The following is a 72089-nucleotide window of genomic DNA, read 5'->3' on the forward strand; positions in this document are numbered from 1 at the left end:
CTGACCAAACTAAGGATAAGTTCTTAAGACCTCCCCACTTATTTTTTATTCATTCACGGAATGTGGGCATTGCTGGCAATGCCAGCATTTATTGCCCATCCCTGATTGTCCTTGAGAAGGTGTGACGAGCTGCCTTCATGAGCTGCTGCAAACTATGCAGTGAAGGTGGTCCCACTCTGCTGTTAGATTGAGAGTTCCAGGATTTTGTCCCAGGAACAATGAAGGAATAGCCATCTATTTCCATGTGTGTGACTTGGAGAGGAACTTTCAGGTGGTGAAGTTTCCAGGTGCTGTTGCCCTTGTTATTCCAGATAGTTTAGTTCTCAGGTTTGAGAGGTGCTTTTGAAGAACCTTGGCAAGTTGCTGCTTATAGATGATACACATGTTGCTGCAGTGGGGAAGGGGGTGAATGTTTAAGGTGGTGAATGGGGTGCTGATCTAGTGCGCTGGTTTGTCCTGAGTGATGTTGAACTTCTTGAGTGTTGTTGGACCTGCACTCATCCAGGCAAGTAGAAGGTATTCCAGCACATTCCTGACTTGTGTCTTGTAAATGGTGGAAAAACTTTCAGGAGTTAAGAAGTGAGTCACTTGCTACAGAATGTTCAGCCTCCAACCTGCTCTTGTAGCCACAGTATTTACATGAATGCTTTAGTTAAGTTTCTGTTAAGTGGTCACTCCTGGGATGTTGATGGTGGGAGAATTCAGTGACGGTAATGCCAATGAATGTCATGGGGTGGTATCCGTCTCATCTCCCTGTGTCTCCGTCACATCTGTTCTGATGATGCAACCCTCCATACTAATATATCTTCAATTTTCCTCAACCGAGTATTCTCCCCCATCATGGTTGATATAGGCCTCGATCACGTCCGCCCCATTTCCCACACTTCTGCTTTCACTCATTCCCCTCCCTCCCAGAGCCATGATAGGGTTCCCATTGTCCTCATCTTCCACCCCACCAGCCTCCATATTCAACAGATCATCCTCTGCCATTTTCGCCACCTCCAGCATGATGCCACCACCAAACTCATTTTTCCCTCCCCTTCTCTTTCAGAATTCCAAAGGGACCATTCCCTTCATGACACCCTGGTATTCTTCTCAATCACCCCCGACATCCGATCCCCTTCCCATGGCATCTCTCCATGTAAGCACAGGCGATGCAACACCTGCTCTTTTACCCCCTCTCTCCTCACCATCCAAGGCCCCATACACTCCTTCCAGGTGAAAGTGATTTACATGTATTTCTTTCAATTTATTCTGCTGTATCACTACTTACAATGTGGTCTGCTCTGCACTGGGGAGAACAAACGCAGATTGGGTGACCACTTTGTGGAACACCTTTGTTCAATCGCAAGCATGGTCCCGAGCTTCCAATCGCCTGTCATTTTAATTCTCCACCTTGCTCTCACACTGACCTCTCTGTCCTTGGCCTACTGCTGTGTTCCAATGAAGCTTAATGTAAGCTCGAGGAACAGCACCTCATCTGTCGATTCGGAACTTTACAGCCTTCCGGACTCAACATTGAGTTCAACAATTTCAGACCATAATCTCGGCCCCCATTTTGTTTCCTTTTCTTTGCATGTTTCTACCTTACTCTTGTTTATCTCTTGTTTTTGTTTTCAACGGCAGTTGTGCATCATTCTGCCATTTACACCTCCTCCAGAAACATCTTTCGTTTCTTTACTTGTCCCATTACCACTCCCTTTGGCCCTGTCCCACCAACTCTTTGTCATTTAATCTCTCCTGCCCTCCATCCTATCACAGACCTTCCCTTACGTTCTCTTGCCACCCTCCCCGATTTCACCTGCTTAAAACCTGTTATATTTCTAACTTTTCCCAGTTCTGATAAAAGATTATTTACCTGAAACATTGGGCTGTATTTTACCAGATCTCTGAAGATGGACTGGGAGGCAAGAGGGCTGGTAAAATGGCAGCAGAAGGCGACAGGAGGGAATCCCAGCGTCATCCCATCACCATGGGATATCGGCAATGGCGGGAATGGCAGCCATTCCGCACAGCCACTTGCCGACCAGAGGCTGGTGACCATTTAATGCAATTAATTGGCCAATTAACGGCCACTTCCCACCAGCATTTAACCAATGTTTGGAGGGGCCCCCACTGCATGTGTATATCAAGGCGGTCTCCCCGTGGGTTCCTGGGACAGGGGCTTTGCTTTATGGCTGCTCCATGGCCCAGGGAGGGGTCCCCCCAGTTGCGAAGGCCAACCCCTGTGGTTCCAACACCACCACTGAAGGGTTCACCTACCCCCAGTCATCGGGGACTGCCTTCCTGGCCCTGGCACATTAAAAAAACTTACCTGCTCTTTGCGTGCACCTCAACATAGAGCCACTGTCTTCTTCCTGTATCTTCAGCAGCAGCACCTCTATCGGTGGCACTGCCGAAGCTGCCGAGCTCCCAGCCCTCTGATTGGCCTGGCAGCTCTGAGAGGTGGGCCACCATTCTTAATTGGCCGGTGCTGGTAAATTACTCCCTGCACAGTCTCAGGACCTGCTGAGTATTTCCAGCATTTTCTGTTTTTATGTCACGGCGAGGTGGTTCGGCTTTCTCTTGTAAGATATCCATTGCCTGGTACTTGGCTGGCGCAAACATTATTAGTCACTTGTCATCCCAAGCTTGGTTGAAGTCCAGGTCTTGCTGCATGCAGGCACGGACTCCTTCAGTATCTGTGGAATTGTGAATGCTACTGAAAACTGTGCAATCATCAGTGAACATCCTCACTTCTGACCTTATGATGTTCATTGAAGAAGCAACTGAAGATGGTTGCCTCTAAGATGCTGCACTGAGGAACTCCTGCAGTGATATCTTGAGCCTAAGACAGCAACAACCTATATTTATATAGAGCTTTAACATTAGAAAACTCCTGAGGCACTTCACAGGAGCGTTAGAATGCAAAATTACACACTGAGCCACATAAGGCATGGCTGAAAACTTGGTCACAGAGAAGCTTTTAAGGAGTGTCATAAAGGAAGAAAGAGAGGTAGTTAGTGAGGCTTAGGGATGAAATTCCAGAGATTAGGGCCGAGACTGGCCTCCAACAGCCAGACCATTTTCCTTTGTGTTAGGTATGGCATCAGCCAGGGGAAAGTTTTCCCCCAATCCCTGATGATTTCAGTTTTACTAGGGCTCCTTGGTGCCACACTCGGTCAAATGCTGCCTTGTGTCAAGGGAAGTCACTCTCCCTCACTTCTGGAATTCAGCTCTTTTGTTCATGTTTGGAGCAAGGTTGTAACAAGATCTGGAACTGGGTGATCTTGTCGGAACCCAAACCGAGCATCGTTGAGTAAGTGCCTCTTGGCAAACTGTTGATGAAACCTTCAATCACTTTGCTGATAATTAGGAGTAGGCTGGTGGGATGGTAATTTGCCAAATCAGATATGTCCTGCTTTGTATCGAGAGGAACCCCATGCCATGGGTGAGTTCAGCCCTGATTTAGCCATTCACACAAAACTGGGTCTTAGTGCTTTCATCACAAAATTGCTTTTAAAATGATAGTCTTTTGATGTGAGACAGTAAACTATTTGTACATTAACTTAAACTGTCACATCACTTTTGGCTCATGTTGTAACAGTATTACAATAATTAATGGAGAGATATGCAGAGCAACATTCACAATCCATATCTGTCCTTTTATTCTTGCTGTTACTATTACAGTCACCACACCTTGCAGCTTTCTAAAAGTCATTCAATTTCTTTTGGACCTTATTTTATGCCCATGTGGTCAGAAACACTGCAGTCACCCAGCAGCTACATCTTACTGGACACCCTGTTGCCTGCCTTGGTGAAGGTGAACTCTTTATTACAAAAAAAAATTATTGTATCTAATTTTGTATCAACTAGTTCAGACAGTGTCCTGTCAGTGAAATTGAATTTTCTTCTGTTGTGCATTGTTTGCCCACAGGAGAAACACCAGTGTAAATGAACCCACTATATATATATATATATATATATACATATATAATATAGTTATGATCCTGTAGTTTTTTTCCGGGAAGAATGCAATGTGCCTTTAAAGCTGGAAAAAGTGCTGTATTGCTTTAAGGCAGCAAGCTCTAAAGACTGAGTCAAAGAATGCATTCTTGCTGCCTTGGATACAGCCATTCAGAGACTGCGAGTCAAAGGGTTCATTCTCGTTACCTTAGATACAGTCACTCGGACTGGGCATCGAGAGATACATTTGTTACAATTTAATTTTGAACTGGCTTATAGTGCAATCAGTCTGTCCTAACAGAGGACACAGACAGACAGCTGTGTGTTAGCACCTGAAAGAAGTGCTCTCAGCCCATTTAAACTGAAGGAGAGAATTTAGTCTGTTTATTTATTATTCTCTCTCAAAATTCTAAAAAGTCAAGCCAAAACAGAAATCTCTGATCATTTAAACTGAAGAAAGGGAAGTTAGACTATGACAATCTTTTATCACTGAAAAATTCTAAAGCCAGGTTGATTCTATTGAAAGTGGTTGCGAGTTATTGATCTACTGTGGTCATCGCTGGAGAAGGGAAGCATCACTTACTGCTGGAATTAGACTACAGACTGTCCTACTGTTGAAGAACCTTTTTTCTCCCCATCGGACAGCTGTGAGGACTTCAAGCAACCTTGGACCTTTCACCTCCGGCAGGAACTTAAATTTGCAAGGACTCTAATTTTTTCTATTTTAAATGTTGTTAAAATCTTCATAGTGTTTAAGAATTTAGTTTTTCTAATTAAACAGTTAATTTGTTGATTTAAAGAAACCTATTCTATTGAAAGTGGTTGTGAGTTGTTGATTTACTGTGGTCATGGCTGGAAGAAAGAGGAGTTTGAAACTTCAAGTGTTGGACTGTTTTCCTTTCCTCATCGGACCCTGGAAGATTGCGCGTGGGCTTTAATCCAAGGATTGTTCATCAGGAAGTGTAAATTTGCAAGGACTCTAATTTTTTCTATTTTAAATGTTGTTTTAATCTTCATAGTGTTTAAGAATTTAGTTTTTTCTAATGAAACAGTTAATTTATTGATTTAAAGAACCTGGTTTCTCCCACCATAATCAGAATCGTATATTTTGATTGGGGGCTTTGACTGGAGCAGTCGGTCTTAACTATGTATATATATATATAAAATGCTTGCTATTAATCCATAGCTGGCATAGAATCTTAGAATTATACAGCATGGAAACAGGCCATTCGGCCCATTTTGCTTGTTGCGGCTCTTGCAGAGTTATTCAATTCCTACCACTTCTCTGCTCTTTTCCCACAGAGCTGTAAGTTTTTCCAATCAAATATTTACTCAATTCCCCTTTAAAAGCTACTATTGAATCTGCTTCCACCACAACTTGCAAAAAGATGTTTCATTAGCCGCCTCTGGTTCTTTTGCTAAGCACCTTAATTCTTTGTCCTCTAGTTTCCAAACTTTCTGCCACGAGAAACAGTTTCTCTTTATTTACTCTATCAAAAGTCTTCATGATTTTCAACACCTCTATCAAATCTCCCCTTAATTTCTTCTGCTGTAAGGAGAACAACTCCAGTTTCTCCAGTCTCTCCACATAACTGAAGTCCCTCATTTCTGGTATCGTTCTGGTAAATCTCTTCTGCACCCTCTCTGAGGCCTTGACATCCTTCCTAAAATATGGTGCCAAGGATTGAGCACAACACTCCAACCAAGGCCTGATCAGTGTTTTGTAAAGGTTTAACTTCACTTCCTTGCTTTTATAATCTCTGGGGGCAAAATTTGACAGCGGCCGCAAATGGGTACAGGGATCACGATGCACAATTAACTATTGCTTCTGAGGCAGGCAGAACATCGACTTTGTGATGCTTGTTTATTTGCATGATGGTTGCATGCAGGCAGTACTAAACATGTTGTTGAGTGGCTGCACACCTTAGCAGGGGGACAAATTCATCTGAGGCTAGCACCACTTAAAGATAGCCTGCACTACATAAAGCCAGCCTGCACCTCTGAAAGGGGAGGTGCATTATGACTGGAGCAGATGCTGGAACTGTTTGTAGAAGAGAGTCTGAGTATGAAGAACAATGAATTATGGAGCAACAGGAGAGAGAGCACACTCCAAAATTTTCTGATGCTGCAATGGATGCCTTGGTAGAGCATGCCTAGAGGCCCTCCAGACAAACTTTGCAAAGTAGTGCAATCAGAAAGCCATGGCATGCCATGCCAAGAGTTAAGTCCAAAGGACCTGGATGCAGTGTGGGAAGAGGTTAAATGGCCTCACAATGAGTGGTCAAGGTTGGTGAATACATCTTCAAAGACTATATCCTACCAACTGCACTACTAGCCTGACACATGGCTTGATTCACCATACCCCTATCTCTCACCTACCAACAATCTCTATCACAACTCATACCTAACATTTATAGTTTCACCTCACAGTCACAGATTTAGCACTGCTGCAAGTCTCACATCCACACCTCGCAGCTTGGTCACACTGCCAGCTATTCAACCATGACAGGTTCATCACCCAAACAGATTGAACCACACTCACTGGCACACTCCCCTCCCTCTTTCAGGACAAGGTGATGTATAAAAGAGGCAACAGGAGCTAACCAGCGGGGACAGGCATGGCTGCATGTCCTTATTCCTTTGGAGGAGATGCTGCTCACAATCATTAGAGTGCCCCTCACTGGGGCCGTGGCCACCTCTGGGGCTAAACCATTGGAGCTGGTGGTATCAACATACCTAATCTTCCTTCTCACATCTCACTTTCCCTTTATCCGACAATCATTTCTGATTTATAAGCTGCAGATTGTGTAAGCATGCACCCCTTGCTTTCCCCTCCTTCCCTCACCACAACCCTACTCTTGTACCTTTCTCCTTTCAGATACCCAGAATTGCAACCTGGCCAGGAAGTGGTGGAAAAGCAAGATATGGAAGAGTAGGAAGACAGGATAAAGAAGAAACACTATTACTCTCTCATACAGTCACCAGCTCAGATAATGACACTGCCTGTAATTTAGAGGATAGCTTAAAGATAGGACCAGTGTGTAGTGAGATATCGGGCATGAATGGCCTGCAGCCAGGCAGAGGACGAGGATAGTGCAGATGCCAGCTCACCGGAGGAGGAGTCCACACAAGAGTGCTGCTGCAGTGGTCTCAGATGTGCATTTCAGTGGGGTGTTGTACAGAAGAAAGTTGATGGTTATGCATACTGAAATGCATGATGCATTTGCAGGCCTGCCAGAAAGCCTGCATGCAATGTCATGAAGCATGGAGGAGTCTGGCACCAACCTGACACAAGGCTTTACGAGAGCTTGGAGCCCATCCTTTCCTGCATGGAACTGGTGGCCAACTCGGTTAGCACACTTGTGGACCCAACCATGATGCGATGTTTCATGTCTGATGTCTCAGCTTCCACTGCAGCAGAAGCAGAAGCCACCCAACCTCTAGGTGCTGGAAGCTCAGACTTTGGACTTGTAGCTTGCTGCCATCCAAATTTAGAATGCTCTCATGCACGCTCAAGAGTACCGCCATCATAGCTGCAGATATGATCAGGTGGTGCAGTTCAGTCTGAAGCCAGGCCTCATTTCTGGCACTTTCTGACTTTCTGTTTTTATTTCATATTTCCAGCATCTGCAGTATTTTGCATTTATTCTACGGCTAGAGTTGCTCGAGGCAATTCTGCCAGCTCCTCAGATGAAAGTCAGCAGCCTTCCACCAGCCATCCTGCAGCCACTGGACAGGCAAAGATACATGGAAGATGGGCATTCAGGGAATACACAAGGTGGGGTTAGTTGACTTCCGTATACAATATGGCAATGTTTGATTCATAGATTTGGTTTGAAATATTTGTTTTGTGATGGATTTTACTTTTGCATTGTGGCCAAGCAGATGCTATGATTGCCACTAGGGGAGGGAAGGGAAGGTATGGGACTGTTGGTGAATGGGGAATTGGGGTTGCATTGACTGGCAGCGCAGTTAGAAGAGTCATTCATGGACAGCTCGGTCAGAAAGCGACTGACTAGGTTGCTTCGCTCCTTCCTCCGCCTCCCTCTCCTCTTCCTCCTGTTCCTCCTCCTGCTCCTTAACTAGTCTACATATAGCTTGCAGGAAAGTCTGTGCCTTGGGCTGGCGAGGTTGTGCAGCATGCAGCAGACTACCATGAATCTGGACACATATTCTGCCAAGTATTCCAAGGCTCCTCCAGAGCGGCTCAGGTAGCGGAAGCATTGACCCGAATTTTATCGGCAAAAGTTAAGTCAGGCCACTGGGACCAAAAGCGGGTCCTGAGCCCATGCAGTGGGACCCCAGGGGTGATTTTAGAGGCAGTGCCCAATTAAGAGGTCGCAGCTGGGAACACAGTCCAGTTAAGGACACCAGGCATCGACCTCCATGAAACGCTGCATATGGTCACACTTCAGCTGCATTTTCAGTTACGGTACATCTCAGAGTTGGTATATGGTGCCTCCAAAGTGTCATGCGTGCAGCCAATAGCACCCTGCAGCATGGAGATGCCTGGAATCCGAGCAACGCCATGTGCTTGCTGTTAATCTATTAATTGTATGTCAATGGTTTGATTATATGCAGGTGAAGGGTATTAATTGTGGTTTTAGTTGAGCACTTATAAGCAGATACTCGCTGGGAGTGGTGGAGGTTTTTTGAGTGAGGAGCTATGTGTTTGTAATCTTTTTATTCTGCAGAATGAATGTGAATGAGTAAATAGAAGCTCCAGCATTATCTTTTTACAACAAGCTTTCTGGAATTTAACACAGTAGCAGAGAATGGTTGCCTAAAGCTGAAGGTTGGAAAATAGGATTTCTTTGTTTTGGATAGAAAACAAAAATATAAAGGGATATTGTGAAAAAATATGGCAGAAAGCAAGTACAAATTGTCAGGGTATGGTTACCCTCTAGTGTTCTCAGAGTTTGAATCATATGACCAGTGCAAGAATTAAGTGGCTATGTGGACACTGGTTGCATTTCTGCCAAAAAGAAAGCAAGGTATGGCCTTGGCATTGTCACTTCCTATCAGAAGTAAAGTGTTTTGTGAGCTGGATGCTTGTCACTTGTATACTGATGAAGGGTTGGATCTTCTGTTAGAATTCATGAATGGGATTTATAAGAAAGATGACCTATTGAATGCGTATGAGGCATGGTCAGACTTTGATAGATTTTGGAAAACAGATGGTTATTCAATGGAGAAATATATCATGGACTTTAACAGACTGTATAGAAGATTGAGGAAATTCAATTTGGAGATGACTGGTTCAGGGCTAGCATTTAAATTGCTAGATTGTGCTAGGGTGTCACATATGGACAGGCTTTTGGTTCTAACTGGGGTTTGGTTCTTGAACAAAGACTTCCTGTTGGACCAAATGTCCGCAGCCTTAAAGTTCCTGGGGAAACAGTCATTTACCGCAGTCCTGGTAGAATAAGTGGGGCATTCTGCGGTGACACAAAGAATGGAGGAATCCATGTTTACAAGATTTAGAAATAATCCAGGTACTGGAAGCAGGCCTAAGTTGTATGGAAGAGTTAAAGACTGGGAGAATGAGGATGAAAGCACCTTTAGCAGATCTGCATATTACAGTGGAAGACCGAATTGGAACAGCAATCAAAGGCGAATGAATCCCAGGAATGCCCAACAAACAGTTACTAGATGCTTCAGACGTGATTCAAAGTATCGATGAACTGCCTTAAGCGGAGAAGCAGAATCTTCAGAATAACACACGACAGAGAATTCTAGGGCAGAAGAGGAAGATACTGATGGATCTGAACAAATTGTACTAGTCACAAGGAGTTTTAGTCCTGTGATGAATGTGTTGGTTGTGGATTCATCCAACTATGCGATACTGGATAGTGCTTATACGTCGACAGTATGTATAAGAAACTGGTTACAGTGTTATCTGGATTCACTCAGTAGTAAGGATCGATGCAAGGTTAAGGAGTATAAAAGAACTACCAGCTTTTTAGGTTTGGTGATAACAACACATTGAAGTCACTGAAGAGAGTTGTAATCTCATGTAAAATAGCTGGGGTAAGCCACATTATCAGTGCTGATGTAGTCTCCAGTGAGATACCTTTTACTGCTGAGTAAGCCTTCAATGAAAAAGGCACAGATGAAACTTGATATGGAGCATGATAAGGCAATTGTTTTTGGGGAGCCAGTGAATTTGCAGTTTACCCAGTCAGGACATTATTGTATCCCTTTAACAAAACCTGATATTTCCAGTTAGTGTTAGAGAATTATTGATGGCATCAGGTGTTATGAATCAGATAAAAGGCAAATTGTCTTAAAGTTACACAGCCAATTTGCTCATCCTCCTTGTCAGATTAAAAGCCCTACTAAAAGATATAGGTGTGATTAATGATTATACGAGGATAATAGAAGAGATTAGTGAAAAGTGTGAAATCTGTAAAAAGTATCGGAGGAACCATCACATCGTTTTGTCAGCCTTTCATTGGCACATGACTTTAGTTGCCATGGATTTAATGGCTTTTATCAAGGCTGAGGTCTCTGAGAAAATACTGTTACAACCAGGTGAGAAGGGGTCTAGGGGTTCCCTCTCAGCCTTTGTCTGGTTTAACTGTAACAGGGTTTAATTTTAGAAATATCATATTTTTAACACCCCCTGCAGTGAATCCTTGTTCCAATTGTAAGGCAAAGAAATCAATTAGACAGGTTTCCTTAGATTTAAACAAAAAAGGTCGAAGTTTATTAATCTTAAACTTTAATCCGGTTAGCGACTACGAATATGTGACACAACCACGCTAGAATGCATACATGATAAACACACGCAGATAGAGACAGAAAAAAGAATAAAGGGGAAAAGTTTGAAGCAAAATCTGTTAGTTATTTACTCTTCTTTGAGTTCAATGTGCAGTCTTTGGTTGCTGGTAAGTCCTGCTATTCCTTGGAGCCCAGTTCACGCTTCAACTTGTTTCAATGTCTGAGTCTTTTCTCTCTTGAGGTGTACTTGTCTTCCATGGGTCTGGTGGCTTGGGAAAAGGCGAGAGAGAGAGACAGCCTTGAGAGAGGCTTGCTTGTTCCAGCTTCAGTTGCAAAACTGCCTTCTGTTCCTTTCTGTGTGGCACAAATAAAAGAAAACAAATTGGCCAGCAGGTTAGTCATGTGACTAACTGGCTTAACCACTTCTGCGTTTATGGATTGTATTGTCTTAGCAGGCCCTGGAATGTACTTCCTTACACCTTCAATGTTTGGTGATCAAAATCTGTTTGGGTTAATTGAATCAAGGAATAGTCCTTTGTCTCCACAAGCAGCATCTCTTAGTATGCAAATGTCCTTCCAGCCCAAATGTCTGGTGATCTCTTTAGCAAGTCATTTCTTTGCTCCAGCAACAGAAGAATTAATGTTCATATGACAAAATTAATATGCCTCATGCTTGGCAGGTAGGGGTCTACATGACAATACGGAGAGCTCAGGCATCTTATAAGGCCATCTAAGGCAGAATTTAGTTCAGGAGATTTGGTCTCTTATAGAAGGGAGGGCCATAGGGAATGGAAGGACCCTGGAAGGGTAATCAGTCATGATGGTAAGACAGTATTTATCAAGCATAGAAATCAAACTGTTAAGTTTCATTCTTCACGATTAATTGGGATTGATTACAAAATCTCAGAATCTGAGCAGGTGATAGAGGAAAAAGAGGCACCTTGTACCTCCAAATACTCTTGTGTTTTGTGGTGAAGGTCCTGAGGCACAGGTGGATCAAGAGTTGGGTAGTAATGTAACCGATCATGATGCTCAGGAACGAGCTATCGCATCCAAAGGCCAAATGCCTCGAGTAGGTACTTGGGTGACATATATTCTAGAGGGATCTGGTAAATGCAGGGATGCAACAATTGTGGGATGTGCAGGAAAATCTACAGACAAGTTTAAATATCGGATAAGTATTCAAGATGATGGCCAAGAAGCCAGAACCATGGACTGGCAGAGTGGGGTGAAAGAGTGGAGGGTAAGAAAGTGCAGTGTAAGTTCTAATAGCGGATCAGGAAGTGACTCTTGCGTAAGGAAACTGGAGAAAGAGCCTCTGATAAAGTTCGAGGGAGATCTTCGAGCAGTAGTTCCAAAAGACATCAAAGTGCTAATAGAGGCCATAGTATGAACAGATTCCACAATGAAATGAAGGCTGGAGAGCAGTCTCGGAATACAACTAGAAGCAGAAGTCCTCATGATCGTGACGTTTTAGTGGCTGCCAATAAATTTGAGGATAAACTAATAAGAGAAGTAAAACATAAGGAATTAGAGAGTTTGGAATCTATTCAGAGGTACCAGATAGGGGATAACCAGCCTTCTCACATAGATGGATTTATATTGAAAAGGTCCCTCCTTAAAAGGCTAAAGCGAGGTTAATTGTGAGGGGTTTTGAAGAGTGACTGGGGGATACCGATGTCAGAGTGGACTCTCCCACAGCGGGAAAAGTAATCTTGAAAATACTTTTGGCTGTTTTGGCCACATGTTCATGGGAATGTAGATCCATTGACATAAAAGCTGCATTTTTGCAAGATGATACTTTTCAGAGAGAAGTGTATCTGAAACTACCTAACGAGGCAGCAGATACCAGAAGGAAAATTATGGAAACTGAATAAATGCGTCTATGGCCTTAATGATGTTTCCAGGGTGTGGTATTTCTCGGTGAGATCTGTTTCGTTGAAAATTGGTTGTGTTCAACTAAAAGCAGATCCTGCAATGTTTTATTGGTATCATAAAGGGACACTTTCAGACATCTTCATAATGCATATTGATGATTTCTTATGGAGTGGTGCTGCAGACTTTGAGAAATGTTATTAAGATTAGGACAGAATTTAAGATTGGGAGTCAGGCTTGTGGGGCCTTTAAATATATTGGTTTAAATATTATATAAAAACAAAGGTGACCGCGGTGACTGCAACAACTACTGTGGAATCTCCCTGCTCAGCATAGTGGGGAAAGTCTTTGCTAGAGTCGCTCTAAACAGGCTCCAGAAGCTGGCCGAGCGCAACTACCCTGAGGCACAGTGTGGCTTTTGTGCAGAGAGATCGACTGTTGACATGCTGTTCTCCCTTTGTCAGATACAGGAGAAATGCCGTGAACAACAGATGCCCCTCTACATTGCTTTCATTGATCTCACCAAAGCCTATGACCTCGTCAGCAGACATGGTCTCTTCAGACTACTAGAAAAGATTGGATGCCCACCAAAGCTACTAAGTATCATCACCTCATTCCATGACAATATGAAAGGCCCAATTCAACATGGTGGCTCCTCATCAGAGCCCTTTCCTATCCTGAGTGGCGTGAAACAGGGCTGTGTTCTCGCACCCACGCCTTTTGGGATTTTCTTCTCCCTGCTGCTTTCACACGCGTTCAAGTCCTCCTGAAGAAGGAATTTTCCTCCACACAAGATCAGGGGGCAGGTTGTTCAACCTTGCCCGTCTAAGAGCAAAGTCCAAAGTATGGAAAGTCCTCATCAGGGAACTCCTCTTTGACGATGCTGCTTTAACATCTCACACTGAAGAGTGCCTGCAGAGTCTCATGGACAGGTTTGCGGCTGCCTGCAATGAATTTGGCCTCACCATCAGCCTCAAGAAAACGAACATCATGGGACAGGGCGTCAGAAATGCTCCATCCATCAATAATGGCGACCACGCTCTGGAAGTGGTTCAAGAGTTCACCTACCTAGGCTCAACTATCACCAGTAACCTGTCTCGAGATGCAGAAATACACAAGCGCATGGGAAAGGCTTCCACTGCTATGTCCAGACTGGCCAAGAGAGTGTGGGGAAAATGGCGCACTGACACGGAACGCAAAAGTCTGAGTGTATCAAGCCTGTGTCCTCAGTACCTCGCTCTACGGCAACAAGGCCTGGACAACGTATGTCAGCCAAGAGCGGCGTCTCAATTCATTCCATCTTCGCTGCCTCCGGAGAATCCTTGGCATCAGGTGGCAGGACCGTATCTCCAACACAGAAGTCCTCGAGGCGGCCAACATCCCCAGCTTATACACACTACTGAGTCAGCGGCGCTTGAGATGGCTTGGCCATGTGAGCCGCATAGAAGATGGCAGGATCCCCAAGAACACATTGTACAGCGAGCTCGCCACTGGTATCAGACCCACTGGCCATCCATGTCTCCGCTTTAAAGACGTCTGCAAACGTGACATGAAATCCTGTGACATTGATCACAAGGGAGTCAGTTGCCAGCATTCGCCAGAGCTGGCGGGCAGCCATAAAGGCGGGGCTAAAGTGTGGCGAGTCGAAGAGACTTCGCAGTTTGCAGGAAAAAAGACAGAAGCGCAAGGGGAGAGCCAACTGTGTAACAGCCCCGACAAACAAATTTTTCTGCAGCACCTGTGGAAGAGCCTGTCACTCTAGAATTGGCCTTTATAGCCTCTCCAGGCGCTGCTCCACAAACCACTGACCACCTACAGGCGCTTACCCATTGTCTCTCGAGATAAGGAGGCCAAAGAAGAGATATTAAGCAGACTAAGTCTGGAATAAATTTGAATCAACAATCCTATTTAGAGAGTGTTAATCCCATCCCGGTTTATCATGTTAGGTCATCACAGAAAGATGATCTATCTGAAGCAGAGATTTACCAATTGCGAAGCCTGGTGTGTTAATTAAACTGGTTGGGTGCTCAGACTAGGCCAGATATTAGTTTTGATGTGCTGGAGTTAAGCACGATGATGAAACATCCAAAAGTTGAGAATATTTTAAGGGCAAATAAACTGTTGAAAAAATTAAATCTGAAAATGTGTACTGAAGTTCCCATCCTCAGGTGACCCAAAGAACATGAATCTAATTATCTTTAGTGATGCTTCACATGCTAACCTTGCTGATTACCAAATTGATGCTCACACATAGCACGTTTATTCAGTGTTTCAAAATCTTATCTTCAACAGAGGTTATACTCACGCATCCACGTAAGCTAGGTTACTTAGGTTTATCTGAGAGTCAGAACGGAGCAGGTGATCAGTCCTCCCCTTCCGATTCTCCAAGTAGCTGATCAGACTACTTAGTCCTGAGCTAGCTAGCACTTCGGAACACACTTTCTTATACCCTGTTTTGTGCATGCTTCCTGCGTAATCAGCTTGGGATGGACCAGACCTGACTACCCAATGTACGGTGGTCGGTCAGCTGTTGCCAAAGCCACGGGTGCGCTACGTCAACCACAGTCAGTCAACCTTTCACCAGTTTTGACATCTACTTCTTTTTGTAGCCTCATCCCTCAAGTTTCGACCACATTTCCATAGCTAGTTCTCTGTTCTCAAGTCCTTTATCTGATAAGACATTACATCATACTGTCGACCCCCAGTCTCCAAGCAACCAGCCCACATGGCGCGTCTGTTACAAATTTAGCCGTGAGTTTAGACATGTTTTTATCAAACTTCGCAGGTGTTCATATGTCCACTTCCCTTTTACAATTCAGTTACACCACATTGCTACATAACTGTCTCAGCACATTTGTACTTTCCTGCTGTGGACTTGTTTACACTTTTAACCGGTCACATACAGTTCACAGGTTGGATGGTGGCTGCCTACAGCGCTCCACCCTTTAAACCTTACCTGGCCCCTTAAGGGTTCAGTTAGGTTTAGATAAAACCTTCCAACCCGTGATCCTCCAAACTCCCCCGAGGTGTGCCTTCTTGGAAAATCTCTCATATAAGTGCTTGCTTTTCCAGTTTCTTAGTTCGTCACCATAGCTGACAGAGGATGATGAGAACGCAAAGCAACACCACAAGCTGAGCTACAATCAGAACATGTGAGAATATTCTAATCCAGGGGTGAACTTGCACGTTCATTCCCCAGTCCCATAGGTCCTCCCACCAGGGAGTCACCTGTATTAACTCAATGTCCCATTGCACTTGCCCACTCCTTTGCTGGAGGATGTAATAAATCTTATGCACTAGGTCCAGTCCTTTTCTAAACTTTGTCATATGCTCGGGCAATGGGGTATGAGAATTGGCTAACATACAGTTCCAGATCGTCCCTCAAACTTTCAGTGGCATTGAGGACCACCACCACCTCTCGCCTGTGGATGCCCACCAGTTCCACCTTGCCTATCCTTGAGAGAAGTGATGTGGTAAAACATACTGTACTATTCTCTGAGGAGCACTGTGTCCTACCATGCCAGAACGATGCCTGGGAGGTAGTATCACAATATTTCCCCTGACTCATGTAAGCCAACTGAGTTGGACTCATAACCGCTGATACTGCCTCCATAGTGCAGTTAACTGTCGCACTAAAATGACAGAATGCTTCCTCAGTGGCGTAGATAGGATGTGAACACACTATGGTCGGTTCTCCCATACAACATCCTCTCAATGACATTCCCAACATTACTTCCCTCGAGCAGACTGCATAGGGGTGAATCTGATGATACACAACATGATGTCCTTCCCTCATTACTCCAATGTTCTCTACCCGGTATACTTCCTTAGGTGCATGATTCATAGTAATAATAGGTATTTTCAGTACCATTCCCAATAACATTCCCCCCTTTTCAAAACAGTTAGTATTAGTAGCATACACATCCGTTAATCCCCTGAGTTGGCAACCGGTCAGATTCGTGGGTTTCGAAACCAAATTCTTAACCAGATCATTACTGATCCAGAGGGGTTCCTCTCCTTGGTGAATTTGCCTCAGGTTTTCCCAGGTCTGTTCGACAACCCAACTACCCCAGGTAGAACAGGCATCGTTCTTAGCTGCTCTCTTTCCTGACTCCTCCACTTCCTTCGACACTTTATTGATTGTTTTCGCATGTTCCTCCACAGTGGGCATCAACAATTTAACCCATTTGGTCAGTCTTTGGGCATTCTGGAACCCATCTGTTTGGATCTTTTGCCCATCCTTAGAAATTCTTTCAGCTCAGCGCTGAGGGTCCTAACCATTTGGTCCAAATTGGCTATGTCTCGGGTGTTTGCTACTCCCATCCCGGTATTAAAACCTGTTATTACTTCATTCACCAATCCTCTTTTACTCCTTCTCAATTTTCCCCAAGACCCTCGCCTCGGCTCGGTCTCATGTCCCCAAGCCCAGTCTCCCTCTGGAGCTCTGGCCTGGGACCCTGTGCCTGGGTTTCCTGTTCGATCACTTGTTTCACCAATCTTTTATATATTGTTCTAGTCAGAGTTGAGCACCTCAGGGAAATTCCCAAATCTGAGATGTTTAGGACTACGGGTACCAACTCATGGTGTACATTATCATACAAAACTTTATTCTCTTTTATTAAAACAAGCCCATTTTCTGGTCCAGTGCTTAATGCTGGGCAATGTGTCTCTGTTGGCAGGGTGGAGGGTTCTGTGGTGGGGTGACTTAGGCAAATCTGTTTCCTTCGACCACCACAGCTGAGGTGGGTCTTGTCAGGCTTCATCCCAATATTACTAGCTGCACTTTCATGCAACAATTGCAATTGGTTCCACAGATCTCGGGTGAATTTATGTTTAGTTACTTCCTGGGCCTGCTGTTCCGTCAGTGTGGATATCAACAGGTAGGTGGGAGTACGCATGGGCCTCCCCATCACCAATTCATGGGGGGAATACCCTGTCCCTTTGGACTTCTGCCCTCTGATATGCATAAGGACTTGGGGCAGTACTTCATCCCATCGCTGGGACCGTCCCTCCAACACTTTCCGCAAAGCTGTTTTAATGGCTCTGCTCACGCGTTTCACTATCCCCAATGACTGGGGGTTGTGTGACGCATGCTGTTTGCCCTCTATCCCCAGCAATTTTAGAGTTGTTTGCATCACCTGTCCGGTGAAGTGACTTCCCTGATCTGATTCCACTGTGTCATGAAATCCCCATATTGAGAACAGCTCCTTGACCAGAGTCCTAGCAGTCCACAAAGCTGTGGCTGACTTACAGGGGAAAGCCTCGACCCATTTAGTGAAATTGTCCACTAATACCAAGCAGTGCTTATTTCCCTTTTTGGTGGTGGGTAAGGGTCCAATAAAATCAATCTGGATTGATCAGGGTCCCTCAACCCTTCGGATCACTCCCAATTCCACTTTCCTTTTCTGGGGATTTGGATTATTCGCCAGGAGTACCGGACATCCCTTCACCTAACCCTCTGCATCTGATCTCATCCTGGGCCACCATTCTACTTGATTAATATGTTCCCAAGTTCCCTCGCTTCCGGGATGCCCCACGACCTCCGTGGGCTAACTGCATCACTTCCTGTCGGTACCCTTTGGGCACTACCCAGTTGTCTCCCTTGAGTAGATGTCTTTCCTCACCATTATATCACTAGCCTGCCATGGTCCTTCCAATTTCTTGCCTTCTTGTTTTGCCCTGATAGCCTTCAAAACTGGATCCCTATGTTGAACCTCCTTAAGATCAGGGGATAGGGGCACTGATGTGGCCTCTTGCTTGCCTGTTATGGCCGCCACCATTCCGGATTCATAGGGGTCCCAGGGGCTACCCTTTTCACCTCCCTCTTTCGCCAGTTCATCAGCCCTACTGTTTCCTTCCCATCTGACCTCAGCTTTCGAATGGGCTTTTACCTTGTGGATGTAATACTGTTGCTTGGGATTCTCATTGACTACTTCCAAGATTGTGCGAAGCATGGGACTGGTTATGAGAAGTTTTCTTTCGGCTGAGGTAAACCCCCAGCGAGCGCGTATAGCTAAATACTCGGTGCATGAATTACAAGTAAATATGGAATTGAAGCAAATGGTGTAAGGCATGGGGATTCCTGGGGGTGGGTGACCACATAAGTTACCGTTGCCAACTCGGCCTGTTGGGCACTCATGGTCGGGGGTAGCTTCAGGGCTATCTCCATTCCCTGATCCAAGTCATAAATGCCACACCCTGTCCTTCATTCCCTTTTACTAACCGAGCTCGAACCATCCACATAGATGTCTCGTCCCTCCGGGTGTATGCCCAGGTGCATAGCAGCCTTGGTATCCTATACTCCTTCGACGGTGCATATGTGGGTTTCACCTGCATAATCCATGTTTCTTGCCAGCTTTGGCTCCGCCAGAGGCTTTACTTTCAAGTCCAACCCATTTAGGAGCAAGGTCCATCGGGCCATGCGAGCACTACTCACAGTGCATCCTTAATCCTTCCTTCCAGTAAGAGCCTTGTTGGGGTGTGGTGGGTGGTCAGGGTTACGCGACGTGTGCCAGTATATACTGCAAAGTGTTTCACAGCCCAAAAGGTGGCCAAGAGATGTCGTTCACAAGTGGAATATTCCTTTTCCACATCAGACAGTACACGGGAGGCATAGGCAACTGGTCGAGCCTGGCCATGCATCCCCTGCATCAGGGCGGCACTAAGGTTCGAATCTGTGGCTGCCACCTCCAGGGCAAAATCCTTCTCGGGGTCTATGGCCCCTAAGGCGGGTGCGGTCTGCAGGGCAATTTTTAACTGGACAAACTTTCACATGCCTCCGTCCATTCCCATTCAACTCCCTTTCAGAGGAGTCAGAGCAGGGGATCCACTGTTGCCACATACCCCTCAATAAAATTCCCTGCAGTATCCTGTTAGTCCAAGGAATGATCGGACCCCTGATATATTGCTGGGTTGCTTTAACTCCTGTACCGCCTTACATTTCTCTTCCTCCATGGCCCTTTCTCCAGGTCGGAGGGTCAGTCCCAAAAACTGAACCTCCTCCTGTCCAATCTGAGCTTTCTTAGGGTTAACCTTAAGTCCCATGTCCCTCAACAGCTGTAACAGCTCACTCAGGAGACTTGAGTATTGTTCTTCAGTCTCCGAGAACAGTAGCAAGTCGTCCACATACTGCACTAACTAGTTGGGCGAACCAACCCCTTCCAGCCCCTATGCCATGCACTGGTGGAATATGGAGGGACTGTTATGGAACCCTTGGGGAAGGCATGTCCACGTATACTGTTGGTCCTTTAAAGGTGAATGCAAACTTATACTGGTCCTCCTTCCTCACTGGTATGGACTAGAACCCATTGGAGATGTCCAATACCATGAATACCTTAGCTGCACTAGGTATGGCTGCTATTAGATCAGCCACTGCTGCCACTGTGGGAGCACAGGCTGGGATGTTCTTATTTAACAAGCGGTAGTTCACTGTCATCCGTCAAGACCCATCGGGTTTCCTAACTGGCCAAATTGGTGAATTCACATTGGTGGCAATAGGGCGCAACACACCCTGTTCCACCAGTGACCCGACCACACTTTCCAAATCCTTCTCCGCTTCCTTTGGAAAGGGATACTGTCTTTGAGGTTTAGACATGGGATCTCTGTCTGTCTGCACCTCCCTTGACTGCATTCTCCCACAGTCATGTTTGTGTTTAGCAAACGCGCCTGCATTCTCCAAGACCTGACTCTGGTACCGTGCCGGTACCTTTGCCAGGAGTTCCTGGAGATCATATGGTTTCATAGCGGCGACATGTCTTGCCTCCCCTCCTGAGTGAGGGATCACCAACATACCTGGTTCTTCCATCACTCCTCCCCAGAGGCAGTTGTTGGTCAAATCTACTGCTACGCAGTGAGCAGTGAGCCAATCTGCGCCTAACACTCCCTTAGTTAGCTCTCCCCATTTTGCTAATATACATTCTCACTGAGTCTCTAGGGGTCCCACCCTTAAGCTTAAAGGTTTCGATACTGCGCCCATGGCCGAGTTGCCTGTAAAACCTTCCAGCTGGTATGGGTGCCCACTGGAGAGGGGTGACCCCAGTGGTTTTGATGAATGGATCACCGTGCGAGTTGCCCCAGTATCTACTAGGTACGTTCCCAGCTCCCCACCCACACACATATGGACGCAAGGTCTTCCCCATTCATCATACATTATCAGGCACAAGTACTTGGGATGGGCGCGGCCCCTTCATTGCGAGGTAGGCGGAGCAGAAGGAAGGGTACCTTCCCCATCTGCGCCCTGAGCTCTGCCACTTCACGGTGCAGTTCCTCTATCTCACTGTAGTCCTTTGAACCCTCCTTTTTCCTGCCTCCCGTGATGGGTGACTTTCTTGGGGCTTTACAATCCCTTCTAAAGAGCCCCTTCTTCCCACAATTGTAGCATTCCCCTCCCGTTCCTGTGGGCCCAACTCCTCCTACACCCTTCCCCTCCTATTTCCAGGATTTGGGGGCAATGGTTTTTGCCTCACACACCTTGTCTTTTTGCTTCTTATCCCACTGCCTTCATCCAAAACGCAGGGTCATTTTCCTTAATACACCGGGCTCTATTATTAGCTGCCTCGGGGTCAAAGTCCTCAAAAGCCGCTTGTAAGTATGGGAGCGAGTTGGCTATCAGGGTTCTCAAACAGTGGTTTAAGAGTTCTCCCGCAAGATGATTCCAAACCATGGGATCTCCAGGGGCAGCTGTGTCGTAAGCTGCCCACAATTGGTCTGCCTATGCATTGGGGGACTTGTTGGGCCCCTGTTGGATCTTGTTTCCCCAAGTATTACCCATGGCTGTCAGCACTTCGGTCTGGAGTGCTGGTTATTTCCCCTCCCCTTGTTTGGACGCCGTTGGAAGGGCAGAAAACAAATTACTTCCCAGAATAAACAGGAGCACCTTCTTTTTCTCATCATCATCTAGGCCATGCAACATGGCCAATTGATCTACTTCCAGGAAGTATGGATCCTTCCCGAAGTCTAGCTTGGGCAGTTTTTCGGCCATTCCCTGTAGCTGATCAGGGGTATAAGACACCACAAACCCCTGTTCTCCAGCCCCTGGATCCCCGTTTGCTTGTAGCGGGGCGCACCGTTCCTGTCACATCGGGACCTTCTCGAGTTCTGAGCCGGTGGCTGCCCGCTTGGCTGTCCCCTGTCCTGGCCATCTCTTTCCCCATTATCAGATTCACTGTCACTAGTGTCCACCACTCCTCCCATTGCACATTCTATGCCCCTAGTTCATTTCAGCGCCCTCCTCAATCTGCACACCTTTTCCTGGCAAGGACCATGATTTCCCTCTTGATACTGACTACGCTGTTTCTCCTTATCCAGGCACTGATATGCAACCTTTAGGTCAGCGCACTGTCCCTCGGCCTGTTCTTCCCTGCAGGGTTGAGTGTGTGCTTCCTCAGCCCAGGAGTCACTCAGGCGCTGATTGTTCACACTCTGACTCTCAACAAACTGTAGTTGGCTACACCACTTTTCCTTTTCAACCTCGTGCTTTTCTAAATCCTCCTTGTGACCTTGTCATTCTTTTTAGTAATCTATACACTACCACTTCTGTCTCCTCCCATTCTTGTCTTAACTTCTGTCTCTCCTCCTGATCCTTTTGTTTCTTTTGCCAATATGCCATCAGCCAGATGGCCCTTTCTATGGCCGACTTCCGAGTGGACCCTTGTGTCCACTCATCCGCCTCCTGTACCGGGTCCTCACTTCGGAGGATGGTCTGCACCCATCGCTCCTTCAGGGGTACCTTTTTCCCTAAGTAACCTTGTAGTAGCGCGTCCATGGTTAGTCTAGTCATTTCTTTACCTTCAACCTCCTGGCTGGCTCGCCAATTAATCTGTAGGCTATCCCTATTACTGGTCCGGAGGTTTACTTTGGGTATCAACGACTCAAGACTAGCAAATTAATGCTCACACATAGCACGTTTATTCAGCCTTTCAAAATCTTATCTTCAACAGAGATTATACTCACACGTCCACGTAAGCTAGGTTTATCCGAGATTTGGAACGGAGCAGGTGATCAGTCCTGCCCTTCCATTCTCCAAGTAGTTGATCAGACTACTTAGTCCTGAGCTAGCTAGCTAGCACTTCAGAGCACATTTTCTTAAACCCTGTTTCATGCATGCTGCCTGAGTGATCAGCTCGGGATGGGCCGGACCTGACTACCCGATGTACAGTGATTGGTGGGTCAGCTGTTGCCAACGCCGTGGGTGCGCTACGTTAACCACAGTCGGTCAACCTTTCACCAGTTTTGACATCTACTTATTTTTGGTAGCCTCATCCCTCAAGTTTCGACCACATTGCATAGCTAGTTCTCTGTTCTCCAGCCCTTGTCTGATAATAAGGCACTACTTCACTCTGTCAACCCCCCAGTCTCCAAGCAACCAGCCCACATGGCGCATCTGTTACAAATTTAGCAATGAGTTTAGACATGTTTTCATCAAACCTTGCAGGTGTTAGTACGTCCGCTTCCCCTTTATAGTTCAATTACACCACATTGCTACATAGCTGTCTCAGCATATTGCTACTTCCCTGCTGTGGACTTGTTTACACTTTTAACAGGTCACATACAGTTCACAGGTTGGATGGTGGTCGCCTACACCAAAAAACATGAGGCTAATAATCTTTAGTGATGCTTCACATGCTAATCTTGCTGATGGGTATTCAAATGCAGCTGGCTTCATAATATTTCTGATGGGTGAAAATGGGAAATATTGTCTTTTAGGTTTGGAGGCTAAGAAAATAAACGGTTGTGAAAAGCACGTTAGCTGCGGAAACACTGGGTCTTGTAGAGGCAGTGGACATGGTGTTCTACTTGTCAAATATTTTGGGTGAAATTCTGAACAGGGGACATCCTGAAGATAGGATATCCATTGAATGTTATGTGGATAATCATTCTTTGTGGGACAATGTGCACTTTACAAAGTGTGAGTGAGAAAAGACTGCGTATTGACCTTGCTGGATTGAAACAAATGCTAGTGAGAAAGGAAATCTCCAAACTTAAATGGGTAGATGCAAATCACCAGCTATCCGATCGTTTCACAAAAAGAAATGCGAGTACAAAGAAATTGTTAGAGGTACTAGAGAAAGGGCGTCTCACAATGTAAAACTTTGTACCCAATATGGAATTTATTTTGAAATGTTAATCCAAGTTGTATTGTAAAAGAAAGAAGGGAATCTATTAATTGTGTGTCAATGGTTTGAAGGGTATTAATTGGGGTTTTAGTTGAGCACTTATAAGCAGATACTCACTGGGACTGGTGGAGGTTTTTTGAGTGAGGAGCTACATGTTTGTAATCCTTTTACTCTGCACAATAAATGTGAAACTGAGTAAATATAAGCTCCAGCATTATCTTTCCATAACAATCTTTCTGGAATTTAACACTTTGTCTACTTCTCTCAGGTCAGTGAAATTGAAATGTATTCAGCTCTCTTGGAATATAGAGCCTCAGTGACCATCCTTATACAACAGTAGAGGGTTAACTGGGAGATGTTATTCCGATCCTCTGCTGCAGCCTGGAAGGAGCCCAACACATAAAAGTACATGGCCATGATCACAGCCACTGGCAATGCTGCCTTTGCTGTGTCAGGCATTTCTGGCTGCAGTAGGTAGCAAATTTCAGTAAGCACATCCCTATTGAAACAGACATCTGACACACTGTTCCTTGCTGAGATTCAGGTAAGTACATTGCTCCCAACGCACACTGGTGGATATGACATCCTGCTAAGATCTCTTCTCCACCTCCTTCTTCTCCTTCCTCTTCAATCCGCTTGTTCTGCTGTCTGTCACCTCTGCTCATACTCCCTGTCATGCTTTCAGCCAAGGAGGATGGAAATTACTGCACCTTGTCTGGGAGCAACTGGTTTGTCCCAAATCCTTGAAGTCAGGGCAAAGTGCTTCAGCAGGTACTGCACCACTCCCTGCACCTTTAGGGAACTCGAATAACCACCAAGCACTTCTACAATCACAGCAACAGCCAATAGAAGTCAATTTGTAACTAACTTGTAAATTGTTGTTGAACCCTTTGGATAGCAGTGGTGCAGTGTTTCTCCTGCTGCTGAATGCATTTTCAGCTGTACGTGTTTAAAAGACGTGGTTATCTGGCGCATTGAACTTCAAAATGGCAGCACTGTCATCAAATCAGTGTTACACTTCCTACTCTGCATAGTGGACACTCACTAATACCCTCAACAAAATGGCACCTGGCACTGGCTCACAAGAAGTGTATCCACAAGCTGTGGATGTCATTTTGGAGTCAAAGCATCACTCATAGTGCCTTGAAACCAAGTACTAAGGAGCCGAATTCTGGGGCCTATGCCTTTATTGATAAAGCCCAGGATCCCATATGCATTTTTAACAGCCTTCTCAACTTGTCCTGCAACCTTCAAAGATTTGTTTAATTAGAACCCCCATCCTCCTCTTCTTGCACCAATGTTTAAATTTGTACCATTCATTTATATTTCCTCTTATTCTTCCTACCAAAATGTATCACTTCACACTACTCGACATTAAATTCCATCTGCCATATGTCTGTCTATTTCACCAGTCTTTTCCCCCAAGAAGTTTGCTACTATTCTCTTCACTGTTCATTACATTTCCTTGTTTTGTTTCATATTCATATTTTGAAATTATCCCCTGTATATTCAAGTCCAGGTTATTAATATATATCAAAAAGAGAAATGGTCCTGATACCGACTCCTGAGGAACAACACTGTATACTTCCCTCTAGTCTGAAAAACAACCATTCACCTCGACTCCCTGCTTTCTGTTCCTTTGCCAATTTTGTACCTACGCTCCCACTGTCGCTTCAATCCCATGGGCATTAATTTTTCTCTCATGTCTATTATGTGGTGTTTTATCAAATGCATTTTGCCAGTCCATCCGCAAAACATCAACTGCATTATCGTCATCAACCCTCTTCATTACTTGATCAACGAACTCAAGCTAGTTAGTCAGATGTGATTTGCCTTGAACAGTTCCATGTTGACTTTCATTTATTAACCCATACTTTTCAAGTGCCAATTAATTTTGTCCAAAATTATTATCTCTCAAAGTTTTCCCACTATCAACATTAGGCTGATTGACCTTTAATTATCCATTGAGTTTATCTCCTCTTTTTTTTTGAATGAGGTGAAATCCTCCAGTCCTCAAGCACCACTCCCACATGTAATCATGAACAAATCTAAATGTTTAAATGTTTACCTCTGCCCCCTCAATAACATAGGCAGCAAAATATGCAGAGGGCATCTACTCCTTTATATGAAATTCTTTCATACATCAGAAGCTGCATGGCAGAATTTTAGTGAGCACTGTAATAACTTCTGCACAGCATTCAAATTTCATTTCACAAAGAGTACATGCCAGTAGAAACTCTATGCAAACTACTCTGCAATAACCTGGCACGGGGAGAACTGTGGCTGTGCACAGAGGATTATACAATTGCTAACATCTTCACAAATGTGCCCTGTGTACAGATCAAGGCAGCACACAATCTAAGAGAGAGAACGCCAGTACAGGGATTGGACCAACTGCAGTGCAGGAGTTGGTCCTAACCCTTTTTCACCATTGATCTGTGGAGGAAATGGGTGTGGGTGAATTTGGAAGCACAGTGCTGACCCCAAGCAAATATCTTACTATTATTTTTATCCGTCCTACAGTGAAGCATTTTTTAATCTGCATGACAGGGGCTGTCTTTCCTTAGCAAGTGAGTGATGCACAAATTATCTTAAGCAAGTTGAACAAGGCTTGCCAGGTGATTCACAACTTATAAATGAGATGAGGCAAGTGCAGTTGACAGGAGGATAACAGCAAAGATCAGACCAGGCTGACAGCTCATCTCATATACCTGCTCTATGGTGCAGAGACTGGTACCTTATTGGACCTTCCTTTGATCTGGATATGAGAGGGGAGCAGAAGGGCTTCATGGCATATTTTGAGTCCACCATGAGTAACTTGCCACAATTTTCAGAGTATGTGCATCTCTATTATCACTGTAATTGCTGATAAACGATTAGCTCAAATGAAGAGTACTATGGAGTGAGTATCATCTATATGGTCACCTGCAGGGGAGTTCCAAACTACAAATAAAATAAGAACTTTTTCTCACTGGCACTGTGAATGGAGCCACTGAGACATTGGAAACCCACTAACAGGAAACCATTGCTGACAAATTCAACATGAGTGATTAATTAGAAAAAGCAATGAGGATTAACTTTAAGCTATGCATGAGGTGCCATGCTGACTATTCTCATGCAGATACTGGCCATCCAGCTGAGGCACCCAGTAGTTGGACAGGAGAAATGTCTCAGGGTTTCTGCACATTTGCCCATTTCATCCAAGACCCTCAAAAGATTGATGAAATGCTCGAAAGCAGGTTGCTGCTGGTATTGTGTTGCCAGATGAAGAGAAATTTATCAACCAGAAACAGAGGCTGGAATATCTATATTGGAGGAGGTTTCAACTGTTATGAACCTACCCAGTGCTGCATCTGCAAGGTTGGTTCTGTTTCCCCAAATGGAGAACTCTCAGTTACCAATGTTTCTAAATCTGGGAAATTGCCATTTAAGGAAGGGGAAAACTAAAATTCTCAGTGGGTCAGAATTTGGTTGAGTGGGAACTCTAGGCTTTTTGTCTAATGGCTGTTTAATAACCATTTTATTATGTAATTTAAGTATTGTTTGTCACTGCATCATTGCTGATACCAACAGAGGGGACAGATTAACATTTAAATGAATAATCAAAGTCAGCAGGAAATCAATACAGTCTGGTTTTATTAATTAATCTCCTTCAACACTGCACTAGCATTTCCAGTTTGCATTCCAATCAGGTTTGACAAAAAGCTTTCAAACATGAACTTTGACTGGCAGCAAAGCAAAACACCTAAAATATCTCTTTATAATTAATTTGCTGTTCAAACAGAACAGAACCATATCCAGCATAACTGCAAAGCAACAGTTTATTGCAGTAATAATAGATCATTTGCAAAGTTATTTCTTGAACATTCAGGCTATGATATATTTTTAAATAAGCATAGACTGAGCAGAACCTAACATTTGATCTGTATTTTTTTTTCATCTTGTAGTCTTATGTAATAGCTTTTGGAAAATGGAGTTTCTTCTCATTTGTGCAGCCTAAACCAAAGCAAGGCTGAAATGAATATCAGCATAATAGCTATTTCAGAATTTATGTGTATAGCAATTTTGCCTTAGGTGTGTGTGTGTCATACTTCAGATCACAACAAAAATTATTAATTACAGTGAAGAGTATTTTAAAAGTACTGTGTATTGTTTGTACTAGTTCAACTGAAAGAAGAGCTCACAGGAATAAATGCAATGATTTTGCGCAACGTAATGAAACCATAGCAGTTGCCAACAAGCCAATTGGCCTACAATAGATGAGGAAATCATTTGACAGTATAACTTAACATCTTCCATAAATAAAGCATCTTAATTCATAATTTAAGCATAATATTAAGTGCTCAATAGGCAAAAAAATAACAATTTCTGAAAGAAAAGAAATCAGGGCATGTCTGAAAGACTGAAAGAATCAGATGGGTAAAGGTAGCCTAGATGAGGAGCTCATAGAATGTTTTTGGAATAGTTTCTTAGAACAGCACATTCCGGAGCCAACCAAAGAGCAGGACCCTGAGCTTCCGGTTGCTTGCCATTTCAAAACTCCCCCCTGCTCTCATGCTCACATCTCTGTCCTGGGATTGCTGCAGTGTTCCAGTGAACATCAACGCAAGCTCGAGGAACAGCATCTCATCTACCGATTAGGCACACTACAGCCTGCCGGACTGAACATTAAGTTCAATAATTTCAGAGCATGGCAGCCCCCCATTTTACTTTCATTTTTAGCTATTTTTTCTTCTTTTTTTTACATTCTTTTTTACATTTTTTACAATCTTTTTTTGCATTTATTTCATTTCATTTTAGTTTGTTCAGTTTGCTTACCCACTGTTTTTTTTTCAGGTTTGCGCTTGCTGCTGTTCAATATTCAGTGCATTAACACCTAATCTGTACTAATGCATTGTCTTTCAACACACCATTAACATATTGTTTGCCTTTGCTCCGTGACCTTTTGGTCAGCTGTGTGGCCTGGTCCAATCGACACCTCCTTTGTTATCTCTTGCCCCACCCACACCTCACTTGTTTATAACCTGTGACTTTTCTAATATTTGTCAGTTCCGAAGAAGGGTCACTGACCCGAAAGGTTAACTCTGCTTCTCTTTTCACAGATGCTGCCAGACCTGCTGAGTGGTTCCAGCATTTCTTGTTTTTATTTCAGATTTCCAGCATCCACAATATTTTGCTTTTATTTTAGTGTTTAATTCACTGCCACTTCTCTTCCAGGAATGCCTACCTTGAAGAAGTTCTGCTCTTCTCTCCGACAGTATTTTCGTTTGTCTCTTTTACCTTGTTCACCTTCATTGCTATCTATTTCCCTCCTGGTGTTTGATAAGGTATCTACCAAAACTCGTTTTCACAGCCACATCTCCTTCCTCAGTGACTGTCTGCGGCTCCGACTTATTCCACGTGGATTCCAACTGCAGTTTCACCCATCATGCTTTGAACCCACCCAGGATCACAGGTATCTCCGAGAAATACAACGTTCCTCAGACTGCTACTCTCGCCGCATCCTGAGATCAACACTCAGTGCTATACGCTGCCACATGCACACACTGGACCTCTGTCCAGCAGCACCACCTCACCTTATCTCAAAGCTGTTGTACTCCGCAGTTTCATTTCATCTTTCGTCTCATCCGACGCATTAACAAAAAACTTGTTTTCCTCCTTTCAGGTGTTAAGGAACGCAAGCTCCAGCAGCTGATGGGGACTAATGCCCCTCCAGATCCTCCTTCCGCTTCACTTCCCTCTCACCCCACCCCTTCTGATCTAACCCCTTGCCGTGTATTCACTATACCCTCTGACCTCCTCCTCTCTGATGCTGAGCGTTCTGTACTCAGCAAAGGTCTCAGTTTTATCCCCTTACGCCCCCACCTCAATGTATTTCGCGCTTGGCATGACGTTGAGCTCTTCTTCCGTCGCCTCCACCTCCGGGCTCACTTCTTTGACCAGGAGTCCTCCCCCCGACCAGCAGGCCCATTCACCCACCTCCAGCACTCTCCCTCTACCTGGACCCCTCCCCCTGGCCTCTTACCTGCTCTTGATCTCTTCATTGAAAACTGTCGGCGAGACATTGGTCATCTCAATTTCTCTGCCCCGCTCACTCACTCTAACCTGTCCCCCTCTGAACATGAGGCACTCCGTTCTCTCAGGTCTAACCCTGACATGGTCATCAAACCTGCAGACAAGGGTGGTGCTGTTGTCGTACGGCATACCGACCTTTACCTTGCAGAAGCTCAACGCCAACTCACGGACACTTCTTCCTACCTCCCTCTGGACCATGACCCCACCACCGAACATCAAGCCACTGTCCAAAGGACTGTCACTGACCTCATCTCCTCTGGAGATCTTCCCTCTACAGCTTCCAACCTCATAGTCCCGCAACCCCGGACAGCCCGCTTCTACCTCCTTCCCAAAATCCACAAACGGGACTGTCCCGGCAGACCCATTGTGTCAGCCTGCTCCTGCCCCACTGAACTTATTTCTTCCTATCTTGACTCTATCTTTTCTCCGCTGGTCCAGTCTCTTCCCACCTACATCCGTGACTCTTCTGACGCCCTACGTCATTTTGACAATTTCCAGTTTCCTGGTCCCAACCGCCTCCTCTTCACAATGGACGTCCAATCGCTCTACACCTCCATCCCCCACCAGGACGATTTGAGGGTTCTCCGCTTCTTCCTGGAACGGAGGCCCAACCAGTCCCCATCCACCACCACCCTCCTCCGCCTGGCTGAACTTGTTCTCACATTGAACACCTTCTGCTTCAACTCCACTCACTTCCTTCAAGTAAAAGGTGTCGCTATGGGTACCCGCATGGGTCCAAGTTATGCCTGTCTTTTTGTGGGATATGTCGAGCATTCTTTGTTCCAGTCCTACTCAGGCCCCCTCCCCCAACTCTTTTTCTGGTACATTGATGACTGTATCGCTGCCGTTTCCTGCTCCCGCCCCGAACTGGAAAACTTTATCAACTTTGCTTCCAATTTCCACCCTTCTCTCACCTTCACATGGTCCATCTCTGACACTTCCCTTCCCTTCCTCGACTTCTCTGTCTCCATCTGTAGGGATAGGTTGTCTACTAATATCCATTATAAGCCCACCGGCTCCCACAGCTACCTCGACTACACTTCTTCACACCCTACCTGCTGTAAGGACTCCATTCCATTCTCCCAGTTTCTCCGTCTCCGACGCATCTGCTCTGATGCTACCTTCCATGATGGTGCTTCTGATATGACCTCCTTTTTCCTCAACCGAGGATTTCCCCCCACTGTGGTTAACAGGGCCCTCAACCGTGTCCGGCCCATTCCCCGCACCTCTATCCTCACCCCTTCCCCTCCCTCACAGAACCGTGGCAGGGTTCCCCTTGTCCTCACTTTCCACCCCATCAGCCTCCATATCCAAAGGATCGTCCTCCGCCGTTTCCGCCACCTCCAGCGTGATGCCACTACCAGTCACTGCCCTTCCCCTGTCAACATTCCGAAGGGATCGTTCCCTCCGTGACACCCTGGTCCACTCCTCCATTACCCCCACCACCTCGTCCCTGTCCCATGGCACCTTCCCCTGCAATCGCAGGAGGTGTAATACCTGCCCATTTACCTCCTCTCTCCTCACTATCCCAGGCCCCAAACACTCCTTTCAGGTGAAGCAGCAATTTACTTGTACTTCTTTCAATGTAGTATACTGTATTCGGTGCTCACAGTGTGGTCTCCTCTACATTGGGAAGACCAAGCGCAGACTGGGTGACCGCTTTGTGGAACATCTCCGCTCAGTCCACAAGCAGGACCCTGAGCTTCCGGTTGCTTGCCATTTCAACACTCCCCCCTGCTCTCATGCTCACATCTCTGTCCTGGGATTGCTGCAGTGTTCCAGTGAACATCAACGCAAGCTCGAGGAACAGCATCCCATTTATCGATTCGGCACACTACACCCTGCCAGACTGAAAATTGAGTTTAATAATTTCAGAGCATGACAGCCCCCCATTTTACTTTCATTTTTAGTTATTGTTTCTTCTTTTTTTTACATTCCTTTTTACATTTTTTACAATTTTTTTTTGCATTTAATTTATTTCATCTTAGTTTGTTCAGTTTGCTTACCCACTGGTTTTTTTTCAGGTTTGCATTTGCTGCTGTTCAATATTCAGTGCATTAACACCTCATCTGTACTAATGCTTTGTCTTTCAACACAGCATTAACATATTGTTTGCCTTTGCTCCGTGACCTTTTGGTCAGCTATGTGGCCTGGTCCAATCGACACCTCCTTTGTTATCTCTTGCCCCACCCCCACCTCACTTGCTTATAACCTGTGACTTTTCTAATATTTGTCAGTTCCGAAGGGTCACTGACCTGAAACGTTAACTCTGCTTCTCTTTTCACAGATGCTGCCAGACCTGCTGAGTGTTTCCAGCATTTCTTGTTTTTATTTCAGATTTCCAGCATCCGCAGTATTTTGCTTTTATTAAAGAGCAGGGTATACCAGACCTGGTGTAGTGCAACAAGATAGGAGAAATTGATGACCTCATAGTGAAGGCACCCCTAGGTAGCAGCAATCATAATATGAATGAATTTCACATTCAATTTGAGAGAGAGAAGAATGGGTCCAAAATGAGTGCATTAAACATAAACAGGGGCAATTATGAGGGCATGAAAGCAGAGCGAGCTGAAGTGAATGAGCTAATTAGGTTAAGGGATCGATCAATAGAGATACAGTGTCAGACATTTAAGGAGATATTTCAGAATACACAGAATAGATACATTCCAACCAGAAAGAAAAATTCTAAGGGGAGGACCCACCATCCATGGTTAACTAAAAAAGTTAAAGATAGTATCAAACTTAAAGAAAAAGCATATAATTGCACAAAGATATGTGACAGGTCAGAAGATTGGACAGAATATAAAAAACAGCAAAGAATGACGAAAATATTGATAAGGAGGGAAAAATTAGAGTACGAGTGAAAGCTAGCTAGAAAAATAAAAACAGATAGTAAGAGTTTCTATAGATATTTCAAAACGAAAAGAGTTAACAAAGTGAACGTTGGTTCTTTAGAAAGTGAGTCTGGGGGATTAATTAGGAAAATAAGGAGATGGCAGATGAATTGAACAGGTATTTTGCATTGGTCTTCACAATAGAGGATACAAGTAACATGCCAGAAATAGCTGTAAATCAGGAAACAGAAGACAAGGAGAAACCCAAGAAAATTAGAATCACCAGGGAGGTGGTCCTGAGCAAATTGTTGGAGCTGTGGGCTGACAAGTCCTGGGTCCTGATGGACCTCATCTTAGGGTCCTAAAAGAAGTGGCAATGAGATAGTTGATGCCATGGATTTAATTTTCCAAAATTCCCTAAATTTGGGGAAGGTTCGATTAGATTGGAAAATAGCAAATGTAACTCCATTATTCAAAAAGGGAGGGAGACAGAAAGCAGGAAACTACAGGCCAGTTAGCTTAACATCGTTCTTAGCAAAATTGTTAGAAGCTATTAAAGATGTTATAGCAGGGCACTTAGAAAAATTCAAGGTAATCAGGCAGAATGAACATGGTTTTGTGAAATGGAAATCATGCTTAACCAATTTATTGGAGTTCTTTGAAGAAGTAACATGTGCTATGGCTAAAAGGGAACCAGTGGATGTACTGTACTTAGATTTCCAGAAGGCATTTGATAAGGTACCACATCAAAGGTTATTGTGGAAAATAAAAGCTTGTGGTGTAGGGAGTAACATATTGGCATGGAGAGAAGATTAGCTAGCTAACAGGAAACAGAGAGTAGACATAAATAAGTCATTTTCTGGTTGGCAAGATGTAACAAGTGGTGTGCCACAGGGATCTGTGCTGGGGCCTCAACTTTCTACAATTTATATAAAGACGGATGAAGGGACTGAAGGTATGGTTGCTAAATTTGCTGAAGACACAAAGATAAGTAGGAAAGTAAGTTGTGAAGGGGACATAAGGAGGCTACAAAGGGATATAGATTGGTTAAGTGAGTGGGCAAAGATCTGGCAAATGGAGTATAATGTGGGAAAATGTGAACTTGTCCATTTTGACTGGAAGAATAAAAAGGAAGCATATTATTTAAATGGTGAGAGATTGCAGAGTTCGGAGATGCAGAGGGATCAGGGTGTCCTCATGCATGAATCTCAAAAGGTTAGTATGCTGGTACAGCAAGTAATTAGGAAAGCAAAATAGAATGTTATCGTTCATTGCAAGGGGAATTGAATACAAAAGTTGGGAGGTTGTGCTTCAGTTATATGTTAGGAGAAATGTTTTCTCTCAGAGGGTTGTGAGTCTTTGGAACTCTCTTGCTCAAAGGGCAGTGAAAGCAGTCTTTGAATATTTTTAAGGCAGAGATAGATAGATTCTTGATAAGCAAGAGGGTGAAAGGTTATCGGGGGTAGGTGGGAATGTGGAGTCGAGGTTACAATCTGATCAGCCATGATCGTATTGAACGGCGGAGCAGGCTCAAGGGACTACTCCTGCTCTTAATTCATATGTTCTTCTGTCTGATTTAAAGTTGCAGTACTCCTCTGATTTCTCCCATGTACTGAGAGGAGCAGGAGTTTTGACATACTGAACAAACCCAAAAATACACTGATTGGAGTTTTGAATACACCATTTTGATTTCTGAAATTAAATTCTTTTACTAGATAGGACATGATTATTTCCACAATGGATGTCAATGGAGTTTGTTTATCTGACGAAACATGAGCCTTCTGCCTCTTATGATTACTGCTCCATTGTTCTTATATAGTTACTTTCTATAGTTCTGAATCTGCTGTTATTGTTAAAATTATACATCATTTCAAAAGTTCCAGGCATTTTTGGCATTGACTATTCCAGCAATGTTACTATTTTTGGAACCCTGCTCTTGATCAATGTTGATTCACTTATCTCTGCCTTGGACATCCCTAAAGTTTTGACAAAATCTGCTGCCATGTACTTCTAACTAAGTTACCACCATATGGCCTCAGAGCAAAGCTTTCTTCATTGCTCTCCAGTTTTCTTTAAATTTGTCTTCATATGCTTCAATTTATAGTTTATACTCTGAGTCATTGCATTAACTCGAGAGTTACTCAAAATGCGATCCTCTCTCCACTCTGTTACCTTTTCATATTAATGGCATTCTCTGCTCATCGTTCCACCTTAGCCTTATTGTGCTGATGATTCCACTCAACATTCATCAAGTTCCTTCTTAGTACATGCACCCAATCAACATCAATTCCAGTCCTCTTGCAATGCATCTTTATTTCTTGTGTGCTTTTCAATGGGTCAATCAAAATCATGTTTCTTTCAATTTTTCATCGATCAATATTCTCGGCCTCACCACCTCCTGTGAATTCAAATAGATCTCCTGCATATCCACATAAAGCTGCCTCCAAATACTCATTTCACCTTTTGTGCCAAACAATTCTTTTTCACTATATATATATATATGAAAGCCAAGTCCATCCAAGATATAAGAAAGGCTTCCATAAATAAAAAGGCTCTTAGAACAAGTCTTGGGCATTTCTGAACAGAATACAAGAAAGAAATTGTCAACTTATCAGCTATCCCTCTCTCACTGATTGCATCCAACGCTCTCTCCAACACAACTTTTCTGCAGCATCAAGACACTAGGAAAAGCTTCTAAGGATACTGGTGGCTTCAACCTGGGTCTTGTCTGAATTATAGCCTTAAATGTGCTTTATGTTGACCTGTACTAATTAGAAAATTGCTGAAAGAATACTATAAAATGTCAAGGTGGTCTGTCTCAGTTAAATGATTAAAAACTGGCCCATTTTGCTCTGCTCAAGATATCAGACCCAAAAATGTGTGGACAGGCGGATCCCACATAAATGTCTGAATGTGCCCAGCCTTAGCTGCCACCACTGGCCCTACAGAATATCACAGGGACTTAAGGTATGGCCATGAAGAGCAGGCCTTTGGTGCTTCAAGATGCGTCTGGCGAGTTCCCCACCAGATGAGGCAACCTATTGTGTTTATAATACAATACAGAAGAGGCTATCCGGCCTATCATATCTGTGCCTGCTCTGAAAGAGCTATCCAGTTAGTTACCAATCCCCTGCTATAGAATCACAGAGTATGTGGTCAGCCTTGGAAAGGAGGTGCCAACCCATGGTCTAGAAACAAAATGAAGGAGCTCCTCCATGCTCCACTTTGTAATGTGACCACTCCTAATTCAAAAAACACGTTCCTTCAACCTTGGGGATCAAAGATCCAATCTTGCCTAGCTAACCCATTTACAACTGGATTGGAGGCCAGTGGGCTTCTTCTGCCTTGGTGGATGGTCTGTGATACTGCAGTGGGCCATCTGTTTTGGATGGTTGAGTGAGGGATGGGTGGAGGTTATAACTCTGACTAGATTCAGCAGGAAATGCCACCAATGATGGAGCACAACCAGATGTGTGCCATTTCCCAGTGAATTCTACTGGTCTCTCACTAGCGTTGTAGCAAGTGACCAGTGGAACCCCCAAGGAATTCCAACTCCACCTTCTATTGGCTGCTCATAGATCAGCAGTGACAGCTGGAGGAGTTCAGAAGGCAAAATGTCTTCCGTGTGGCTCAAAGAGAAAATATATCTGAATGGTGCGCCGGAATTTTACGTTGAGGCAGTAACCCCACCCACCGGCTAAAAAGTCGGGGGAGAGCCTGTCTCCACTGGGCCTGGAAGTCATGCTGCAATTTTGCGTGGCCAAGGCCCATAATTGGCCTCAGCTGGAACTTCTGCCCCTCAGTACCAGCAGCATTGCCAGTGTCATCCCCACCACACGATGGTGGGGGGGTGGTGGTGTGGATGGTGGGCTGCCGCCGTCAGTATGGTAAATGACACAGCGGTGCAGCTGTGTGGGTCACATGCGGGACAGCCATCACGTTCTGCGCCCACCACTGTGAGCGGTGGTAAGATTACAAAATCCAGCCCTTTATGTGTGCACACCTTTGTAGATGTCAGTCTTTCAATCATAAATTTCATCTTGAATATACATACTGTTGGACTACAAGCATATGTGAGAGGCAATGGGAAAAATATGCAATGGCTTGGCATGGCCCAACAGAAATTGTGGAACAGGTTGATGATAGCACTTTGTGGCATGCATATTCATATTCGGTCCTGTGAAATGCCTCAGTATGTCTTACTATGTTCAAGGTGCTACATAAATATAAGTTATTGTTGGTGGTGTAACTGGTACTATTGAGTAACATGACTGTGATGTTTTCCTTAAGATCTGTCACATTTCTCTATATCTGTACCCAAAGTTAGGCCTAACTGCCACCTTCTGAGAGACACACCGCACCACTGACTTCAGGAGATGACATCCGAGCAGCAGCCCCATTCCCGCCCTCCTTTTGCCAGCCTTCAAATTAAGGGGTTTGTTGCTTTGCCACTTCATCATACAAACATATGAATTAGGAGCAGGGGTAGGCCACTTGGCCCCTCGAGGCTGCTCCGTTCATGGCTGAACTGATTACTCCACATTTCCACCTACCCCCGATAACCTTCCACCCCCTTGCTTATCAAGAATCTGTCTACCTCTGCCTTAAAAATATTCAAAGACTCTGCTTCCACTGTCATTTGAAGAGAATTCCAAAGACTCATGACCCTCAGAGAAAAAATTTCTCCTCATCTCTGTCTTAAATGGGCAACCCCTTATTTTTAAACAGTGACCCCTAGTTCTAGATTCTCCCACAAGTGGAAACATCCTTTCCACATCCACCCTGTCAAGACCCCTCAGGATCTTATATGTTTCAATCAAGTCACCTCTTACTCTTCTAAATTCCAGTGGATACAAGCCTAGCCTGTCCAATCTTTCCTCATAAGACAGCCCACCCATTCCAGGTATAAGTCTAGTAAACCTTCTCTATACTGCCTCCAATGCATTTACATCCTTCCTTCAATAAGGAGACCAGTACTGTACACAGTACTCAGGACTCAGATGTGGTCTCACCAATGCCCTGTATAGCTAAAGCATAACCTCCCTACTTTTGTATTCAATTACTCTCACAATAAACGATAACACTCTTTTAGCTTTCCTAATTACATGCTGTACCTGCATACTAACCTTTTGCAATTCATGCACGAGGACATCCAGATTCCTTTGCATCTCAGAGCTCTGCAATCTCTCAATCTGCAATCTCTCACCATTCCTGCCAAAGTGGACTATTTCCCACTTTCCCACATTATACTCCATTTGCCAGGTTTTTTCACACTCACTTTACCTATCTATATCCCTTTTTATCCCCCTTATGTCCTCTTCACAAGTTACTTTCCTACCTATCTTTGTGTCATCAGCAAATTTAGCAACCATATTTTCGGTCTCTTCATCTAAGTCATTTATATAAATTGTAAAAAGTTAAGGCCCCAGCACAGATCCCTGTGGCACACCACTCATTACATTGACCCACAGACTGTTTCCTGCTTCCACATTTGTTCTGCCTTTTCCTTGATTATTGCCAACTCATTTCTTTCGGCCACATTAGTTCTGGAAATGTTGGAGAATACATTTAAATGATTTCAGTCCTGTCAAGCAACAACTTGCATTTATATATCACCTTTAATGTAGAAACAGGTGCCAAAGTGCTTCACTGAGGCACAATCAAAAAATCAATAGGGAGCCAAAGAAGGAGCTGTTAAACGGGTTGGTGAAAGAAGTGGGTTTCAAGAAGATTCATCGAGCTGAAGAGAGAGTTGGAGAGGCGGATGAGAGAGGGTGTGTGTGGTGGTTAAGGAGGAATTCCAAAGTGTCAACCTTAGATGGCTAAATTCATGGCTGCCAATGATGGGTAAAAGGAAGGGCTGGGTGCATAAGAAGTCAGAGTCAGAAGGAGAGTTGGAGCAACAGAAGAAAGTCTTTGGAGGAAGATAGTATGGTTGATCATGCCAAAACCTGCAGGACGGATTCAACACTGTGGTTTAATTAACAGGCTGTCATCCTATGGCTTTGGTTAAGACTGAAACAATTTTTCTTCCTGTATGCAAAGACCCATTAAATGCTCTCTACAGCTCCTAAAGAGCCAATGACTCATGCTATTTGCCTTGCCCCTTAGCCCCTACTTTGGTAAACACCAAGCCTACCAAGATCTTGCTCTACATGTATAAATAGGCCAAACTCAGGGGAATTCCCTGAAGCTGACCCAGCACAATGTCGACACGCGCTACACTTACTGCTAAAATATTGATAAACTGTGGGTCATTTGTTCAGAAAAAACAATGATCCATACTGTGATTTTATTACAATTGATGATTTTAATGGTGCAGACATTCAAATATTTTTTTTCTGTACAATTACATTTCTGGTTAAAATAAAGCTTCAAGCTGTTGCTAATTTTGCGTGGGACATGGAAACAGGATGTTCATTTCTCTGACAAATTTTACATTTACAATCTGTGTGTCTAATCCTCAAAGCTTACAAACCTCATAGCATATAACAAGCAGCCTTGAAAGTAGAACATCACATACTGTGCCTTATCTTTTTCTCTAGTCTTCCTTTCCTTTTCCACGGAAATGAAAATGGAGAAAAATGTGACGACCTCCCAACATTTAGACTCCAGTTTTTCCATGCATTCTTAAAATCTGAAAAATTTCTTGATCAATTCTTTCCCATAAACAGAGGTGTCAGAAATGTTGGAAGGGAAAAATGATGGTTGCAGAAGAAACTGGTGGTCTTGTGTAAATTAAGCAGCAATGAGAATTTAAGCCACCTCTCCCTGCATTCCAATCTGTCTGTGTTAAACTATATCAATGAGAAGAAATATTAAACATGTTCTCTATATGCTGACTGGTTAATAAAAAAAATTATGATGCATTTTGTAAAAACCCATTTCTTCCCTCCTTGTTAACGCTTAAGGTTACTGGAGCATGAAAAAGTCATTTCCGGATTAATCCAACTCAGAAAAAGCCACAGTGATAAGGTTCAGCCTCTGCCACTAAATCCTTAAGCACTCATAACAGCAATGGTGTACAGCTAATTGCAGCAATCTCAGATTTCACTGAAGGATAGGTCTAATTTTTGAAAACTCTACAGACTTTGTGACTGTAGAATGCTGCTGACTTGGTCAAATCCATTTGAGAAGCAAAGTCAGCACTGTGCTGTAAAATTATTGCCAAATAGCACAGCCAGAAGTGCATAAACAAAATCCAATTCAAGTACAGAGTGTACTGAATGCCTCCACCGCACAAGTTACACTACAACTGGGAAAAGTATTTAGTAATATGAAGTGCCCAATGTCACTAGATATTTTCCAATTTGTTTGAAATCTGACAGTGGAAAATTAATTGAAACTGAAGTGCTGTTACTGTCAGTATGATTTTGGAGCTACTTCCATTTAAAAATAAACAGGATTTTTTTTATAATGAGCACTTGCAAATGGTGGAATAAGATTTAAGATTTAATATGTGGCTGCCCTTTATTGGGAGGTAATGCACTATTCCTGCTCTGCTGTTAAGAAAGCCTAGGTTTAAATCAGTTATGCGGTTTTTCCTGTCAGTTGTAATGGGAAGCCATATAATCCATGGTGGTTATAAAGAGTTATGGTTAGCTTTAATATGCTCTTGTTTTCATCTATTGATTGTTCATTCTTAGACTATTCTGTAGGAAGAGGAATGGCATCATTAGGATATGTACCTTGGAAGGGTTATTGAGCCTGACAGTGTGAGGATGCTGAATTAATGTGCCTAGTTGATGTTGAATCATCCCTGGATTTATGACAAGTATTAAATCAATACTTCAGGAGATGCCATCAGCACTCAATTGGGTTTAAATCTCATGGTGCAACATTGGTAATGATAATAGTCTTTGCTAAAATACCAGCTAAAGAGATTTCAAACAAATGAATTTCAGAAATGAACAGAGAAAAGCCATGCCATATATCTTTAAATCTATTTGATTTTTGAAAGGGATCCTGTCAGTTATCTCCCCTCTTTAATTTCCATCTGGCAATAGTAATAAAAATAGGTCACTGACAACTTATCTACCCTGAGTAATTTTACCAGGGGCAACCTAATGAAGGGATTGGTGAACAGACATCATCACACGATTTTTCAAAAGCAGCACGACAAAAATTGTGCTCCCAGTGTCTCTTCAAAAGTTAAAAGAAGAAATATGAAATGCCATTCTTCATATAACTTTATATAATGAATTTATATATATATTATGGAGATATATATATAAGTATAATTAATATATAAGTTTCTACATACATGGATAAGTGTTTAATTGAAAACTTATTATAAGTACTTGCAGTACCTGTGATTCCTGTAGGTGGTACTGTGATAGGCCTTTTTATTGTTAAAGATGTCACAGTGTTTGACATACACACAATAGCTGCTATTTTATAGTGAGCATATATTGCCTTTGTTTATACAATCCAGCCACTGGATGCATTCTGGCACATCATGAACACCGCAGACTGCTCAGATTGAATAATCCAGTGTCATTTTCGAGAGTCCACAGATCTGGGCAAAAAATATTAAGTTCAAACCCTTTGCTTTTGGGGAATGTTAAGTCCTTCACATAAAAGTCTTAAGGCATTAAAAAGCACACAAAAAAAATTCAGTGGATAAATTTAATCATGGAAAATGTATTATTTTGATCTTTTAATTTTGTTTAAACCTTTAGTTTGGACATTACAAATATTAGTTAGAGAAATAAAGGAAAAGGAGTATCAAGTTTAGAATGCATTCTGAGCAATTTGTGGGAATGCAGTGGCTGGATTGTGTAAATGAAGGCAAGGTACCAATGCAGAGTTAACCCCTTCCCTTCCCCACTATACTAAAAATGCAGAGTGTCCCCCTTCCCCACCTCGGTGGCGCCAGCTTTCCCTGGACAGGAAGGTGAAGGCGCGTGAGTGCTGCCCGTCATGCTGAAGATCCAAAATTATTTAAAGAACATCTTGAAACAAAGTTCATAAGATATACCTAGTAAAATTCGTAGTGTTTTTCTTTAATGAAAGCAGAGGCTGTTTGTGCATGTGTGCATGAGAGAAAGGGGGAGGAAAATGACAGCGTTCTGAAGAAACACCTGTCATAACTGTTTTGTGTTCTGTGAACTTCATAAAATGAGAGATAGGGATGAGGGAAAGAAAGAAACTAAATTCAGGGAAATAGACTGATTTCAGGGAACAATAGAGCTTGGGGTCAGGAAAAGAGAGAAAGGGCTGGATTTTGTTCTCCTGATGTTAGGTTCAGTGGCAGGTGGGGGTCGGGGGGGGTTGGCTGGAAGAGCAGAGCAGCAATGGCCTGCCATGGAGCCTGACGCCAGGATTGCCGGGCCCGATATTCCCTTCAGCGGGGAAGCTCCATGGTGGGCCCTCCGCTGCTGTGCGACGGGATCAGACTTTATATATTTAAATTACCTGTTTACATTAATTAAAATCTAATCCGTAGCGATCTTACCTGCAGTCCTGGATCTTCAGCGCGACAGGCAGCACTCACGCATCTTCACTTTCCCATCCAGGGAAAATGGGCACCACCGAGATGGGGAAGGGGTGAGCTCTGCATTGGTAGTGTAATTGTGTGGGGAGGGACTGGGCAAATATGCATTTTTGATGTAGTTGGGGGCAACTCTGATATTTCTTCGCAGGACTGGCAGCCCATAAAAATGGCGCCTGCGCAGAAAACATTGACGTCATTCACGGTGTTGCCGAGGCCGCCCCCACCACATGATTGGGGAGTGCGGCCGCCCTGCATATGATAATGAGCCGGTGGGCTCAAGATCGTGGCGCCATGGCGGTGTGCGGCCCGTGCGTGCTGGCCACCGTTTTCGATACCCGCTGCCGCTCATGGCGGCTGGACTACAAAATCCAGCCCAAAGAGTGGGATCAAACAGAGATAATGTGAAAAAGTAATGTCTGACTGTGTCAGAGATAGTGGAGTGAGAGACTAGGGGCAAAAAGAGAGAGGGGAATAAAATCTGAAAATGCTGGAAATATTTAGTAAGACAGGCAGCATCTGTGGCAAGAGAAACAGCGTTAACATGTCAATTGATAGCAAAAGGTCATCGACCTGAAGTATTGGGCTGGATTTTGTTTTCCCGCCGTTGGGCGGCTCAGTTAAATATACAGGGCAGCCGCTCCCCCCCACCAACACCGCCCCCCCCGCCCCCCCACCCAATCACGTGGTGAAGGCGGTCTCGGCGACCATGAACGGTGTCAGCTGTCTCTGCCATTTTTAAAGGGCTGCCAGCCCTGCGTAGAGATCCCCCTCCCATCACTACACTGAAAATTAATGTTTGCCCCACTATGTGTCTTCCTCGCCACTTTCTGTTTTTGTTTCGGATTTCCAACATCTGCAGGATTTTGCTTTTGTTTAAGAGAGAGAGCAGGGGTTAGGAGGAACTATGAATGAGTGAAGGAGGCGATGTAAAGGGTCCACATTTTCCCTGTGTTACTCACTACAGATATAGACTTTAGTTAGTGGTGGTTCTCTTCGTTGCCACATCACAACACACTGCCCACTACCATTTACCCAAAGTAGTGAGAAGAGAGACAGAAAGGAAAGGAAAAAGTAAAGATATAGGGAGAAAATAAAAAAAGGTGAGACAGAGGGAACCAGTAACACAAAGACAGGTCATAGGGTGACCATATTCTCTATTGCATCATCATTGGCTTTTTAAAAAATTCATTCTCAGGATGTGGCCATCTCTGGTAAGGCCTGCATTTATTGTTGAATTACTCTTAAAGTGGTGATGTGCCTTTTTCTTAAAACACTGCAATCCATGTAGCGAAGATACTGCCAGTGTTGTTAGGTAGAGAGTTCCAGGATTTTAACCCAGTGACAATGAAGGAACAGCAATATATGTCCAATTTGGAATGGTGTAGCTTGGGGTACCTGGAGATCATGGTATTCCCATGCATCTGTTGATTCATATAACATTAAAAATTTAAATGATTGTTTTCTTTCTTGCAAGAGATGCCATCAATGTTATTGAAAGATTCCCCACCTTCCTGCAGAGACAAGCTAACTTGAGTCTCCATGTACATTTTTTTTAAATTCATTCATGGGATGTGGGCGTCACTGGCCAGGCCAGCATTTATTGCCCATCCCTAATTGCCCTTGAGAAGGAGGTGGTGAGCTGCCTTCTTGAACCGCTGCAGTCCATGTGGGGTAGGTATACCCACAGTGCTGTTAGGAAGGGAGTTCCAGGATTTTGACCCAGCGACAGTGAAGGAACGGTGATATAGTTCCAAGTCAGGATGGTGTGTGACTTGGAGGGGAACTTGCAGATGGTGGTGTTCCCATGCATTTGCTGCCCTTGTCCTTCTAGTTAGTAGAAGTCGCAGGTTTGGAAGTTGCTGTCTAAGGAGCCTTGGTGCATTGCTGCAGTGCATCTTGTAGATGGTACACACAGCTGCCACTGTGCGTCGGTGGTGGAGGGAATGAATGTTTGTAGATGGAATGCCAATCAATCAGGCTGCTTTGTCCTGCATGGCGTCTAGCTTCTTGAGTGTTGTTGGAGCTGCACCCATCCAAGCAAGTGGAGAGTATTCCATCACATTCCTGACTTGTGCCATGTAGATAGTGGACAGGCTTTGAGGAGTCAGGAGGTGAGTTACTTGCCGCAGGATTCCTAGCCTCTGACCTGCTCTTGTAGCCATGGTATTTATATGGCTATTCCAGTTCAGTTTCTGGTCAATGGTAGCCCCTAGGATGTTGATAGTGCAATTCATCGATGGTAATGCCATTGAATGTCAAGGGGAGATGGTTAGATTCTCTCTTGTTTGAGATGGTCATTGCCTGGCACTTGTGTGGGGTCACGAATGGTGCTGAACATTGTGCAATCATCAGTGAACATCCCCACTTCTGACCTTATGATTGAAGGAATGTCATTGATGAAGCAGCTGAAGATGGTTGGGCCTAGGACACTACCCTGAGGAACTCCTGCAGTGATGTCCTGGAGCTCAGATGATTGACCCTCAACAACCACAACCATCTTCCTTTGCTCTAGGTATGACTCCAGCCAGCAGAGGGTTTTCCCCCCCGATTCCCATTGACCTCAGTTTTGCTAGGGCTCCTTGATGCCATACCTGGTCAAATGCTGCCTTCATGTCAAGGGCAATCACTCTCACCTCACCTCTTGAGTTCAGCTCTTTTGTCCATCACAAAACTATTCCAATGGCACAGACTCTTATAATCCAGAAAGCCAGTTGATGAAGGATGATACTGGAGCCAACCTTTACTCAGTCTTACATTTATTTACAGAGTGAAACATTGTATGCATACACCTTCTAACTCAACCACACCACAGTTTCAGTAACTGTCTCTTTATATGTGCTCAGGTGAAACCCCAATTAATGCCTTCTACCTGCATATAATTAAACACAATCGATATGCAATTAACACAAGCTGCAGGTGTACTCATAAATAAAAGGAAATCACTGCTTAGATCTAGTTGTGATGTTGATCTGGAGATGCCAAGCTGTGTAACAAAGTATGACATTTCTTCATTTTCAGATGTATTGACAGGAATGTTTTATATAACTGTCATGTTCAATGGGTTAATTGATCTGTGTTTGATTGTATTAGTCTGTTCACTGATCAAAGTTCACAGTGATTCATGCTTAAGCCTATGGGTGGAGCTTAAGTGTTTTGAAACTGAAACTTGATGCTGGAAAGTTCAGGTAAACGCAGACTGTATTCTGTCGAGACAATGTGCTCAAATTTTGTAAGTGCTGAGATATTTTAAAGTACCGTAAATAAGCCTGTTGTTGACTGAGAACTAGTGTCATATCTGCATTGCTGTGAGGTAAATCAGATATATAAAATATCCAGCAAATCGGTGAGTACATAACAATAACAAGTGCTCCGTTTCATTTTGTCCTTCTCTTGTTATTTAGAATTTTTAAAAAACTTGATGAAGATTTTTAAAAACACTTAAAGGTACGTCCATGAAAAAACAGTTGACAAGACTTTGTTTAAGATGAGAGAATTTCTTACTATCCTCAGTGCTCTCACTGAGTGAGCCAAGTGTATACTCAGTACAAAATTCTGTTCAAGAAAAATAAATGCACTAAAATATTGGACTTATATCGCTATGGGAAATCATCCCGGGGGCAGGATTTGGTAAAGAGACCCTCATTCTGACCATGGCAGTCCTGAAACACTCAGGGTAGAAGCGAGCAGCTGGACAGTTAAAATAATACAGGTCACTCGCTAGACCTGGAACTGCTGCCATTTTCACCTGCTCAATTGAGCAGGTGCCAAGGACACCCAATCAAAGCTGTCGGAGACCTTTTAACATGTGCTGATCGGGTTACGATGATGTGACCAGCACCCGCTAGCAATTTTTACTAGGCAGCCTAAGTGGGAAATGGCAATGAGTTCCCAACAAACCAACCCACTAAGGAAGCAAATATGACCAGAAGAGGCCCAGGAAGATTTTCTTTTTTTACTTTCCTTTAACTTACTTAGCATAAACTTCTGACAAGATCTTGCTGCTGTCCCATCCAACCCGATTACAGGAACCCCCCTAGGGATGGCCTGAGAGCTAATTGCACGCTTGACTGCTTTGGCCTCACAATTTTTCTGCTTCGTCCCTGTTGAAACAGGTTGAATATCAGCCAATGGGCGTTAAATAAATTAAAAAATTTTCCAGGGCACTGTTTTGGAGCGATGTGTGAGTTTCTAACACACACCTCATCTAACAAGTCGAGAACTGGCCTGTGGTTAAAACTAGGGCCATTGATCTACAGTTTTTTTTTCATCAATTGCTGGCTGACTGGCTGTGTATCTCCAATATCTTCTGTTTATATTGCATGATTTTATTATCTTTACACTATCACTAATTGGAGTCAACACCACAACATGCAGCCCAATGCTATGTAAATTTGTGAAAGCAAAGCACCAGATTTTAATTCCTCCATTAGTACTACAGCAACATTTCTTTGCTGTGTTGCTGTTAATGCAATGCGGCAAGTTTAACCTGTGGTGGCAGTTTGTGGACATCAGTTTGGCACTACGAGTGAAGTTAGGAGCAATATTGAGTACGATAGTCTAGTGATTATGTTGCTGGACCAGCTGGACTTTTAATCCAAAGTGTGAATTCAAAACCCTCCATGGCAGTTTGTGAATTTGAATTCAGTTTAATATAAAACAATTTTTAAAAATCCAGAATTAAAATCAACTAAAGTCCTTCAGGGAAGGAAAGCTGCTGTCCTCACCTAGTCTGACCTCTGTATGGTTGACTCGTAACTGCCCTCTGAAATGACATAGCGAGTCATTTGGTTGGATCAAACTGCTACAAAGAAGTACAATGAAGATAAAACAGGATGGACTACTCGGCATCAACCCAGGCATCAGATTCCGATATGAGAAAGGCACACTCAGCCCAGTCGACCTTACAAAGTCCACCTCACTAACATCTGTGCCAAAATTGGGAGAACTGTCCCACAGCCTAGTCAAGTAACATCCTGATATAGTCATACTCACAGAATCATACCTATCAGCCGATGTCCCAGACTCCTCCATCTCTATTCCTGGGGTATGTTCTGTCCCATTGACAGGTCAGACCCACCAAAGGTTATATACATTTGGGACGGAGTGGCCCATCGGAGTCCTCAACATTGACTTCAGACCTTATGAAGTCTCATGGCATCAAGTCAAACATGGGCAAGGAAACCTTCTGTTGATTACCGCCTATCGCCCTCTGTCAGCTGATGAATCAGTACTCCCCCCATGTTGAACAGAGGGTATCAAGGGCACAGATTGTGCTCTGGGTGAGGGAACTTCAATGTCCATCATCAAGAATAGGTCTATAATAGGGCACTAACCGAGCTGGCAGAGTCCTGAAGGCCAATAGCTGCCAAACTGAGATTGCAACAGGTAGCAAAAGAACCAATGCAAAGGAAAAACCTACATGATCTCAACCTCACCAATCTACCTGTCGCCTTTGGACTGTCCATAACAGTGATGGTAGGAGTGACCATCACACAGTCCTTGTGAAGAAACCCTCCATTGTGTTGTGTGGCACTACCATCGCAGCAAACGGAATTGATTAAGAACAAATCTAGCAGCTCAAAACTGAGTATCCATGAGGCACTGTGGGCAATCAGCAGTAAAAGAGTTTTATTTCACCACAATCTGTAAACTCATGGCCTCGCAGATCCCTTACAATCCCATTACCATCAAGTCAGATGACAAACCTTGGCTCAAATATGAGTGCCGAAGAACATGCCTGGAGCAAAAGCAGGAGCACCTAAAAATGAGGTGCCACCCTAGTGAAGATGCAACATAGGACAACATGAATGCTAAACAGCGGAAGCTGCATTCTTCAGGTAGAGCTAAGCGATCCCATAACCAGCAAAGCTCTGCAGTCCTGCCACAACCAGTCATGAATGGTAGTGGACAATTAAACAACTAACAGGAGGAGATGGCTGCATGAACATCCTGATCCTCAATGATGGCTGAGCCTAGCACATGAATGCAGAAGACAAGGCTGAAGAGTCCACAACCAACTTCAGCCAGAAGTTCCAAGTGGATGAGTCATCTCAGCCTCTTCTTGAAGTGTCTCCCACCACAGATTCCAGTATTCAGCCAATTCGATTGACTCCACAATATATCACGAAATGGCTAAGTGCACTGGAAACAGGAAAGGCGATAGGTTCCGATAACATCCCTTGTGCGATATTGGTCAGTGTGCCGTTAATATTAAATGAGAATAGTAGACTTCAGGTCAAAGTAACAGTAGTTTATTTACAGGGTCCTTATCTCTACGGCATCTACATTAACACTGAGACACACGAGGTTCAGATTCGTGACATCGCATCCTGTGATGCTGCTTAAGGTCTATATATATATTCTACCCAGTAACAGCTATGTACATTATACTACATCTTCCCCCATGTCTCTGACTTCATTCATCAGGTCTGTAACACTGTGGGGTTCTCACGACTCTTTGGAGTATTGGGTCTTTGGGTTCCTCTTCCTCACTTTCCTGTGGGTGAGTGGAACTACTGGATGACTCAGGTTCTCTGCTTTCGTTGTCGTCTGGGTGATCTGTTGTTGGTTGCATCACCAGTTCATCAGCTCTCTCTGGTAGTTGATCCTCTTGATTTTTTCCTATTTGTTTTTTCTGTGATGTCAGTACCAATGATCTTCAAATTCTCCTTATCCATCGCTGTTCTATCTGGGCTATGTAGGTTCAAGGATATGGAGATTTTTCCATCACTTCCCCATATCGACCCTGATCTTTACTCCAAGCTAAATCTCCAGGTCGTAGGTCTGTTTGATTTTTTTCTCTGTAGCATCTATCATGATTCTCTGTTTGGATTCACCTCTTTCTCTACTCAGACCCTTTCCTGGTCTGCTGCACTGAGTCGTGGCTGAGTGTGGTGTGATAGAAACCACACCTGCCAAATGGAAACATATTAATTTCATCATATGGAACACTGCTTGAAACTTTTTACTGGACATTGCACATAACTTCTTTAAAAAAGACCACAGAGTTGAACAGTTGAAAACATAGCAGCACATTTGCATTCTGAGAGATGGTTAAATAGAGAGACAATGGGAGTGCTCACTGATTCAATTAACAAGATTGGTCTGGGCAATCATAATAATCAACCTTCTTTGTCTGTATAAGAGCCAGAGCTCCACACCCCACCGAATGTGACTGGAGGACTTTGAGAATCAACAACCCTCACAGAAGATGCTGTTTCAAACAAAGAGCGGGTTACATAATTTACCTGCTGGGCTGACTGGGGACTGCTTGAATTGTGCCTCACAGAAATGTTTGGAGCAGACTGCAACTGAACTCAAAGAAGAAAGCACCGCTCTCTTTCTGTCTCTCTCTCAAGCAAAGTCCCAGGGACCCACAACAGCAACTTAAGCCTTAAGATAGAGGACCTCTTCAGCCTTCCGGTACCAGAAAGACAAGTTTGAAAGTGTGCATTGGGCCCCAGCGAGAATTCCAAGACCACAATTTCAACCAAGGACTTTACAGCAAAACAAAAGACAGTAACTGAATTCCATTTACTACTCCAAACTGCCCCCCTTAATTCTTTCTCCCCCTCCGTATCTATTTGTGTATGTGTTTGTCTCATATGCATGCTAGCGTGGTTGCATCATGTATTTTAATAATTTTAACCAAGTTAGAATGATGAGGCTAGTAAACTTACATCTTTTTTGTTTAAACCTAAGAAGACCTGTCTGATTGATTCATTTGCAATTACATGAGCAGTGAGCATGGACTCACTGAGGTATTAAGCTAAAAACATTGTGTTTTAAAAGATAAACGCTGTTACGGCCAAACCAGGAAAGGGGAAAAAGGGGAGCCCAAGACCCCTTCCTCACCCAGTCGTAACAGTGGGTAATTGTGTCCTTAACCTCCTACCTATTAGCAACTCACATGGGGCCAACCTGTTCTGGAGTGGTATTGATCAATAGTTTAATAGTGCCAGCTGAAAATCCTTATTCTATTTCAGTAGCATTTTCATGGTTTGAAAGCCTCTGTCCACTTCTCCATTGCCCTGGGGGTATCTTGGTGAACTTGTTACATGGGCAAACCCATATGTTTTTGCAAAATCTTTGAAGGCTTCATTCATGAATTGTGGACCTTTATTGTAGATCACTAGGTCTGGAATGCCATGTGTGGTGGAAATTTCTTTTAATGATTTGATTACAGCTTCAGAACTCTGGCCATGTGTTGGTTTGACTTCAACCCATCTGGAGCAATAGTCCACGACAATAAAGAAAATCTTCCCTTTATGTTCAAACATATCCATTCCCAGGCGCTCCCATGGCCTGGATGAAAACAAAATGAAATCTAGTATCTTGTCTGGTAGTAGCACATGTGATACACCTGGAAATCATCTCTTCAATCTCCTTGGAAATACCAGGCCACCATACAAAGTTTCTCGCTCTTGCTCTATACTTGATGGTTCCTAAGTGCCTGTGGTGTAGTTTCTGTAGTGTTATAACCAGGTGAGAAAGGTGTCTAGGGGTCTGTTACTGTCTTCATCTGGTCTCATTGTAACAGGGTTTAATTTTAAACACAATATGTTTTGAGCTCCCCCTTTCTGAATCCATGTTTACAGCTTTCCAATTATAAGACAAATAAACTAATTCACACAGGTTTGCTGAGGTTTAAAGAAGAAAAATGAAACTTTATTAAAACTTAAACTTCAACTCTAATAGGAATATACGACGCCCCCATGCTAGCATACACGCGCAATACACACATGCAAATAGGAACAGAAAAGAGGAGAGGAAAATCTAGCTCAGAGGGGTTTGACAATATCAGAACAGTTTCTTGTTTACTGTGCTTCAAGCTCACTTGATTGTAGGTAGTCTTGCTGTTTGTCAGGGCCCAGTGTTCTTCTTAAACCTTGTTCATGTAGGAGACTTTTCTATCTTTGAGATTCACATGTTTTCACAAGATGTAGTTCCATGGGAAAGAGTTGGAGGCAGGCAGGACTGAAGAGGAGGTTCTGTTCCAACCAGGAGCACACGGCTTTGAGTTCAAAATCCTCTTTTGGAAGTTCAAATTCAAAAGCTCCAACAGTCAGTCAGTCATGTGACCAAAGCTGGTCTGACCACTTCTTTTATGTGTATTGGGGAAGCAATGACTGGGTCCCCATTGTTCCAACACTGTCGGTTACTATGCAAATGTCTTTCCAGTCAGGGGCTTGCAATTTTTAAGTTTTAATGTTCATGTGGCGAAATCATGTGTGCCTCAGTCTTGGCAGTTGTGGGGGGGAACAGTGGAGTTTGCCTGACAGTAGGATGTCCAACCTTAAAGCCTTTGGAATAACTAGTCTTTCGTCGTAGACTAGTAAGCTGTCCACAATAATAAGATGGCTTCTTTGCTCATGATATTTTCTTAAAACCGGATTATTAGGCATATATTCTGGCCAACCTTCTTGACAAAACTGTCTTACTTTTTGCAGACTTTGTCCTCTTTCTGTAGGTTTCTAATTTGGTGTAATCTTTGAGCAGTTGGCGGTAAATCTTCAGTTATAGGTAAAGCAAAGATTTCCACTTCTTCCAGGAATGAGACATCTCTCACTTTTGGGACAGCAATTGATGTTCTTGATTATGCGTCAGCTGTTAACTGATGTTTCCCTGGGAAATATTCAGTTGTTGTGTCATATCTCATTCATCATAGTCAAAATCTCTGTACTCTTGGGGGTAATTTTGCTCGCTCATTTGAATTAAACAACATCACTAGTGGCTTGTGGTCAGTTTCGATCTTGACCTTGAGGTCCAGTATGTAGTCGTAAAATTTCTCGCATGCCCATGTTGCTGCTAATGCTTCTTTCTCAATTACTGTGTACCTTTGTTCTGTTTCTGTCAATGAATGAGAGGCAAAGTACACAGGCCTGTGTCGTCCAATTTTTAAAAATCTGAAACAAGACTCACATAATTCTGTTGCTGATGTGTCTGCTGCAATAATGGTAATTAGCTCATAGTGTGCTAATAGTTCTAATGAAGTTAACATTCCCTTCATCTTCTTGAAAGATTTTTTCTGGCTGTCTTCCCAGCACCAGCCATTGTTGCTCTTTAGCATTTGTTGTAGAGGCTCGTTAATAATGGCTAGATTTGGTAGGAATTTCCTGACCTGGTTAACCATACCCATGAATCACTGTGAATCTATTATGTTCTTTGGCTCTGGGAAATCCTTTATTGCCTTTGTCTTCTGTGGATCTATCTTGATGCCAGATCCATCAATTAAGTGGCCAAGGAACCTCACTGTCGACTGTGAAAATACGCGCTTCTCATTTAATGTGAGATCAGCCTCTTGTAATCTGTGTAAAACTGCTCTTACCCTTGTGTCGTGTTCTTCTTGGTTTTCTCCATGAATCAGAACATCGTCCATGTAGCAGATGATTCCCTCTAAGCCTTCCAAGATTCTTGACATCGTCGGCTGGAATATCTCTCATGCTGACGCAGTACCAAATGACAATCTGTTGAAACCAAATCTTCTGAAGGGTGTAATCAAGGTAGTTATCAATTTAGATTCTTTGTCTAAAGGCAATTGCCAAAATCCGCTACTTGCATCGAATTTAGTGAATATGGAGCTTTTTCCCAACTTGGCAAGGCTGTCGTTGACTGACTCCATAGAGTGAATCTCTCGCTCTACACCTTTATTGAGTTGGGCAAGGTCCACACAAACCTGAATAGACCCATTTGGTTTCTTTACTGGAACCATTCCAGAACACCACCTAGTGGGTTTAGTTACTACGGAAGTAACTCCTTTGTTTAGCGTGGCATCGATTTCCTACTTTACCTTTTCCAGGAGTGGGTGTGGGACCTTTCTCGGTGTGAGCAAGCATACCGGTTCTGCCTCTTTGTTGAGAATAATGTGATATTCTGTTTTTAATTTTCCCAATCCTTCAAATAATTTGGGGAGTTCAGCTCTAAAATCACTGAGCTATTTCCCTTGTTGATTGATCTCTTTCACCCTGCATAGCAGCTGTGAGGCTAAACAAGCTTTCTTTACTGGGTAGTGAACAAGCTTGGTTATTTATAACATACAGGGTTTCTGGAATTGTGTTATGCCTCTGTGTTAAGATTGTTTGTATTTCTCCTACAACCCTTAATTGACCTGTTCTGTGCTTGCTGATATCCCCAAAGAAGAAAAAAAACAAGGTCCCAGAGGGACTGGTTATTTTAAAATTTGCTGCCCCTTTATTCCCTTGTGAGAATTAATTTTTTTCTCCTTCTTCTTTTCTTCTTCTGCCCAATAAGTGCCCTGTTCAGCCTCCTCAGCAGATGAGCACATTGAATATGTAAATTACCTCGTCTCTGGGAGTTTGACCAAAGCAGCAGGCAGAAATCCTGCCCAGTCACACTTCTGCCACCTCAAAAGGGTCCACATAATTTTAGATTGTAGTGCCACTATTAACCTGAGCTTTTATAGAAAGAAAGATCTGCACTTACATGGTATCTTTCGCAAAGCACTTTACAGCCAATGGACAATGTACTTTTGAAGTGTGGCCACAATTGTAATGTAGGAAACGCAGCAGTAAAATTGCACACAAGGTTCCACAAACAGCAAAATTACCAGATAATCTATTTTAGTGTTGTTGTTTGAGGGATAAACATCAGGCAGAACTCTAAAATAAAAGCAAAATACTGCGGATGCTGGAAATCTGAAACAAAAACAAGAAATGCTGGAATCACTCAGCAGGTCTGGCAGCATCTGTGGAAAGAGAAGCAGAGTTAACGTTTCGGGTCAGTGACCCTTCTTCGGAACTGACAAATATTAGAAAAGTCACAAATTATAAACAAGTGAGGTGGGGGTGGGGCAAGAGATAACAAAGGAGAAGGTGTAGATTGGACCAGGCCACATAGCTGACCAAAAGGTTACGGAGAAAAGGCAAACAATATGTTAATGGTGTGTTGAAAGACAAAGCATTAGTACAGATTAGGTGTGAATACACTGAATATTGAACAGCAGCAAGTGCAAACCTGAAGAAAAACAACCTGAAAAAAACAGTGGGTAAGCAAACTGAACAAACTAAGATGAAATGAAATAAATGCAGTAAGTTACAAGTTAATCCCCTTTTGTTTCGGAGGACCAGGGGACTGCTGGGTAAGGGAAAACTATTTATTTGGGCAGTGGCAGTACCCGAGACACTATACGTGTAGTGTCTCCCACCCACCCTCCTTCGCTAACCAAAAAAAAAGGACTCTGGTGTGTTGATAAGGTAAGCTTTTTATTTAAAAAGTTCAGTCCGTCGGATTGCTAAGCGAACAAGTTTTGACCTTTTTTTTTTCGTTTGGTTTTTCAGTAGATTTGTTGGGAATCTAGAATAGTGGGAATGGAGGTAAAGGCAGTTGTATGTTCCTCCTGCAGAATGTGGGAGGTAGGGGTCGCCAAGAGTGTCCCTGCTGACTGCATCTGCGGGAAGTGCACCCAACACCAGCTCCTCGTAGACCACGTTAGGGAACTGGAGCTGGAGCTGGATGAACTTCGGATCATTCGGGAGGCGGAGGGGATTATTGACAGGAGTTATAGGGAGGCAGTCACACCTCAGGTAAAAGAAGTAGGTAGATGGGTTACCGTCAGGGGAAGGAAAGGGAACCAGCAGGCAGTGCAGGGATCCCCTGTGGCCGTTTCCCTCAACAACAGGTATACCGTTTTGGATACTGTTGAGGGGGACGACTTACCAGGGGTAAGCAATGGGGTGCAGGTCTCTGGCACAGAGTCTGTCCCTGTTGCTCAGAAGGGAAAGGGGAAGAGGAGCAGAGCATTAGTCATTGGGGACTCCATAGTTAGGGGAACAGATAGGAGGTTCTGTGGGAACGAGAGAGACTCACGGTTGGTGTGTTGCCTCCCAGGTGCCAGGGTACGTGATGTCTCTGATTGTGTTTTTGGGATCCTTAAGGGGGAGGGGGAGCACCCCCAAGTCGTGGTCCACATAGGCACCAACGACATAGGTAGGAAGAGAGATGGGGATTTAAGGCAGAAATTCAGGGAGCTAGGGTGGAAGCTTAGAGCGAGAACAACCAGAGTTGTTATCTCTGGGTTGTTGCCCGTGCCACGTGCTAGCGAAGAGAGGAATAGGGAGAGAGAGGAGTTGAACACGTGGCTGCAGGGATGGTGCAGGAGGGAGGGTTTTGGTTTCCTGGATAATTGGGGCTCTTTCTGGGGTAGGTGGGACCTCTACAAACAGGACGGTCTTCACCTGAACCAGAGGGGTACCAATATCCTGGGGGGGAGATTTGTTAGTGCTCTTCGGGGGGGTTTAAACTAAATCAGCAGGGGAATGGGAACCTAAATTGTAGTTCCAGTGTACAGGCTGTTGAGAGTAGTGAGGTAGGGGATAAGGTTACAGGGACGCAAGAGGGCACTGGCAAGCAAGAACTTGGTTTAAAGTGTGTCTACTTCAACGCCAGGAGCATCCGGAATAAGGTGGGTGAGCTTGCAGCATGGGTTGGTACCTGGGATCCTGATGTTGTGGCCATTTCAGAGACATGGGTAGAGCAGGGGCAGGAATGGATGTTGCAGGTTCCGGGATTTAGATGTTTCAGTAAGAACAGAGAAGAGGGTAAAAGAGGGGGGGAGGGGTGTGGCATTGTTAATCAAGGAAAGTATTACAGCGGCAGAAAGGACGTTTGAGGACTCGTCTACTGAGGTAGTATGGGCCGAGGTTAGAAACAGGAGAGGAGAGGTCACCCTGTTGGGAGTTTTCTATAGACCTCCGAATAGTTCCAGAGATGTAGAGGAAAGGATAGCGAAGATGATTCTCGACAGGAGCGAGAGTAACAGGGTAGTGGTTATGGGGGACTTTAACTTTCCAAATATTGACTGGAAATACTATAGTTCGAGCACTTTAGATAGGTCTGTTTTTGTCCAGTGTGTGCAGGAGGGTTTTCTGACACGGTATGTGGACAGGCCAACCAGGGGCGATGCCACATTGGATTTGGCACTGGGTAATGAACCCGGCCAGGTGTTCGATTTAGATGTAGGTGAGCACTTTGGCGATAGTGATCACAATTCGGTTAGGTTTACCTTAGCGATGGGCAGGGACAGGTATATACCGCAGGGCAAGAATTATAGCTGGGGGAAAGGAAATTATGACGCGATTAGGCAAGATTTAGGATGTGTAGGATGGGGAAGGAAACTGCAGGGGATGGGCACAAACGAAATGTGGAGCTTATTCAAGGAGCAGCTAATGCGTGTCCTTGATAAGTATGTACCTGTCAGGCAGGGAGGAAGTTGTCGAGCGAGGGAGCCGTGGTTTACTCAAGAAGTTGAAGCGCTTGTCAAGAGGAAGAGGGTGGCTTATGTTAGGATGAGATGTGAAGGCTCAGTTAGGGCGCTTGAGAGTTACAAGCTAGCCAGGAAGGATCTAAAGGGAGGGCTAAGAAGAGCAAGGAGAGGACACGAGAAGTCATTGGCGGATAGGATCAAAGAAAACCCTAAGGCTTTCTATAGGTATATCAGGAATAAAAGAATGATAAGAGTTAGAACAGGGCCAATCAAGGATAGTAGTGGGAAGTTGTGTGCGGAATCAGAGGAGATAGGGGAAGCGTTAAATGAATATTTTTCGTCAGTATTTACAGTAGAGAAAGAAAATGTTGCCGAGGAGATTACTGAGATACAGCCTACTAGGCTAGATGGGATTGAGATTCACAAGGAGGAGGTGTTAGCAATTTTGGAAAGAGTGAAAATAGATACGTCCCCTGGGCCAGATGGGATTTATCCTAGGATTCTCTGGGAAGCCAGGGAGGAGATTGCAGAGCCGTTGTTGTTGATCTTTATGTCGTCATTGTCGACAGGAGTAGTGCCGGAGGACTGGAGGATAGCAAATGTTGTCCCCTTGTTCAAGAAGGGGAGTAGAGACAGCCCTGGTAATTATAGACCTGTGAGCCTTACTTCGGTTGTGGGTAAAATGTTGGAAAGGGTTATAAGAGATAGGATTTATAATCATCTTGAAAAGAATAAGTTCATTTGCGATAGTCAGCACGGTTTTGTGAAAGGTAGGTCGTGCCTCACAAACCTTATTGAGTTTTACGAGAAGGTGACCAAACAGGTGGATGAGGGTAAAGCTGTGGATGTGGTCTATATGGATTTCAGTAAGGCGTTTGATAAGGTTCCCCACGGTAGGCTCTTGCAGAAAATACGGAAGTATGGGGTTGAAGGTGATTTAGAGCTTTGGATCAGTAATTGGCTAGCTGAAAGAAGACAGAGGGTGGTGGTTGATGGCAAATGTTCATCCTGGAGTTTAGTTACTAGTGGTGTACCGCAAGGTTCTGTTTTGGGGCCACTGCTGTTTGTCATTTTTATAAATGACCTGGATGAGGGTGTAGAAGGGTGGGTTAGTAAATTTGCGGATGACACGAAGTTCGGTGGAGTTGTGGAGAGTGTCGAAGGGTGTTGTAGGGTACAGAGGGACATAGATAGGCTGCAGAGCTGGGCTGAGAGATGGCAAATGGAGTTTAATGCGGAGAAGTGTGAGGTGATTCACTTTGGAAGGAGTAACAGCAATGCAGAGTACTGGGCTAATGGGAAGATTCTTGGTAGTGGAGATGAGCAGAGAGATCTTGGTGTCCAGGTACATAAATCCCTGAAAGTTGCCACCCAGGTTAATAGGGCTGTTAAGAAGGCATATGGTGTGTTAGCTTTTATTAGTAGGGGGATCGAGTTTTGGAGCCACGAGGTCATGCTGCAGCTGTACAAAACTCTGGTGAGGCCGCACCTTGAGTATTGCGTGCAGTTCTGGTCACCGCATTATAGGAAGGATGTGGAAGCTTTTGGAAAGGGTGCAGAGGAGATTTACTGGGATGTTGCCTGGTATGGAAGGAAGGTCTTACGAGGAAAGGCTGAGGGACTTGGGGTTGTTTTCGTTAGAGAGAAGGAGGAGGAGAGGTGACTTAATAGAGACATACAAGATAATCAGAGGGTTAGATAGGGTGGATAGTGAGAGTCTTTTTCCTCGGATGATGATGGCAAACACGAGGGGACATAGCTTTAAGTTGAGGGGTGAAAGATATAGGACAGATGTCAGAGGTAGTTTCTTTACGCAGAGAGTAGTAGGGGCGTGGAACGCCCTGCCTGCAACAGTAGTAGACTCGCCAACTTTAAGGGCATTTAAGTGGTCATTGGATAGACATATGGATGAAAATGGAATAGTGTAGGTCAGATGGTCGGCGCAACATCGAGGGCCGAAGGGCCTGTACTGCGCTGTAATGTTCTAATGTTCTAATTAACATACCGTTCGCCTTTGTTCCATGACCTTCTGGTCAGTTATTCTCTGTGACCCTGTCCTATCAACACCTTCACCTTTGTTATCTCTTTTCCCACCCCCACTTTACTTACTTAAAAACTTTTATATTTCTAATGTTTGTCAGTTCTGAGGAAGGGTCACTGACCTGAAATGTTAACTCTCCTTCTCTCTGCACAGATGCTGCCAGACCTGCTGAGTATTTCCAGCATTTCTTGTTTTTGTTGTAGATTTCCAGCATCTGCAGTAATTTGCTTTTATTACTTGATTCATCCATGCCTTTCTAAATGACAGTTTATCCCGTCTCTCAGAATTGATTCCAATAATTTGCCCACTACAGAGGTTAGACTGACTGGCCTGTAATTATTCGATCTATCCCTTGCTCCCATTTTAAACAAAGGTACAAAGTTAGCAAACCTCCAATCCTCCGGCACCACACCTGTATCCAGTGAGGATTGGAAAATGATTGTCGGACCTTCCAATATTTCCTCCCTGGCTTCTTTTTTAATAGCCTGGGGTACATTTCATCCAGCCCTGGTGATTTATCCACTTTTCAAGGATGTTAATCCCTTTAATATTTTGGAACTTCAATTCTTGTTCCATCGCTGCTCTTTTCCATAAATATGTTAAAACAGATTTATGATTACTACCACCAAAATGCTCTCCCACTGCCACTCCTTCCATCTGCCCAGCTTCATTACCAAAAACCAAGTGCAGAACCACACCCACACCAGGTGGCAGTGGGTTGACTGCTTGTTTTACACTGGGTGATAGTGGGTCGATTGCTCGTTTTACACTGGGTGGTAGTGGGTCGATTGCTCGGTTTACATTGGGTGGTAGTGGGTCGATTGCTCGTTTTACATTGAGTGGTAGTGGGTCGATTGCTCGGTTTACATTGGGTGGTAGTGGGTCGATTGCTCGGTTTACATTGGGTGGTAGTGGGTCGATTGCTCGTTTTACACTGGGTGGTAGTGGGTCGATTGCTCGGTTTACATTGGGTGGTAGTGGGTCGATTGCTCGTTTTACACTGGGTGGCAGTGGGTCGATTGCTCGCTTTACACTGGGTGGTAGTGGGTCGACTGCTCGGTTTACACAGGGTGGTAGTGGGTCGATTGCTCGGTTTACACTGGGTGGCAGTGGGTCGATTGCTCGTTTTACACTGGGTGGCAGTGGGTCGATTGCTCGCTTTACACTGGGTGGCAGTGGGTCGATTGCTCGGTTTACACTGGGTGGCAGTGGGTCGATTGCTCGTTTTACACTGGGTGGCAGTGGGTCGATTGCTCGTTTTATACTGGGTGGCAGTGGGTCGATTGCTCGGTTTACACTGGGTGGCAGTGGGTCGATTGCTCGATTTACACTGGGCGGCAGTGGGTCGATAGCTCGTTTTACACTGGGTGGCAGTGGGTCGATTGCTCGGTTTACACTGGGTGGCAGTGGGTCGATTGCTTGCTTTACACTGGGTGGCAGCGGGTCGATTGCCCGCTTTACACTGGGTGGCAGTGGGTCGATTGCTCGTTTTACACTGGGTGGCAGTGGGTCGATTGCTCAGTTTACACTGGGTGGCAGTTGGTCGATTGTTCATTTTACACAAGGTGGCAGTGGGTCGATTGCTCGGTTTACACTGGGTTGCAGTGGGCCGATTGCTCGGTTTACACTGGGTGGACAGTGGGTTGATTGCTCGGTTTACACTGGGTGGGCAGTGGGTCGATAGCTCGTTTTCCACTGGGTGGCAGTGGGTCGATTGCTCGTTTTACACTGGGTGGCAGTGCGTCGATTGCTCGTTTTACACTGGGTGGCAGTGGGTCGATTGCTCGGTTTACACTGGGTGGCAGTGGGTCGATTGCTCAGTTTACACTGAGTGTCAGTGGGTCGATTGCTCGATTTACACTGGGTGGCAGTGGGTCGATTGCTCGTTTTACACTGGGTGGCAGTGGGGTCGATTGCTCGTTTTACACTGGGTGGCAGTGGGTCGATTGGTTGGCTTACACTGGGTGGCAGTGGGTCGATTGTTCATTTTACACTGGGTGGTAGTGGGTCGATTGCTCGTTTTACACTAGGTGGCAGTGGGTCGATTGCTCGTTTTGCACTGGGTGGCAGTGGGTCGATTGCTCGGTTTACACTAGGTGGCAGTGGGTCAATTGCTCGGTTTACACTGGGTGGCAGTGGGTCGATTGCTCGTTTTACACTGGGTGGCAGTGGGTCGATTGCTCGGTTTCCACTGGGTGGCAGTGGGTCGATTGCTCGTTTTACACTGGGTGGTAGTGGGTCGATTGCTCGGTTTACATTGGGTGGTAGTGGGTCGATTGCTCGTTTTACACTGGGTGGCAGTGGGTCGATTGCTCGCTTTACACTGGGTGGTATTGGGTCGATTGCTCGGTTTACACAGGGTGGCAGTGGGTCGATTGCTCGGTTTACACTGGGTGGCAGTGGGTCGATTGCTCGTTTTACACTGGGTGGCAGTGGGTCGATTGCTCGCTTTACACTGGGTGGCAGTGGGTCGATTGCTCGGTTTACACTGGGTGGCAGTGGGTCGATTGCTCGTTTTACACTGGGTGGCAGTGGGTCGATTGCTCGTTTTACACTGGGTGGCAGTGGGTCGATTGCTCGGTTTACACTGGGTGGCAGTGGGTCGATTGCTCGATTTACACTGGGTGGCAGTGGGTCGATTGCTCGTTTTACACTGGGTGGCAGTGGGTCGATTGCTCGGTTTACACTGGGTGGCAGTGGGTCGATTGCTTGCTTTACACTGGGTGGCAGCGGGTCGATTGCCTGCTTTACACTGGGTGGCAGTGGGTCGATTGCTCGTTTTACACTGGGTGGCAGTAGGTCGATTGCTCGGTTTACACTGGGTGGACAGTGGGTTGATTGCTCGGTTTACACTGGGTGGGCAGTGGGTCGATAGCTCGTTTTCCACTGGGTGGCAGTGGGTCGATTGCTCGTTTTACACTGGGTGGCAGTGGGTCGATTGCTCGGTTTACACTGGGTGGCAGTGGGTCGATTGCTCGGTTTACACTGAGTGTCAGTGGGTCGATTGCTCGATTTACACTGGGTGGCAGTGGGTCGATTGCTCGTTTTACACTGGGTGGCAGTGGGTCGATTGCTCGGTTTACACTGGGTGGCAGTGGGTCGATTGCTCATTTTACACTGGGTGGCAGTGGGTCGATTGGTTGGTTTACACTGGGTGGCAGTGGGTCGATTGTTCATTTTACACTGGGTGGCAGTGGGTCGATTGCTCGTTTTACACTAGGTGGCAGTGGGTCGATTGCTCATTTTGCACTGGGTGGCAGTGGGTCGATTGCTCGGTTTACACTCGGTGGCAGTGGGTCGATTGCTCGGTTTACACTGGGTGGCAGTGGGTCGATTGCTCGTTTTACACTGGGTGGCAGTGGGTCGATTGCTCGGTTTACACTGGGTGGCAGTGGGTCGATTGCTCGTTTTACACTGGGTGGCAGTGGGTCGATTGCTCACTTTACACTGGGTGGCAGTGGGTCGATTGGTCGGTTTACACTGGGTGGCAGTGGGTCGATTGCTCGTTTTACACTGGGTGGCAGTGGGTCGATTGGTCGGTTTACACTGGGTGGCAGTGGGTCGATTGCTCGTTTTACACTAGGTGGCAGTGGGTCGATTGCTCGTTTTGCACTGGGTGGCAGTGGGTCGATTGCTCGGTTTACACTCGGTGGCAGTGGGTCGATTGCTCGGTTTACACTGGGTGGCAGTGGGTCGATTGCTCGTTTTACACTGGGTGGCAGTGGGTCGATTGCTCGGTTTCCACTGGGTGGCAGTGGGTCGATTGCTCGTTTTACACTGGGTGGCAGTGGGTCGATTGCTCACTTTACACTGGGTGGCAGTGGGTCGATTGGTCGGTTTACACTGGGTGGCAGTGGGTCGATTGCTCGTTTTACACTGGGTGGCAGTGGGTCGATTGGTCGGTTTACACTGGGTGGCAGTGGGTCGATTGGTCTGTTTACACTGGGTGGCAGTGGGTTGATTGCTCGTTTTACACTGGGTTGCAGTGGGTCGATTGCTCGTTTTACACTGGGTGGGCAGTGGGTTGATTGCTCGGTTTACGCTGGGTGGGCAGTGGTTCGAATGCTCGGTTTACACTGGGTGGCAGCGGATCAATTGCTCGTTTTACAATGGGTGTCGGTGGGTTGACTGTTTTACACTTGGTGGCGGTGGGTCGATTGCTCGCTTTACACTGGGTGGTAGTGGGTCGATTGCTAGTTTTACATTTGGTGGCAGTGGGTCGATTGCTCAGTTTACACTGGGTGGTAGTGGGTCGATTGCTCGCTTTACACTGGTTGGCAGTGGGTCGATTGCTCGATGTACACTGGGTGGGCAGTGTGTCAGCTGCTTGTTTTGCGCTGGGTGGAAATGGGTTGTCTGCTTGTTTTACACTGGGTGGCGGTGGGTCGATTGCTCGTTTTACACTGGGTGGCAGTGCGTCGATTGCTCGTTTTACACTGGGTGGCAGTGCGTCGATTGCTCATTTTACACTGGGTGGCAGTGGGTCCATTGGTCGGTTTACACTGGGTGAAAGTGGGTCGATTGCTCAGTTTACACTGGGTGGCAGTTGGGTCGATTGGTCGGTTTACAGTGGGTGGCAGTGGGTCGATTGCTCGTTTTACTCTGGGTGGTCGTGGGTCGATTGCCCGCTTTACACTGGGTGGCAGTGGGTCGATTGCTCAGTTTGCACTGGGTGGCAGTGGGTCGATTGCTCGGTTTACACTGGGTGGTAGTGGGTCGATTGCTCGGTTTGCACTGGGTGGCAGTGGGTCGATTGCTCGTTTTACACTGGGTGGCAGTGCGTCGATTGCTCGTTTTACACTGGGTGGCAGTGGGTCGATTGCTCGGTTTACACTGGGTGGCAGTGGGTCGATTGCTCGGTTTACACTGAGTGTCAGTGGGTCGATTGCTCGATTTACACTGGGTGGCAGTGGGTCGATTGCTCGTTTTACACTGGGTGGCAGTGGGTCGATTGCTCGGTTTACACTGGGTGGCAGTGGGTCGATTGCTCATTTTACACTGGGTGGCAGTGGGTCGATTGGTTGGTTTACACTGGGTGGCAGTGGGTCGATTGTTCATTTTACACTGGGTGGCAGTGGGTCGATTGCTCGTTTTACACTAGGTGGCAGTGGGTCGATTGCTCATTTTGCACTGGGTGGCAGTGGGTCGATTGCTCGGTTTACACTCGGTGGCAGTGGGTCGATTGCTCGGTTTACACTGGGTGGCAGTGGGTCGATTGCTCGTTTTACACTGGGTGGCAGTGGGTCGATTGCTCGGTTTACACTGGGTGGCAGTGGGTCGATTGCTCGTTTTACACTGGGTGGCAGTTGGTCGATTGCTCACTTTACACTGGGTGGCAGTGGGTCGATTGGTCGGTTTACACTGGGTGGCAGTGGGTCGATTGCTCGTTTTACACTGGGTGGCAGTGGGTCGATTGGTCGGTTTACACTGGGTGGCAGTGGGTCGATTGCTCGTTTTACACTAGGTGGCAGTGGGTCGATTGCTCGTTTTGCACTGGGTGGCAGTGGGTCGATTGCTCGGTTTACACTCGGTGGCAGTGGGTCGATTGCTCGGTTTACACTGGGTGGCAGTGGGTCGATTGCTCGTTTTACACTGGGTGGCAGTGGGTCGATTGCTCGGTTTCCACTGGGTGGCAGTGGGTCGATTGCTCGTTTTACACTGGGTGGCAGTGGGTCGATTGCTCACTTTACACTGGGTGGCAGTGGGTCGATTGGTCGGTTTACACTGGGTGGCAGTGGGTCGATTGCTCGTTTTACACTGGGTGGCAGTGGGTCGATTGGTCGGTTTACACTGGGTGGCAGTGGGTCGATTGGTCTGTTTACACTGGGTGGCAGTGGGTTGATTGCTCGTTTTACACTGGGTTGCAGTGGGTCGATTGCTCGTTTTACACTGGGTGGGCAGTGGGTTGATTGCTCGGTTTACGCTGGGTGGGCAGTGGTTCGAATGCTCGGTTTACACTGGGTGGCAGCGGATCAATTGCTCGTTTTACAATGGGTGTCGGTGGGTTGACTGTTTTACACTTGGTGGCGGTGGGTCGATTGCTCGCTTTACACTGGGTGGTAGTGGGTCGATTGCTAGTTTTACATTTGGTGGCAGTGGGTCGATTGCTCAGTTTACACTGGGTGGTAGTGGGTCGATTGCTCGCTTTACACTGGTTGGCAGTGGGTCGATTGCTCGATGTACACTGGGTGGGCAGTGTGTCAGCTGCTTGTTTTGCGCTGGGTGGAAATGGGTTGTCTGCTTGTTTTACACTGGGTGGCGGTGGGTCGATTGCTCGTTTTACACTGGGTGGCAGTGCGTCGATTGCTCGTTTTACACTGGGTGGCAGTGCGTCGATTGCTCATTTTACACTGGGTGGCAGTGGGTCCATTGGTCGGTTTACACTGGGTGAAAGTGGGTCGATTGCTCAGTTTACACTGGGTGGCAGTTGGGTCGATTGGTCGGTTTACAGTGGGTGGCAGTGGGTCGATTGCTCGTTTTACTCTGGGTGGTCGTGGGTCGATTGCCCGCTTTACACTGGGTGGCAGTGGGTCGATTGCTCAGTTTGCACTGGGTGGCAGTGGGTCGATTGCTCGGTTTACACTGGGTGGTAGTGGGTCGATTGCTCGGTTTGCACTGGGTGGCAGTGGGTCGATTGCTCGGTTTACACTGGGTGACAGTGGGTCGATTGCTCGGTTTACACTGGGTGGCAGCGGATCAATTGCTCGGTTTTACACTGGGTGGCAGTGGGTCGATTGGTCGGTGTACACTGGGTGGCAGTGTGTCAATTGCTTGTTTTACACTGGGTGGCAGCGGATCCATTGCTCGTTTTACAATGGGTGGCAGTGGGTTGACTGTTTTACACTGGGTGGCAGTGGGTCGATTGCTCGTTTTACACTGGGTGGCAGTGGGTCGATTGCTCAATTTACACTGAGTGGCAGTGGGTCGATTGCTCGTTTTACAATGGGTGGCAGTGGGTCGATTGCTCGGTTTACACTGGGTGGCAGTGGGTCGATTGGTCGGTTTACACTGGGTGGCAGTGGGTCGATTGCTCGTTTTACACTGGGTGGCAGTGGGTCGATTGCTCGTTTTACACTGGGTGGCAGTGGGTCGATTGCTCGTTTTACACTAGGTGGCAGTGGGTCGATTGCTCGTTTTACACTGGGTTGCAGTGGGTCGATTGCTCGGTTTACACTGGGTGGGCAGTGGGTTGATTGCTCGGTTTACGCTGGGTGGGCAGTGGTTCGAATGCTCGGTTTACAATGGGTGGCAGTGGGTCGATTGCTCGATGTACACTGGGTGGCAGTGTGTCAATTGCTTGTTTTACAATGGGTGGCGGTGGGTTGACTGTTTTACACTTGGTGGCGGTGGGTCGATTGCTCAGTTTACACTGGGTGGCAGTGGGTCGATTGCTAGTTTTACATTTGGTGGCAGTGGGTCGATTGCTCAGTTTACATTGGGTGGTAGTGGGTCGATTGCTCGTTTTACAATGGGTGGCAGTGGGTCGATTGCTCGATGTACACTGGGTGGGCAGTGTGTCAGCTGCTTGTTTTGCGCTGGGTGGAAATGGGTTGTCTGCTTGTTTTACACTGGGTGGCGGTGGGTCGATTGCTCGTTTTACACTGGTTGGCAGTGCGTCGATTGCTCGTTTTACACTGGGTGGCAGTGCGTCGATTGCTCGTTTTACACTGGGTGGCAGTGGGTCCATTGGTCGGTTTACACTGGGTGAAAGTGGGTCGATTGCTCAGTTTACACTGGGTGGCAGTTGGGTCGATTGGTCGGTTTACAGTGGGTGGCAGTGGGTCGATTGCTCGTTTTACTCTGGGTGGTAGTGGGTCGATTGCCCGCTTTACTCTGGGTGGCAGTGGGTCGATTGCTCAGTTTGCACTGGGTGGCAGTGGGTCGATTGCTCGGTTTACACTGGGTGGTAGTGGGTCGATTGCTCGGTTTGCACTGGGTGGCAGTGGGTCGATTGCTCGGTTTACACTGGGTGACAGTGGGTCGATTGCTCGGTTTACACTGGGTGGCAGCGGATCAATTGCTCGTTTTACACTGGGTGGCAGTGGGTCGATTGGTCGGTGTACACTGGGTGGCAGTGTGTCAATTGCTTGTTTTACACTGGGTGGCAGCGGATCCATTGCTCGTTTTACAATGGGTGGCAGTGGGTTGACTGTTTTACACTGGGTGGTAGTGGGTCGATTGCTCGTTTTACACTGGGTGGCAGTGGGTCGATTGCTCAATTTACACTGAGTGGCAGTGGGTCGATTGCTCGTTTTACAATGGGTGGCAGTGGGTCGATTGCTCGGTTTACACTGGGTGGCAGTGGGTCGATTGCTCGCTTTACACTGGGTGGCAGTGGGTCGATTGGTCGGTTTACACTGGGTGGCAGTGGGTCGATTGCTCGATGTACACTGGGTGGGCAGTGTGTCAGCTGCTTGTTTTGCGCTGGGTGGAAATGGGTTGTCTGCTTGTTTTACACTGGGTGGCGGTGGGTCGATTGCTCGTTTTACACTGGGTGGCAGTGCGTCGATTGCTCGTTTTACACTGGGTGGCAGTGGGTCGATTGCTCGGTTTACACTGGGTGGCAGTGGGTCGATTGCTCGGTTTACACTGAGTGTCAGTGGGTCGATTGCTCGATTTACACTGGGTGGCAGTGGGTCGATTGCTCGTTTTACACTGGGTGGCAGTGGGTCGATTGCTCGGTTTACACTGGGTGGCAGTGGGTCGATTGCTCATTTTACACTGGGTGGCAGTGGGTCGATTGGTTGGTTTACACTGGGTGGCAGTGGGTCGATTGTTCATTTTACACTGGGTGGCAGTGGGTCGATTGCTCGTTTTACACTAGGTGGCAGTGGGTCGATTGCTCATTTTGCACTGGGTGGCAGTGGGTCGATTGCTCGGTTTACACTCGGTGGCAGTGGGTCGATTGCTCGGTTTACACTGGGTGGCAGTGGGTCGATTGCTCGTTTTACACTGGGTGGCAGTGGGTCGATTGCTCGGTTTACACTGGGTGGCAGTGGGTCGAATGCTCGTTTTACACTGGGTGGCAGTGGGTCGATTGCTCACTTTACACTGGGTGGCAGTGGGTCGATTGGTCGGTTTACACTGGGTGGCAGTGGGTCGATTGCTCGTTTTACACTGGGTGGCAGTGGGTCGATTGGTCGGTTTACACTGGGTGGCAGTGGGTCGATTGCTCGTTTTACACTAGGTGGCAGTGGGTCGATTGCTCGTTTTGCACTGGGTGGCAGTGGGTCGATTGCTCGGTTTACACTCGGTGGCAGTGGGTCGATTGCTCGGTTTACACTGGGTGGCAGTGGGTCGATTGCTCGTTTTACACTGGGTGGCAGTGGGTCGATTGCTCGGTTTCCACTGGGTGGCAGTGGGTCGATTGCTCGTTTTACACTGGGTGGCAGTGGGTCGATTGCTCACTTTACACTGGGTGGCAGTGGGTCGATTGGTCGGTTTACACTGGGTGGCAGTGGGTCGATTGCTCGTTTTACACTGGGTGGCAGTGGGTCGATTGGTCGGTTTACACTGGGTGGCAGTGGGTCGATTGCTCGTTTTACACTGGGTGGCAGTGGGTCGATTGGTCTGTTTACACTGGGTGGCAGTGGGTTGATTGCTCGTTTTACACTGGGTTGCAGTGGGTTGATTGCTCGGTTTACACTGGGTGGGCAGCGGATCAGTTGCTCATTTTACAATGGGTGTCGGTGGGTTGACTGTTTTACACTTGGTGGCGGTGGGTCGATTGCTCGCTTTACACTGGGTGGTAGTGGGTCGATTGCTAGTTTTACATTTGGTGGCAGTGGGTCGATTGCTCAGTTTACACTGGGTGGTAGTGGGTCGATTGCTCGCTTTACACTGGTTGGCAGTGGGTCGATTGCTCGATGTACACTGGGTGGGCAGTGTGTCAGCTGCTTGTTTTGCGCTGGGTGGAAATGGGTTGTCTGCTTGTTTTACACTGGGTGGCGGTGGGTCGATTGCTCAGTTTACACTGGGTGAAAGTGGGTCGATTGCTCAGTTTACACTGGGTGGCAGTTGGGTCGATTGGTCGGTTTACAGTGGGTGGCAGTGGGTCGATTGCTCGTTTTACTCTGGGTGGTCGTGGGTCGATTGCCCGCTTTACACTGGGTGGCAGTGGGTCGATTGCTCAGTTTGCACTGGGTGGCAGTGGGTCGATTGGTCGGTTTACACTGGGTGGTAGTGGGTCGATTGCTCGGTTTGCACTGGGTGGCAGTGGGTCGATTGCTCGGTTTACACTGGGTGACAGTGGGTCGATTGCTCGGTTTACACTGGGTGGCAGCCGATCAATTGCTCGTTTTACACTGGGTGGCAGTGGGTCGATTGGTCGGTGTACACTGGGTGGCAGTGTGTCAATTGCTTGTTTTACACTGGGTGGCAGCGGATCCATTGCTCGTTTTACAATGGGTGGCAGTGGGTTGACTGTTTTACACTGGGTGGCAGTGGGTCGATTGCTCGTTTTACACTGGGTGGCAGTGGGTCGATTGCTCAATTTACACTGAGTGGCAGTGGGTCGATTGCTCGTTTTACAATGGGTGGCAGTGGGTCGATTGCTCGGTTTACACTGGGTGGCAGTGGGTCGATTGCTCGCTTTACACTGGGTGGCAGTGGGTCGATTGCTCGTTTTACACTGGGTGGCAGTGGGTCGATTGCTCGTTTTACACTGGGTGGCAGTGGGTCGATTGCTCGTTTTACACTGGGTGGCAGTGGGTCGATTGCTCGTTTTACACTGGGTTGCAGTGGGTCGATTGCTCGGTTTACACAGGGTGGGCAGTGGGTTGATTGCTCGGTTTACGCTGGGTGGGCAGTGGTTCGAATGCTCGGTTTACAATGGGTGGCAGTGGGTCGATTGCTCGATGTACACTGGGTGGCAGTGTGTCAATTGCTTGTTTTACAATGGGTGGCGGTGGGTTGACTGTTTTACACTTGGTGGCGGTGGGTCGATTGCTCAGTTTACACTGGGTGGCAGTGGGTCGATTGCTAGTTTTACATTTGGTGGCAGTAGGTCGATTGCTCAGTTTACATTGGGTGGTAGTGGGTCGATTGCTCGTTTTACAATGGGTGGCAGTGGGTCGATTGCTCGATGTACACTGGGTGGGCAGTGTGTCAGCTGCTTGTTTTGCGCTGGGTGGAAATGGGTTGTCTGCTTGTTTTACACTGGGTGGCGGTGGGTCGATTGCTCGTTTTACACTGGGTGGCAGTGCGTCGATTGCTCGTTTTACACTGGGTGGCAGTGCGTCGATTGCTCGTTTTACACTGGGTGGCAGTGGGTCCATTGGTCGGTTTACACTGGGTGAAAGTGGGTCGATTGCTCAGTTTACACTGGGTGGCAGTTGGGTCGATTGGTCGGTTTACAGTGGGTGGCAGTGGGTCGATTGCTCGGTTTACTCTGGGTGGTAGTGGGTCGATTGCCCGCTTTACTCTGGGTGGCAGTGGGTCGATTGCTCAGTTTGCACTGGGTGGCAGTGGGTCGATTGCTCGGTTTACACTGGGTGGTAGTGGGTCGATTGCTCGGTTTGCACTGGGTGGCAGTGGGTCGATTGCTCGTTTTACACTGGGTGGCAGTGTGTCAATTGCTTGTTTTACACTGGGTGGCAGCGGATCCATTGCTCGTTTTACAATGGGTGGCAGTGGGTTGACTGTTTTACACTGGGTGGTAGTGGGTCGATTGCTCGTTTTACACTGGGTGGCAGTGGGTCGATTGCTCAATTTACACTGAGTGGCAGTGGGTCGATTGCTCGTTTTACAATGGGTGGCAGTGGGTCGATTGCTCGGTTTACACTGGGTGGCAGTGGGTCGATTGCTCGCTTTACACTGGGTGGCAGTGGGTCGATTGGTCGGTTTACACTGGGTGGCCGTGGGTCGATTGCTCGTTTTACACTGGGTGGCAGTGGGTCGATTGCTCGTTTTACACTGGGTGGCAGTGGGTCGATTGCTCGTTTTACACTAGGTGGCAGTGGGTCGATTGCTCGTTTTACACTGGGTTGCAGTGGGCCGATTGCTCGGTTTACACTGGGTGGGCAGTGGGTTGATTGCTCGGTTTACGCTGGGTGGGCAGTGGTTCGAATGCTCGGTTTACAATGGGTGGCAGTGGGTCGATTGCTCGATGTACACTGGGTGGCAGTGTGTCAATTGCTTGTTTTACAATGGGTGGCGGTGGGTTGACTGTTTTACACTTGGTGGCGGTGGGTCGATTGCTCAGTTTACACTGGGTGGCAGTGGGTCGATTGCTAGTTTTACATTTGGTGGCAGTGGGTCGATTGCTCAGTTTACATTGGGTGGTAGTGGGTCGATTGCTCGTTTTACAATGGGTGGCAGTGGGTCGATTGCTCGCTTTACACTGGGTGGCAGTGGGTCGATTGGTCGGTTTACACTGGGTGGCAGTGGATCGATTGCTCGTTTTACACTGGGTGGCAGTGGGTCGATTGCTCGTTTTACACTGGGTGGCAGTGGGTCAATTGCTCGTTTTACACTGGGTTGCAGTGGGCCGATTGCTCGGTTTACACTGGGTGGGCAGTGGGTTGATTGCTCGGTTTACGCTGGGTGGGCAGTGGTTCGAATGCTCGGTTTACAATGGGTGGCAGTGGGTCGATTGCTCGATGTACACTGGGTGGCAGTGTGTCAATTGCTTGTTTTACAATGGGTGGCGGTGGGTTGACTGTTTTACACTTGGTGGCGGTGGGTCGATTGCTCAGTTTACACTGGGTGGCAGTGGGTCGATTGCTAGTTTTACATTTGGTGGCAGTGGGTCGATTGCTCAGTTTACATTGGGTGGTAGTGGGTCGATTGCTCGTTTTACAATGGGTGGCAGTGGGTCGATTGCTCGATGTACACTGGGTGGGCAGTGTGTCAGCTGCTTGTTTTGCGCTGGGTGGAAATGGGTTGTCTGCTTGTTTTACACTGTGTGGCAGTGGGTCGATTGCTTGTTTTACACTGGCTGGCAGTGCGTCGATTGCTCGTTTTACACTGGGTGACAGTGCGTCGATTGCTCGTTTTACACTGGGTGGCAGTGGGTCCATTGGTCGGTTTACACTGGGTGAAAGTGGGTCGATTGCTCGCTTTACACTGGGTGGCAGTTGGGTCGATTGGTCGGTTTACAGTGGGTGGCAGTGGGTCGATTGCTCGTTTTACACTGGGTGGTAGTGGGTCGATTGCCCGCTTTACACTGGGTGGCAGTGGGTCGATTGCTCAGTTTGCACTGGGTGGCAGTGGGTCGATTGCTCGGTTTACACTGGGTGGTAGTGGGTCAATTGCTCGTTTTACACTGGGTGGCAGTGGGTCGATTGCTCGCTTTACACTGGGTGGTAGTGGGTCGATTGCTCGTTTTACAATGGGTGGCAGTGGGTCGATTGCTCGTTTTACACTGGGTGGCAGTGGGTCGATTGCTCGTTTTACACTGGGTGGCAGTGGGTCGATTGGTCGGTTTACACTGGGTGGCAGTGGGTCGATTGCTCGTTTTACACTGGGTGGCAGTGGGTCGATTAGTCGGTTTACACTGGGTGGCAGTGGGTCGATTGCTCGTTTTACACTGGGTGGCAGTGGGTCGATTGCTCGTTTTACACTGGGTTGCAGTGTGTCGATTGCTCGGTTTACACTGGGTGGGCAGTGGGTTGATTGCTCGGTTTACGCTGGGTGGGCAGTGGTTCGAATGCTCGGTTTACACTGGGTGGCAGTGGGTCGATTGCTCGGTTTACATTGGGTGGCAGTGGGTCGATTGCTCGTTTTACACTGGGTGGCAGTGGGTCGATTGGTCGGTTTACACTGG

Source organism: Heterodontus francisci, chromosome 13 (assembly GCF_036365525.1).
Source record: "Heterodontus francisci isolate sHetFra1 chromosome 13, sHetFra1.hap1, whole genome shotgun sequence".
NCBI lineage: Eukaryota > Metazoa > Chordata > Chondrichthyes > Heterodontiformes > Heterodontidae > Heterodontus > Heterodontus francisci.